The sequence below is a fragment of the Carassius auratus genome, unplaced genomic scaffold (genome assembly GCF_003368295.1).
Source record: "Carassius auratus strain Wakin unplaced genomic scaffold, ASM336829v1 scaf_tig00028060, whole genome shotgun sequence".
NCBI lineage: Eukaryota > Metazoa > Chordata > Actinopteri > Cypriniformes > Cyprinidae > Carassius > Carassius auratus.
Window position 1 is genome coordinate 58,561 of NW_020525656.1, and position 72,089 is coordinate 130,649.

The following is a 72,089-nucleotide window of genomic DNA, read 5'->3' on the forward strand; positions in this document are numbered from 1 at the left end:
TGTGACTAGGGATGGGTATCGTTAAGGTTTTAACAGTATTACTACTCTTACCGATACTGCTTAACGGTCCGGTACTTTAACAGTATTTTTATCGGTACTTTGTGTTGTTCACTTAAGGCCTCTAAAATTTTAATGTCAGTGTCACGTTTGTCAGCCGCCAACAGCACCACCTCTCTTTTAGCATTTCGTCCCCTTGGAATTATAAGGTTCTATCTGCGTTCTGAGCAGTTTTGAGATATTGAGTTTCAAAGTTTTTGCATTACATATAGGAAAATGTATATGGGGAACAAGTTTCTTTCAAACATGAAAATAACAGGGACCCTAAATGTATTCTAAATATACAATATCAAAATCCTCCCAAATTTGTAAATGGGGATTTTCGGAATGGTTCAAATGCAGATAGAACCTTCTAATTCTAAAAAAAAACACTTTTCACTTAGAATTATAAGGTTCTATTTGCCAAAACATTTTTTGAACATTGAATATAAACTTAATGTTGTAATAATGTCTCAACGTGTTAGAAAAGTAAAACTGGCTAGTGTGGGGTCTAACTATGAAAACAATCTTCTCAGCAAGACCTAAAAATAAAATAAAAAATAAAGAGTGAACTTGCCTGGAATTCGAGCTGCGGTCCTTGACAAGATAGTCAATAAAATTGTAGATCTTTAGGTTTCTTAACTTTGTTTCGTGCCATAATCCTCACACTGCAATCTAAAGCCGGCTACACAACATATAAAGTTGATCCTGATTGGTCCTCTGTGCATTCGAAGTGCTGATTGGCTCACGCGGATAGAACCTTATAGAGCCAAGTTAGAGTTCGTCTTTGTAGATAGAACCTTTTCGTTTTTTCAATAAAAAGTCCTTCACATAATGTAGATACGTAGTCACAGAATAACAATATGTGAATAACTCAATTTTGACAAAAATGTCAGATAGAACCTTATTCCAAGGAGACGATTTGCCTCCAAGGCACTCAGCACAAAGTCCACCCGTTGCTCTACATTCAGCCCCTGGGCCCGGATAAAGGCTTCAATTTGAGTTTTCCATTCTAAAAGCTTTGATGTACCCCCTTCTCCATTAAACTTTGGGACCCATGGCCCCCCCATAAACCATGGCATTAATACAGCTACCATTTGTGGCCGTGTATCCCCTACCTGAGGCTGCTCGCTACTATTCATGTTGTTGTGTACGTCAAGGGCCCTGCCGACTACGCCAAAATTGTAACGGGAGATGGAAATTTTAATATTGACCCTTGAGGTACAACAAAAGATATAGGTGTATAGGCTCAATTTCTTTCAATACATAAAACACATACTATATAGATGTATACACACTAGAAAAGGAGATTAATAACGGGACCACGCTAGAGATCACAGATAAAGTACAAACAAACAAGTAGCACTGCTGCTATAAAACCAGTGGTAAAAATATGGCGCCCTCTGGGGGGAGGGGGGGGGGGGGTGGGAGTAAAGTCCCAAGGTCACAATTTTCTCAACGCTGATATACACCCTTAATAATTCTACACTCGTGTACAAAAATCACATCACACACATAATCACCTTCATGAAAACAAGGGTTGAATAACCATAATGTGAATAAAACACAACATCTCACAACAAACTACTACCACATAAAAAAAAAAAAAATAATAAATAAAAAAATAAAAATAAAAAAAAACCTGTTTACCCAAGAAATACCCTTTCACCATATTCACAGTTCAAGAAAGTATAGCGAGCAGCCGGACCTTACAACCTAACCATTGTCTGCCTAATAAAACCCCCAGTTTCTATACAAAAATGAATTAACAGCCCCACAACCACTAACGGCCGGTCCACAGTTCAAAGTCACAATACAGACAGCGTTCTTCCGCGGATGGTAACCGTGGAAACTCCACCCGGAACTGTGAGGAGGGGAAAGTGGATCAGTCAACTCTTCACAACAATATCGCAGGATAAAGCCCACTCGTTCTTAAGACAGTCGCAAAACCACTTCCCTTTCATACGAGGAATAGAGTGTGTTGGGATGATTCTTTCGCCGTCTTCACTGCGTCCCGAAAAATAGTGGTCAGCTCGTGGTTATCTGGGGATCAGAGGCGGTATAATACCAGCCTTTCCGCTCTAGTGTGTTGCGGTGCGTGAAGTCGTGTTCGGGCTCCGGCTATTCACCAGGTTACCAGAATACATCAGCTTTTATCCTCTCCTGCCACTAATCATGAAGGCTGCTGATCGTTCCCCATTATCAGCCGCACCTGTGCATAATCGTCTCACATACACACATATACAGACATGGGCACAACCCCAACCCCACCCCCAGACAGTTTAGTCGACATATCAATTACGTGTGACCCCGCTACATTCACACAGTCTTGCTGTATCACTTTTCTGGATCGTAAACAGTCCAGACGTCCAGTGACCCATGTTTTTGGAAAGCTTCTTTATAGATTTTAGATTAAAATAGAGCTCACACGTTATGCATCTTTCAATTTTTCTATGTATTATTAATATAATGTTTTTACAATAATTGATGTTTTTTTTTTTACTTTTTTTTTAAAACACTTGGTAAAGATGAGAAATGTATTGCCTTAGAATGTCCAAGTCAGTCCTTTTTATAGAATTGTTTATCAATCAATCAATCACCTTTATTTATATAGTGATTTAAACAAAATACATTGCGTCAAAGCACTGAACAACATTCATTTGGAAAACAGTGCCTCAATAATGCAAAATGATAGTTAAAGGCAGTTCATCATTGAATTCAGTTATGTCATTTCTGTTCAGTTTAAATAGTGTCTGTTTTTACTTGCAATCAAGTCAATGATATCGCTGTAGATGAAGTGACCCCAACTAAGCAAGCCAGAGGCGACAGCGGCAAGGAACCAAAACTCCATCGGTGACCGAATGGAGAAAAAAACCTTGGGAGAAACCAGGCTCAGTTGGGGGCCAGTTCTCCTCTGACCAGACGAAACCAGTAGTTCAATTCCGGGCTGAAGCAAAGTCAGATTGTGCAGAAAAATCATCTGTTTCCTGTGGTCTTGTCCTGGTGGTCCTCTGAGACAAGGTCTTTACAGGGGATCTGTATCTGGGGCTCTAGTTGTCCTGGTCTCCGCTGTCTTTCAGGGCAGTAGAGGTCCTTTCTAGTTGCTGATCCACCATCTGGTCTGGATACGTACTGGATCCGGGTGACTGCAGTGACCCTCTGATCTGGACACATACTGGATCTGGTGGCTACGGTGACCTCGGAACAAGAGAGAAACAGACGAATATTAGCGTAGATGCAATTCTTCTAATGATGTAGCAAGTACATCAGGTGTTATGGGAAGTGTTTCCGGTTCCGGTTTACCTAATTAATGCAGCCTAAAAATCCTTTAACGGATTTGGATATTAAAAGCATATTAGTATGTTATGTGTAAGCCAGGTTAAAGAGATGGGTCTTTAATCTAGATTTAAACTGCAAGAGTGTGTCTGCCTCCCGAACAATGTTAGGTAGGTTATTCCAGAGTTTAGGCGCCAAATAGGAAAAGGATCTGCCGCCCGCAGTTGATTTTGATATTCTAGGTATTATCAAATTGCCTGAGTTTTGAGAACGTAGCGGACGTAGAGGAGTATAATGTAAAAGGAGCTCATTCAAATACCGAGGTGCTAAACCATTCAGGGCTTTATAAGTAATAAGCAATATTTTAAAATCTATACGATGTTTGATAGGGAGCCAGTGCAGCGATGACAGGACCGGGCTAATATGGTCATACTTCCTGGTTCTAGTAAGAACTCTTGCTGCTGCATTTTGGACTAGCTGTAGTTTGTTTACTAAGCGTGCAGAACAACCACCCAATAAAGCATTACAATAATCTAACTTTGAAGTCATAAATGCATGGATAAAATTTCTGCATTTGACATTGAGAGCATTGGCCGTAATTTAGATATATTTTTGAGATGGAAAAATGCAGTTTTACAAATGCTAGAAACGTGGCTTTCTAAGGAAAGATTGCGATCAAGTAGCACAACTAGGTTCCTAACTGATGACGAAGAATTGACAGAGCAACCATCAAGTCTTAGACAGTGTTCTAGGTTATTACAAGCAGAGTTTTTAGGTCCTATAATTAACACCTCTGTTTTTTTCTGAATTTAGCAGTAAGAAATTACTCGTCATCCAATTTTTTATATCGACTATGCATTCCATTAGTTTTTCAAATTGGTGTGTTTCATCGGGCCACAAAGAAATATAGAGCTGAGTATCATCAGCATAACAGTGAAAGCTAACACCATGTTTCCTGATGATATCTCCCAAGGGTAACATATAAAGCGTGAAGAGTAGCGGCCCTAGTACTGAGCCTTGGGGTACTCCATACTGCACTTGTGATCGATACGATACATCTTCATTCACTGCTACGAACTGATGGCAGTCATATAAGTACGATTTAAACCATGCTAATGCACTTCCACTGATGCCAACAAAGTGTTCAAGTCTATGCAAAAGAATGCTGTGGTCAATTATGTCAAACGCAGCACTAAGATCCAATAAAACTAATAGAGAGATACACCCACGATCAGATGATAAGAGCAGATCATTTGTAACTCTAAGGAGAGCAGTCTCAGTACTATGATACGGTCTAAATCCTGACTGGAAATCCTCACATATACCATTTTTCTCTAAGAAGGAATATAACTGTGAGGATACCACCTTTTCTAGTATCTTGGACAGAAAAGGGAGATTCGAGATTGGTCTATAATTAACTAGTTCTTTGGGGTCAAGTTGTGTTTTTTTTATGAGAGGCTTAATAACAGCCAGTTTGAAGGTTTGGGGACATATCCTAATGACAATGAGGAATTAATAATAGTCAGAAGAGGATCTATGACTTCTGGAAGCACCTCTTTTAGGAGCTTAGATGGTATAGGGTCTAACATACATGTTGTTGGTTTAGATGATTTAACAAGTTTATACAATTCTTCCTCTCCTATAGTAAAGAATGAGTGGAACTGTTCCTCAGGGGGTCTATAGTGCACTGTCTGATGTAATACTGTAGCTGACGGCTGAATGGTTGCAATTTTATCTCTAATAGTATCGATTTTAGAAGTAAAGTAGTTCATAAAGTCATTACTGCTGTGGTGTTGGGAAATGTCAACACTTGTTGAGGCTTTATTTTTCGTTAGTTTAGCCACTTTATTGAATAAATACCTGGGGTTATGTTTGTTTTCTTCTAAAAGAGAAGAAAAGTAATCAGATCTAGCAGTTTTTAATGCTTTTCTGTAGGATATGTTACTTTCCCGCCAAGCAATACGAAATACCTCTATTTTTGTTTTCCTCCAGCTGCGCTCCATTTTTCAGGCTGTTCTCTTTAGGGTGCGAGTATGCTCATTATACCATGGTGTCAAACTGTTTTCCTTAACCTTCCTTAAGCGTAAAGGAGCAACTGTATTTAAAGTGCTAGAAAAGAGAGAGTCCATAGTTATCCTCATTGGATCATAAATATGCACTTGTTTTGCAAAGGTGTCAGAAACCTGCAAAATGATCCTCTGAAAAGTTAGAGTCAACATATCAAGACAGTGTTACAGCACTATAACCAGGTTTTTGCAGACATTACCCAGAATATAAAGTGGTTTCCTAGTTCTGGTGTATTACCCCCAACAATTCTTGGAAGCAGGATCTTTTGAGCATTCTACAGGGAAAATCACACACACGCACATGCGCACACACACACACATATATATAGTCAATTTTAAGTTAAGTCAATAGTGTTTTCAATTTTACGTTTACAGTGTACATACATGTTTATTTGCAAAAACATAACTCGACGATAAACAATTTATTTAAAAAAATCCTATTAATTGTTAATTTCAATTAATCTCAATTAACATGTAGTTTTGTTATTGTGATTAGGCAAAATAACAAAAAATACTACATAACTAGCATACCTGAAGATCTTGCACATGTGATGTTTTTTTTGTGTGTGTCCACTCTCTACAACAAAATGTTCACATCTGTGTTCAAGGCAACGACCTAAGCATGAAGTAAACTGAAATTAATTAGACTATGTTTTTAACATTCACAAATCAATAAGTAATTTTTCATGAGGTAATTACACAAAGGATTGATTTGTCATTGAACAGTCAATTACTTACATTCTGAGTTTCTGCAGCAATTTGAGCAATACGACAGTTCACAGCCTTTAAATAAATACACAGACTTTAATATACAGACAATGTGATGAGTACTTATTTTATATGAACAGTTTGCAGTGATCCAGAATTATCTTTATGTGATAAAGATTTGTAATGCAAACATAAGAACATTGTTAGCACACGTACATTGTCAGTTAACCAAGGCATATTCTTGTTTCTATCTTCCTCTAAAAGAGAAGCGGGGCAAATACTTCTCAAGTTCGCAATACATAGAGTCGCATAAGCTGAAAATCTTTGAATTACTGCTCTCTCTCTCCTCCAGGCAATGTAAAGTTGTTTCAGCTTTCCTGTAGTTCAGAGGTCATTTATTATATCGAAGCATTAAATATTAGAGATGTAGTTTTGGTTAATATAAACATTTTTTTTTTAAGTTTATCTCATATAAAAGTCAGTATGTACCTTATTTTGTTCACTTATAGGAAACTATGACACAGTGAAACTACTTTTTCATGTTCAGCTTGCAGGTCAGTTTACTTTACAGATGTCCTTTGGTACATTTCTGCAATGATATGACATAGAATTGAGATAAAACTAAGTATACAGTATGTTAATAGCCTTTGTAGTACTCCATGAACTTTTATTTAATGACTTACATTATCTTTGTTTGTTTCATCCTTCACACTTGGTGTCCATGTACAGGGGCGCTGCTAAGGATTTTGGGCCCCATGAAAAGAATCTTGACAGGGCCCCAAACACAGCTGAGAGTTTTTTAATATTAATTTACATAAAATCATGCGCTTTTATGGTATTTTGACTATCATTCTCATATATTTAAGTCAGTCAGACGATTGAACTCCATCCCATGTCCACACCTGTAATTTGTCCTCTGTAATACTGCACTACTTCAGTACTGTATAATGTAGCTGTACATGTGTCATATAGTGTATTCACATATATTTATATTTGTATGGCTGTACTGTACATATTTGTACTGTACACTTGCAATGACAATAAAGTTAATCTAATCTAACCTAATATTTTTAACATGACAGTTGAAATGTAACGGAAACACTGAGCACTCTTAATACAATGAAATGTATTTATATTTATTTGCTTCAACACTGATACTGAAATTTCTAAATAAAACTCTTCAATTTAAAAAAACAGGAATTACAGTCTGTGGTGAAAAAAAAATCTCAGCAAGAAAACACCACCATAAAACAAAATGGCCATCTAAAGTTTCTAACAATTTAAGCAGAACTTGCATAATATACTATATCAAAGAATGGCCAAGGTATAACATAGATGAGTCGGAGTTACTCTTTCCACATCATTTCTAATCTCTTGTACTTGCTCAACATTTCTAAACAAAAGTCCAGCGTCTGAACTTTTCAGCTGCAAAATCATTAATCAAATCTATGAAGTCGAGCTCTCTGGCCAACTCGCTCTCAATGGAAAGCATAGCAAGACTGCAAGGACTTTCTTGAGACATTGTAGACCTCAAGTAGTGTTTTATCACCTTTCCCCACCAGCAACAGTCACTGGCAGTGTGCTAAATAAACGCAAAGCAATGCACACTTCTCCAAAGATGCTTTGCAGCTGCAGCTTACAAATAGCATTTAGGAGTTGAAGAGGTGACAGGTTAGGGGGACGTTGGAAGCATACACACGGTTTAGGAGTCTTACTTGATTTTCAAAATCAGGAGTTAGATCACTGGAATACTTCGTGATCAGTGGTTGGCACACAGAAGAGATTTCGTCCTCACTAATCTGCCCAACTTTCAGAAACGCATAAAACTCGTTCACAATATCAGCAATTCTCTGGAACCTAGTGTCTAAGTCACTGATGATACGATCCATAGCAGTGAAACTCTGTTTCTGAATCTTCCTGAGGTGTCTCCTCTTCACAGGTTTCATCATGGAATCGCTTTCTTTTCTTCTTGCGACTGCACTCCTCACTTAACTGAGGAGTAACATGAGCTTCTCTAGCTTTTGCCTCAGCTAGGAGAGACCCCCATGCATCTCTCAGAGACTGCATCTCTTCTGTCAAGACTGATATTGGCTGCCTCTATGTCAAGTGAGATTTTCCCTGACTGGAGAATAACATTCCTGTCATCAATGCTTTGCAGTACTCTCAGCCAGATGGTGAGAAGAAGAATAGCATCAAATGACATGAAGTATTGTCTGAGACCATTAGTACTGATCTTGCTTCATTGGTGAAACTGCTAGTCATTAGTATGCTATCAAGTGCATTGATGACAGAAGGTAGGTGCTTTGCCACAGGTTTAACAGCCTCAATCCTTGCACTCCAGCGGGTTTCAGAGGAACCGGTTTGCTCTTTGTAGATTGCCCAGCGCTAAGGGCTGCTACTTACAAATGTGTACAGGCGATTTATGCAGCCAAAAAAGGTGGATACATCTGGACTTGATTGTGCAGCATGTACGCCGACAAGATTTTATGTATGAGACTTTTCCTAAAACTACATGAATTTTCATTAAAACTAGTTTAAATATTTATGGTGTGAATAAAAACAAATATAATAAGTTCTACCTATAACATCCACAGGCAGTCATTTTGCGCGGTTTAAATTGAGTTTTGCCGACGGTCTGGATCAGATAATGTGAAAGTATTATGTGAAGATGGTTGGCAGAGATGAATCATGCTGTATTTTACAATATAGGGGACATTGTAGTAATACAACTCCACATCATCTTCAAGAGATGCACTGAAACCTCACAGACAGCTGATAGTAGTTTGTACAGCAGCTGGCAGAGGATTTTTATCAGAGTTCATGAAGTTAGACTGTTTGTAAGACAGGTGCAACAGCGTGGACCGGAGCAGGGAGCTGAAAGTGGGCGCCGCCTCGTACAAAGATGGCGACACCGACTGCATGTGAGGTAAAGCCGTGCACCCTGCTCTATCGAAACGTGCTAACTTATCCAAAAATGCTACCGTAGAGACCTAGGGCCTCATGTACAAAGCGTGCGTACGCACTGAAAAGTGGCACAGGCTACGATCATTGTCACAGGCGATCCACTAACAATTTAGGCCTACTTACAAACCCCCCTTTTCTTGTGAAATATTGGGTAACATACTGTCGACCCTTTGCCTCTTTCACTTCTCTTATTTTTTTCTCTTTTCATTTGGACTTCCAGATTTTGGAGGCATTTTCACATCCTCTGTCAAGTTGAATCTGCCGGCGCTATAAGTGAAGTCAAGCTGTTTGTGTTGCCTTGGTTACTGGATACAATTTGGGCGGACTGAACCATTTCATGATAATCGAGAGGGGGAGAGGGGCCCACGGATGTTTGTGTTTCCTAAACAAATACATTTTTTTGACACCAGGAAACAGCAAATAGAATAATTTAAGTTAATAATTTTTACTATCAATTTTTTTTTTTAGCACCACAATTTTATTGGGGGCTTCTCTGGGCCCCCTCTTAGTCATGGGCCCCGAGAATCGTCATCGTTCCACTCCCCCCCCGGCCCTTTACAGCGCCCCAGTCCATGTATCCCTAGGTGCACATCTTTATTGGACATTTTTTAATGTCCTGCAAGAAGGTACCGTTGATTCGCTGGAAATGGAAATACAGCCGCAAGGAGAACATGTAGTGACTGTCCTTCAGTTGGCAGAGGAAGTACCGGCTGGTTGACAGCTCTTTGTTAGTTTGCTCTGCTGAAGCAGAATTAACAATAGAGGCAAGATCTAGCAATAGTTTTATGCTCCTCAGTCTCTCCTCTGGCCTATTTTGTCTTTTTTCATGAAAACAGTCATAAAGTGACTACCGTTCACTAGTTCACTAGTTCCAGTGAGAGTGTGAGGGCATGTGAATCTGTCAGTGGTTTTGTCTTCATTTATCTTTGGCCCCATAGAGCTTTGGAGGGGTTTTACCCACTCCTGCTGCACTTTAAGTTTTTTTTCCAATGCAGCAGAAATGTTTTCTGCTGTTGGAGCACATAACCTGCCATCATGTGGCTGGAAAATGTTTTGGTGAGTCCTATTAGTGACATGTCTGGCGACACGTCCAGCTGTATCAGAGATGAATACTGTGGGTGGAAAATTTAAACTCTCGAGCAGATTCCTGCCACCATAGGGGTGAATGATAGTACTCCACACCATGGGTGCACCCAAAGATGCATTACCCCTCCTGTGGGGAAAAAACAATGTCTATGATTCATTATCAATCATGGCAATTGGCAAAATGGTTATGATAGATGAATGTAATATTGATGCTTTAGTTTCAGTCTTTTGTTTTTTGGTGTTTCCTGTGCTTGTTTAAAAACCTTTGCAGCTACTTTGTTCATTGCTTCTCAGTTTTTTCACAAGTGGAAAGTTTGGATAAGTTTTTCATGGATTCTGTTTAAGTTTTTTTATTCTTTATTTACTTTTATTAAACTCCTGCATCTAATTTTTTTTCAACATGCTTCCCTCAATGTCTGTTTTCCATTCGGGACCATGCTTGTAATTGTGAAGCTTCACAAACATTTTGGGATATATATCCTGATACAACAACAGCTCATCAAGCCTATTAATGATCCACTTGCTGAAATGCCTAGAGCATTGCATGCCTCTGTAAGATCTTCTCTTCGAGGCTAATAATGTGGGAAAAAACACTGACATCTGCCAAAGTAGTTCAAGCTAATTGACTCCCAAATGTTATTTTTATATAAGGTCCTGCAGATTCTTCAGTTTTCCAGCATCTTTGCATATTTGAACCCTTTCCAGCAGTGACTTTATGATTTTGAGATGCATCTTTTCAGACTGAGGACATTTGAGGGACTCAAACACAACTATTTAAAAAGATTCAAACATTCACTGATGCTCCAGAAGGTTCCCTGCTCGTACTGTGCAACACATTTTCACTGCACAAATGTACACATCTCTTGTAGTGAGACACATTACTAAAACATGTTTTTGACAGAAACTGTAGTTTTCCACCCAAATAAAAGATCCACTGGTTTCAGTCCTAAAGGTACAAGGGTTTGTCTTGCAAGTGCTGCAAAAAAATATGCATTTATATGCCAAATTATTTTACAAAAAACCCTTAAATATTATTGTATTTGGATTTTTCTACTACATGTTTTTAACAATACATCCATGCATACTCTGCATAATAAAGTTTGGGATTATTTTCATCTGTTTTATACAGGATGTTTCCAAAATAAAACTGCTGTTATACAATTTTGAGCATGTGGTAGTTTATAGGGATGGACATTTTGGGAAATTTCTCATTTCAATCATCGATAGGTTTCAAAAACGATTAATCAATTAATCGGGGGTGGGGCTTAATGCGGGGGGCGGGGCATGGCCATAATGTATATAATGAAAACATCTGAAGATTGTTATGAAAATGAAAAAATAAATAAATAAAAATCTGACATGAAAATCTGTCTATGAAAACATGAACACATGATTAGGACAGGTTAGATTATGATTATGATGAAGCAATGTTATTAATAAAGGAGCACAAAATATCTGCCTGAGGTGAAGAGTATACCAATAAACGGAAGCTAATTCTATGACACATCCATAAATCAGATAACTGAGATGCATATCAGACGTAACATTACAACTTGTATCAGCACAATAGGATGCTAAGTTATGCGTTAGACAGAGAGAGAGAGAGAGAGAGAGAGATGCGTTTTCATGACAGCGCGCTGAAAGATGGGCAAGGACAGATTTTACTGTAGATTCCTATAAAGTTCTCATTGTAAATGTATGGCAGATTTGTGCTATATTTTCATCTACGTTATTAAGTGTAATAGTTGTAATAAAGCTGTATTTTTAAGTTAAGTTTTATTTTCCATAAACCACCTGCGCGTTTTCGAAGACATATGAATTTAATTATGCCCAGAAATATGACGGGAAAAAAGCTCGGCTGCATTATTATAACATCAGTAATAAAATAATAACAATAATAATAGAAAAATAAAACATTTAAGAGCAATATCATTATCGTGCATTGCTTATATGAGCATGAAACGAATCGCTGATATGCAGCGATTTCAGCATAATTGTTCATGTTAATTAATCAGATATAGACTAGCTCTTGCAACTTTTATCTGGAAAAAATAAATATACTCGGATTGCGCTTTACAAACACGAAAGTACAATAAATTCACATTAGTGTCACTATCGTTATTTCTTATGTAGTATTCTAATATTTAATTAATATTTTGTATGAAATTTGCACTTTCTGATCAACCAAAATATTATTTAAATATTATTTAACAGCATGGAAATCACTGATTATTGCTAAATAATTTAATAAGATTTAAAATATATTTAAGATAAAAACTATTACAAACAAATAATTTTCGTCATCTCTACGAATATGTTTAATAGGCTACAAATATATCCAGTGCATTTTTATTTGATAAAGACCATTTCATTATTTGTCTGTGATTTAAAAATTAACACACAAAGATACTTTTTCTTTTTTTGCTACTTTATTCAACTGCATTTTTTTTTTACAAAACATTGTCTTCCAGTATAACTTAAGCAGCATATTTGATCCAGCGGTGAACCGTAGTTTTTAAAAGATAAAGAAAAAAGTTCATCAAGTTTAACCAAACAACTATTATAAGGTATAAAACAGAGACCAATAGCCTAGATATTTTAACTATGGCTAAAGCTCAAAACTAAAATAATAATATTATTTAAAAAATTGATATTATATTTACCACGACCGGTCAAACATTCAAATGTCTATTCAAAAAGATAAGGTGGTCTACGTGCTCAGATGAGAGCCGCGTGCGCAGCCTGTTCACATTTAGCGGAATAAATTCGCTCCTCTGGAACAGATGTTGCAGGAACAGCCAGACACCACTTCACAAGTAAACCTTCTCTGTCCCTGAAACTAATGGGCAGCAAATCTTTCACCACCATTTCAGCGAACAGCTTTCGTCTTCTCGGTTCTGCCTGCGTTGCATTTAGGTCTTACTGCAAGTGATTCAGTGCTCGTCTGAGTTGCCGCTCTGTTATCGCCAAATATTTTATGTACACATTTTAGATGATAGCGCATTGTATTTGTTGTAGATGTGTGTGACAGCTTGGCGCTGCACAGCTTACCCTGAACTGTATTTTCATCGTTCTTCTCAAAGGGAAACCAGCCATCACTTACCTGACTTTGAGGCCATGATTATCTGTCTTCTAACGTCTTTTGAGGCATCAAGTGGGACGCTAACCAATCAGAGATCAAGGAACCGCCCAACGTGCTGCCATAACCAATAAAAAAAATAATAATAATTTCAATCATCGTTTACGTGATCGATCATCGCTGTCGCGGTCGAGTACACAAGTACTCGATCACTGTTGCACATCCCTAGTAGTTTATTGAAGTTGATTGTAAAGCCATTGCTGCCAGTCATTAGATTTTTAGCCTTGCATGTACCGTGTTGAACTAAATACAAACTACGATCTAATTGAACGTACAATTGTGTATTTATACCAGTGCAAGGTACGATGGTGAAACAACGTTGTGTTATCAACGTTGATTAACTTTTCAAAATCAACACCTCATTCAGCTTTCATCCAAGGTCTGCAGAACGACCATAATTCACCCGTCATGAAGGTAAGATGGTGAAACAGCGCCGCGATTTCATGGTGAATCCACGTCGTGATTTCAACGTTGATCCAATTTGCAAAATCAAAAGGTAATTCAAAGTTGATTCAACCATGGTACCTGATGTTGTTTTAACGTTGAAATGCCGGCTAGGTATTGTGTGTCTCAGTATCTTCAGCTGGAGTGTTTCTGTGTGTGTTTGAACACTGTCCTTTTTAGGATGAGAACAATGAACAGAAAGAAGAATAAACTCAATCTAAATCTCCGGGTGTGTCTCAATCTGATCCCTAGTTCAGTAGTCTGAACAGCGCACTAGTGAGGGAGTCAGTCAGAGTCAGAGTTACTGGACCCGATGAGGAAAAAAAAACTAGCAAATAAAGGGACACAAAATAGAATATTTGTAGTAAACCTTACTATTGAACTTTAGTTCCTAGTTCCTGAAATAGGCTTTCTGACATTATTCATATTTATAATAAGATTATATTTGGTGTTTACTTATTTGTGAATTATATTTAACAGATTACAATGTAAAAAATATCAGTTGGTTTATTAAAATTTTCAGTGTTTATTTTTGTTGTTTTGAGCGTGCACTGATTCAAATCACTGATTCATTTTACGAATCATTTGATTCAATTGACTCGGATCTTCAAAAAGCTCAGTTTCTCCATCACTACTCGATGATGAACCGATTCAGAGATTCACAACTTTTCTGTTACGCTTTCGCTTTACAAGCACAAAATACCCTTCATTAATGACACTTAATAAAGCATTACAGTAATACAGTCAGTCACAATTCATGTCTAAGTTTTGTATAAAATTATCTGATTTAAACACTAAATAATTAAAATCACACACCTTTCTTCAGCTGACTCACAGACGCGGGAGCGCGCGCAGCTTTATGACGTCACATCGCTAGAGCAAAATAAAAGTGAATTGTGAATTGATCTGAATGAACTGCAGAGCTGCCAAAAGACCAAAACTGATCTTGATCTCCAAAGTAGAGGACTGGAGAGAACTTATGAATATTTTAAACTCAGAGATTTTGTAGCACAAAATTAAACTTTGGCTGCAGAGAGCTTTAACTATTTAATTTGGTAATGGAAACTGAATCTGTATGCCATTGTATTAATCTTATTCCCTTTTAGTTTCTACCAAAATATAAAGTCAATAAATCAAAGTTCAGCTTTATTGGATTCAAGTGAATTTTGACCATCTGAATGGTCAAATCTTCTTCTTCTAAAATTTCTTGTAAACATAATGTGGCGGAGGGAGCAGTACAGGTGAAACACACATTTGAGTTTGTCGAAAACACTACCCGGGTCACCTGGGAGATAAAACTAACCCCAAAGTTTGTTATTAGATCACACAGGTCCGATTCTCATAAATTAAGGTAGGCAGGGAACGTGGATATCAAAAATACAAAAAGTTTATTGAAACACTGAATTTTATAATAGAAAAGGCATTTAAAATGGTCTGGTCATGGGGTGCATTCTCTAGCAGCAACGCGCTCCAAAACAAATACACAAAAACAAACTTGTAACAAATTCACATGAAAGAAAATATTAAAATACTAAATCAATTGAAACAAAATTTACACCAGAAATAAATAAAACATTAAACAAAATCAGTTTATACGAACCATAAAAAAAAAAAAAAAAAAAAAAAAAACAAGAAACAAAATACACTAACTTACAGGGCTGAGGTTACCCACCGGAGTATTCACCAGCACTAGTCATCCGAAAGCACACTTCTACACACACCGTGAACTCAGATCACACTAGCACACACTTCAAAACGGCAAACGTCTAATCACCAGATCCAGTGAATGAGCAAAGCATTTCTCAATATCAGCAATGTGTGCTTCTTGTAGTTCTTCCAAACCTTCAGTGCCATCAGCCTCATTTATGTTAAGGAAACAAACCATGAAGGCCCTTTTCTTATCAACGCCTACGCTGCATTATCACACACAATATAATCAATTTTATTTTAAATGCCAAAACAGTCACAGATTAATTCAAGTTTCTCCCGTTCTGATCCAGATAATCTGTCAACGAGGAGATATGTAATATAAATATTAAAATATCTCTGTGTCTTAATTAAATTATTTTATTGTAGTTACATTAAAGGTTGTGGCTGGCATTCAGCTGTAGTTTTGGTGTTTCTGTGCTTGTTAACAGCAGGTGTTCATCACTAATGCTCAATCAGCACTTCATTAATCACTTAATTATCTCATTAACTTTAACCCTGCTTCAGTGTTACTGTAACACCCTGTAGATGGGGACAATATATATGTACAAAAATGTTGTAGTACTTTCACCAAACATAAGTCTCTTTGAAGTACTAGAGAATATGACAATCCTGTACCAAAGGATGGAATCTATGGAGAATGAAGTGAAACAACTAAAAACAAAGAACATGGGTAACATAACAGGATCCTGTATGTGACCGTGTCAGTTTAAAATGAACCGTAATAATTTGTGTAGTTCTAAATCTATTTATAACCCCATATTGCTCTGCTGAATGGTTATAAAATAAATTCAATTGCATATCACTATTTGACATAGGTTAAGAATGTGAATCCATATTTCTTCAGCTTACATTCACTGTCCACATATGCACTAAATGTGTTTCTTATTTTAGAACAAGAAGAAGAACTTAAGCAAAATGGATAAACTGATGAAGCAGAATCAAGGTAACAAATTATTTTTTAAACCCACTTTAAAAATTAAGGCTTTTACAACTTTAATAAACAAATCCTGACCCGTTTAACTTGATGACAAATATTTACAATGTTGAATTTAACTATGCATAGCGCCACAATATTGCAGTTTGTACAGTGCAAGTTACACTCGGTCTAGTAACTTCTATTCAGCATGAATGCTTTAAACTTATCAAATGTGAGGGTAAAGACCTTTTTATTATATTCTAATGCTGGTTAAAATCGTGAAAACTATACATTTGAGTATTACATTTCAATACTGGAATGCACTTCTGCAAAATGAAGATATAGATAACTTTATTTTTTTCTAACCCAAAACCTTTTAACTAAGTTAATCTTCCTAATGTTAATGTGGGCTCATTTGTATTCTATCAATTTAATTCCTTTTATGTTCGTGTTTATGCTCCGCCTCTCTGTTGAGCTCTTTTGGACCTCAATGCGTTGGACCCTTTCATAAAGGTCTACACACCCTGATTTATGAAAATGTCTTCCTTAATACTGGAGATGCCTATGATCCAAACACCGGTGAATCCATTCATCAAGTTTGAATGTATCTGTGGGGTTTTCTATAATGCTCTTGAATTTAACCACTGTCTGTTACAGGAATCTTTACAGCACTTGTGAGGGGAGCGTATGCTTTCAGGGTCTTCTCCAAGGCCTTTGGGAGTCCAGAGAGAGATGTTACTGCAGGCCTGTTCAAAAATGACCAACACATCATTTCTACACATGGAGTCCAAGCAAGTGGTTTTATGAGCTCTTCAAATGGAGTCTCGCTGCTGCTAGAAGAAGGGGATAAAATGAAGGAGAATCTCTATCCTGGACAATAGATTTTTGATGATGTTCCAACAATATATAGTTGGTCAAGATTAGATAAATTTGATTGTAATATAGTGAAGTAAACATAAGTGGGTGACCGTTTTAAGTTAAATGAAAGACAGACATAATGTAAATCACAATGATCAAGTACTGGTTGTTTCAGAAAAAATATATGGAGAAAACTCTTGGGAACTCCAATTTGTCTCCTTTTTAACAATGTACACAGATCTTTTGACTGAACAACTTAAAGCATGAAAAGCACCGCTGTAAATAATAATGTTTGGACATGCAATGTCATCGAGAGAGCAATAACATTACCAGAATGCTGGAACTCTTTAATAAAATTAATGCAGCATTCTTCAATGTATTCAGTTAATTATACCAATTGACTAGTGTTATTGAACCAAACACAGAAATATTTTAAATAAAGTTCTTAATAGAATTATTCCTCAACACATGACAAGCTTGCAGCCTTTACTTGCACAGTTTTACACTCAGAACTAGGTGCTACAGAAAATGCTTTTCATTTTTTAACTAATTCACTGTTCAGTACAGTTTTACTGTACTCATTTTTGAATATATAACAAAATGTTATGGTGCACACATTATATATGATGAATGTCCTTGTAAAATGATGTCTTTATCATCACTTTTGTTCAATTTAAAGAATCTTTTCTAAATAAAAGTATTCATATCTACAATTTAAAAAAAAGACAAAAAAATAGACTCTAAGCTTTTGAATGGTATAGGGTATAATGTTGCGAAAGCTTTTTGTTTCACATAAATGCTGATTTTTGGATCCTTCTATTCATCAAACACTGAAAAATGTAGTCATCTGTTTTAAATATTGATCATCATATTAGACTGATTTCTGAAGGATGTGACACTGAAGACTGGAGTAATGATGCTGTAAATTCAGCTTTGATCACAGAAATAAATTACGTTTTACAATGTATTCATATAGAAAACCGTTATTTTGAATAGTAAAAAATGTCACAATTGCTTTTGCTGTACTTTGGATCAAATAAATATAGGATTGGTTAGCAGAAGAGACTTCTTTAAAAACATAAAAAATCTTATATTAAAAAAACTGTAGACTTGTAGGCTATATTAATTACAGAAATGTTATATTGTATTGATTTATATTATATTGTAGTGTGCGTATATGTGTGTGTGTGTGTGTATATATATTAATAATTTTTTTATTTATTTATTTTTTTTTGGACACATGTCCTGAGCTCTCATCAGCGTTGCCCACTTGCACCAACTCATCACTGGCTGAGCGGCCACACCTGCGCCCCATCAAGCGCTGGTCACTTAAACCCCGCAAGTGAACACAGAGGCATAGAGTATAGAAGCCCAAGAGGCGAAACTCTGTTGTTTTATGGGTAACAGTCTGTAGATGGCGCTGCGGAGGCGCGGCCGTCATTATGGACTGAAAGCTGCTGAAATCGTTACACAACCAAACTGTGAAGCAGATGAGCAAGTGGTCAAAACGCAAGCAGTGTTCTGCAATAAATTGCAAAAATGTACCAGTCCACCAGAAGCGATTTGCCATTTAATCGATTTACAAAGGATGCACAAAGGTAATAACTGATTTAAGTGGAAATCTTTAATGATGTCGTGATTTAACTTGAATGTTGAACGTGAATGACAGCATTGTAAGCGTTGGTAAATCTGCATGAATGTTAGGCTAGTGCATCTCTGTCAAGTTTGCCTTATAAACTAATGATTGACGTATTATTAGATCGCATTTATTTTGTAACAGAAGTTAATGCTATGATCTTAAATGATGTGTCTGACAGTCACGGTCTATCAGCAATTGCAAAGGTGTATTTGAGCAGTAGCATCAAATGTACTGTGGAAAATGACAACTAGAGTAAAGAGGCAATAGGTCTGAGATCAATGCAATTTTTCAAAATGTTCATATTATATTATCTCCAGTCACACGTGCATGGACATTAATGGTGTTACCAATTGCCAGACAAATATGCAGATAGCTTAGTCTCTGCATTTCTGCATAAAGTGCAGTGCTATTTTCTTGTTCAAAATAATTTTGACACTTGAAAACATTTATTCATCACGTTTCATATATATACACTGCAGGTGTGCCAGGTGGGTCCAAAATCTAAGGAATGCATCCCTTCATGGCATACCTTTGGATCAGCTGCATCGGCCCTACAGGGCGTGCAGTGCCCATTTCCACAGCAGCCAGTTCAAAAGACCATCTGATGAGCAGAGTTCTTTTTTGTTCTTGTGTGCATTTGCTAGATTATACACATATTTTGACTAATGCTTCCATTCTATGTTAATGCTTCTTCTCACACAAAAAGAAAACAAATACAAACTTCTCATACACAAATACACACACAATAGATGGTGGTGTCTGATTAATAACGGAGATCTTATGGCACCACTTCCATTTTAATACTGTTTATAGTTCATGTGTGCACTTGCTAGATTGCACATCTTTTTTTTGTACGTCTGTAATAGGACATTCACAGATGTGTGTGCACTTTCACTGAAGATGTTGAAAAACAAGTTGTTAATATTTTTGTGAAATTCTATGTAAAAGATGAACTGTCTTTAGAAATGCTCATTTTATAATTTTATTTATTTTTCCAAATCAAGTATATGGTGATGTTCACTAATGTCAAAATCAACATTTGAATAAATCTTATTACTGTGTGTCTTCCTATATATATATATATATATATATATATATATATATATATTATTTTATGAATTTCTGTTATTCATCTAACAAGGAAAATGCATAGTAGAACATAAATATTGATAGATTAAAGGTTTGCAGTAATTTTATAATTTTAAATCTTTGCAAATTGTAAGTGGTAGATTAATGAAGCCGATTCGGTGGGGGACATACCCTTACGAAAAAGTACTATAGGAATCTTATAGTATTTTGGGACAAAATATTCTAGTAATCTTATAGGAATACTAGGCCTATAGTTATTCGGGACAGAGGTGAGAGATGACTCACCTCAAGACTTGGCTAACCCTTTTTTTCGTTGTGCCTGCAGAGAGCAGCGTGTGACCACCAGCCCCAACGCTCACGGGAGAGCACAGACCCACACTGCACCAGTGCACCCCCTAACTGTGCGTTCACACCGCCGCCGTCGAGAGCGTCAAAAATCGCTCTGGACGCGCTGCCAACAACGCTGTAGAAAGATTCGTGAGCGCTCTGACGCTCTGACGTAGTTCGAATGATTATCTTGTATTTAAAGGGGCCGCAAAGCAAACAAGCTTGTTGATCTTATATGACTGACCACAAGGTGGGTAACCTTATAAGTTAACCTCATTAAATATTTTAAATGTAAAAGTAAGAAATTGATCGGCGGAAATACCTTTATTGTAGTTATGTTTGCTAACGAAATAAACCAATTAAAAGCCATTTGTGTGGTGTGGCTTTTGTGTTCATGGTAGTCTTATTTCAACATTATAGGAGACATTTACTGGCCTTGGTCTTTATTTAACTTTACCATTAATCTGTGTGCAACCTACATTTCAAACTCTCCTGGTTGAAGTGTAGCTTTAATGCAGTTGGTCAAATCGGTGTTATTTTGAGCAAATGAATTGCATTCCCGCTGAAAATCAAGCGTTCTAGCGGGAAAATGTTGCCTATAAATAGTGTTGTGCGCCTTATTAAATTCACATCACGATGGAGGATCAAGTTGTTGCGTTTGGCGTGGGATTGCTCTGCCTGCGGAGAAGACGTCGGAGATCGGTGTGGGTGCATGACATTCTCCAAGCCCGTCAGCAGCTTGGAGAATATCACCGGCTGGTGCAGGAGCTGCGGCTGGACGACGGCAGGTTCCAGCGATATTTCAGGCTGGATAGGGACCAGTTTGACAACCTGCTGTCAAAAGTGGGGCCGCGAATTGCGAGGCAGGACACCAGTTATCGGCGCGCAATTGAGCCGGCTGAGCGCCTCGCAATTTGTCTACGGTGAGTTCATGATTTATTTTTTTCTTTATGAGTTTACCCTTTGTTTTGTAATTTATGGGTTGGAAATTCGTTTCATAGTTTGTTACATGGATATTTATCAGTTTGTAATCTAGTCTAATGCTGTATTTTTTGCAGTTGTGGACGAGGTATTAAGATCCTTTACTTAATGTATAAAGCACTAATACCACACTGTAAAAATATATACAAGTATATACAATACAAGTCCTGCATTGAAAATGTTATTTAAGTATAATCAGGTATAAACATTACTTAATGTAAGTATAATCAGGAAAATTATTTTAAAGGTTTAAAAGTGAACTGGGACTATGATACTATTATACATAATATCATTGTATTATTATTACTAATTAATTATTGTAAAAGCATGATTTTACTGTTGGAGTTGGTTGAGGAAGTTTGTTGTGGTGGAAAAAAGTAAGTTAAGTTAAAAGTACAATATTTCCCTCTGAAAATGCAGTTGAGTAGAAGTAGAATAGAGAAAGGGCATAAAAAAATTGCTCAAGGAAAGGAAACAAGGAAGGAAACAAGTACCTCAAATTTGTACACAAGTAGGCTACAGTACTTCAGTAAATGTTCTTCTGTTCACCCCAATTTTTTTGTTTGTTCATTTTGCCTAAGTAATTAGTTGATGTTTTTGCAGATTCTTGGCCACTGGAGACTCCTACCGCACCATAGCTTTCAGCTATCGTGTGGGAGTGAGCACCGTAGCAGGGATTGTTGGAGAGGTCGCCAGGGCAATATGGGATGCCTTGGTGCAGGAGGTCATGCCAGTCCCCACCACTGAGGACTGGCGAAGCATCGCCACTGACTTCCTCCATCGGTGGAACTTCCCCAACTGTCTTGGGTCCATCGATGGAAAACATGTTGTGATCAAGGCCCCTGACAACTCAGGGTCCCTGTTCTTCAACTACAAGGGGACTTACTCAGTTGTGCTCCTGGCAGTGGTAGATGCCCAGTACTGCTTCCGGGTAGTCGATGTGGGCAGCTACGGGAGGACAAGTGATGGCGGTGCGCTGGCTAACTCCACTTTCGGCCAGGCACTACGAGATGGGACCCTTGGCCTGCCACAGGATGCTCTGCTGCCAAGTGCAGAGCATTTGGGACCCCAGCCACACGTGTTTGTGGCTGATGAAGCCTTTCCACTCCGCCGAGACCTCATGCGGCCTTTCCCAGGACACAATCTCTCCAGCAGGCAAAGAATATTCAATTACAGGCTGTCACGGGCAAGGCTGATTGTTGAGAACACCTTTGGTATTCTCACAGCTCAGTGGCGTATGTACAGAGGAGTCATTGAGATCAGCCCTGCCAACGTGGATGCCTGTGTGAAGTGTTACAGCCCTGCCTATTTTTCTCTTATTTTGGTTAAGGTTGCAGGTTCCTCCTGGATGGGCGGGATTCCAGTGTTAATTATTGGCACCTGTGGCACCCTATTTAAGAGGCTCATGGAGCTGTGATCACTCTCTCTCATTTTTGGTTTGTTTGTTTGAAGAGTGGGTTGATATTTTGTGTTCACATTTGTTTTCCACAACTCCACAAACCCAATTTCTAACAGCTATTTGATTTGATTCATTTGTTATTCTTTAATACTTTGACCCTAGACATTATTTGATTAATTTGAAATAAATTTATAATTGTATTGAAACCTATTTTTGTCTAAGTGCCCTCTTTATGTTGTGACTTTGAGCCGGGTCGTAACATAAATTGGGGGCTCGTCCGGGATCAAATTCTTGTTTGAAGTTGGGGTTTTGTGACTTGTTTTTCAAGTTTTTTGAGAGTGGAGCATGGAAAAGGTTCATAGTTATTGGATTAATAGAGGACTCCGGTTAGGTAGAGTGGTCCAGCTGGGTTGCTAGTCAATCCTTCCAACGGAGCACTGTTTGTTTTGTTAGTTTGTTTTGTTAGTTTGTTATTTTTGAAGGTATCCCGGGTGGAGATTTAATCTCTGTTGGGGGTGCGCTATTCAGGGCCTGGTTTTTACCAGGTGACATGAAGTTCAGCGTTTAAAGTGGCCCCGAGCCTGGTAAGCCTTTGAAGATTAGAGAGGTTCGTTTTTTTTTGTTTGTGTAGTGTTTTACCGGAGTGGTTCTCTAGTATCCATGCCAATTGGTGTGGTACTTTGAATCAATGGCTAGTGTTGGGAACTTGTGAAATTTATTTTGTTTGTTTGCTTTTGAGAGAGCATTTTTTTTCATCCCCACTTTCTTCAAATTGGTAAGTAATTTTACACCAATAACAAACGTAGGGAGTCAATATACTAATTAACATGCAGTTTCGTGGTAGCTACCTCGTTGAATATTGTCAGCAGTTCAGGAGTGATTGCGTGACTTATGAATTAATCTCTTTTTGTAAGAGTATTATATTGTTAGCATGCTACTTGCGGAGAGGGTTTTGTTAAACCTTTGTATTTGTTCTCCATAGAGAAGATAAGGGGACTGATTCTGATTTGTTAATCCGATTTGTTGGTGTAGATTAAATTACCATTAAGTAACTTTGTGGAAATGGAGTTGTGTATAGGGTAAATTTTTTTTTGGTGGAGTATAGTTAAAGGATATTGTTCTGATTCGTGTGAACTCTTAAAGTGGCTACTTGTTTGAAAACTTAGAGGTTTTTAGCAATGGCTTCCAATGTGGAAGAATTTCTAAAAGAACCTTCAGAGGAAGCACTTGAGAAGTGCACTAAAGAGCAGCTTTTGTTGGTTGCTGCTCATTATAATATAGAGCTCACTAAAAGTGATAAAAAACTTAAGGAGTCTATCTTAAAGAACTTGAGGGGCACTTTAGAGGAAGAAGGAGTTCTAGTTGCAAAGTTACATGTTCCAAGTAACGTTGACAGTGAAGTAAAGCTAAAAGAGATGGTGTTACGAGAAAAGGAGTTAGAATTGGAGGCAGTGAAGTGTCGCTTAGAACATGATAGAATAGCTTTGAAAGAAAAGGAGTTGCACAGAGAACTTGAGTTGAGGAAATTGGAGGGCCAGGAAAGGGAGCGTGAGCGTGCCTTTGTCCTTAAAAAAATGGAGTTAGAGTTGGCAGGTAGGACACCTGAGGGTCAGCCCCCTGTTTCACCTTTTGTAGTACCTTCAGAGTCTTCTCAAAGTGTAGGGCAAGCTTTTGATATTGGTAAGCATATTAAAATGGTTCCCCCATTCTCTGAAAAAGAGGTAGAGAAGTATTTCTCCCACTTCGAGAGAGTCGCTACTTCATTGAAGTGGCCAAAGGATGTTTGGACGTTGCTTTTACAATGTGTGCTTACAGGTAGGGCTCAAGAGGTTTATTCATCACTTAGTTTAGAACAGAGTGCTGTGTATGATACAGTTAAAACTTCTATTCTTCATGCTTACGAGCTAGTACCTGAAGCATATCGGCAACGTTTTCGAAATTACATCAAAAGTGATAGGCAGACGTTTGTGGAATATGCGCGGGAAAAGGAGAACATGTTTGTTAGGTGGTGTGCTTCTAGGCAAGTGGAAACTAAAGACCAGCTTAGTGACTTGATTCTCTTAGAGGAGTTTAAAAATTGTGTCCCAGCAGTTCTGGCTACATATTTAAATGAACAAAAGATTTCCAAATTGTTTGATGCCGCTGTTATGGCTGATGAGTTCGCTTTAACCCATAAAGGGTTATATGGAAACCATAACCCAAGAAGAAATTATCAGGATCATAGTAAAGCTGTTTTGGCCGGACCTGACTCTTTTTCAACTTCCTCTAGCAAGCTTAGTGCGGTTTCTTCTAAGGCAAACATCATCTGCTTTTATTGCAAGAAGCCAGGGCATAAGATATCAGAATGTTTTGTTCTTGGTAAGAAAGCAAAATCTACCAAGCCAGTTGGATTGGCTGCTGCAAGCCATTTTCCTGTACAAAAAAGTGCTGAATGTTTTGGGGTTCAGTCTTTGAAGTTTGGAGACTTGGGTACTAGTGACTGTTTAACAGATTATGCTCCTTTTCTTACCACAGGAGTTGTGTCTCTACCAGGGCAAGAAAGTGGTGTTCCAGTGAGTATTCTTAGAGATACAGGAGCCTCACAGTCTTTATTACTTGAGGGAATTTTGCCTCTCTCTAACCAGACTGCTACAGGAGCTCAAGTGTTGGTAAGGGGAGTTGAAATGGGTTCTGCTGTTGTTCCTCTACATAGCATTGAGATAAAATCACCATTAGTGTCTGGTCAGGTAGTGGTGGGTGTACGATCTTGTTTGCCAATTGAAGGGGTTTCATTTATTTTAGGTAATGATTTGGCTGGTGTCAAGGTCACACCTAATGCTCAAGTTATTGAGGTCCCTATGTCAAGTGAGAACTCTGATCTGTCTCAATCTTTTCCTGATGTTTTTCCAGTATGTGCTGTGACTCGTGCTATGTCTAAACAGACTTTTAAGTCTACCGATAAAAAAAAAGAGCAGATTTTAATTTCGATCTAGCTGATACCTTTTTAAGGGTGTTTGATGAAAAGAAGAGAGATGAAGTTGTGCCTGTTAAATCTTTAATAGTGTCAGGTAAGGCAGAGCTAGAAAAATCCCAGGAGATTCCTCCTAAAGAGACTGCAATTACCAGAGATCAGCTCATTTTAGAGCAGAGTAAGGATTCTTCTTTATCTTCTCTGTTTGAGGAAGTGAGCACTGAACAAGAAGTAAATGAATTGTCATGTGGTTATTTCCAAAAGGATGGGGTCCTAATCCGAAAATGGCGCCCACAATCATTATCTAGACAGGATGAGTGGGGAAATGTCTTTCAGATTGTGGTACCTCAAGTTTTCCGTAAAGACATACTCAAGCTAGCACATGACTGTAGCATGGCAGGACATCTTGGTGTGAATAAGACTTATAATAGTATATTGCAAAATTTCTATTGGCCTGGTCTAAAACAAGATGTTGTAGCATATTGCAGGACCTGTCATATTTGTCAGGTAGCTGGTAAACCTAATCAGACTATACCTGTTGCTCCTTTGCATCCTATTCCGGCTTTTGAGGAGCCATTTGGTAGAGTTTTAGTAGACTGTGTTGGTCCTTTGCCTAAAACCAAACATGGCAACCAATACTTACTAACTGTTATGTGCGCTTCTACTCGCTTTCCAGAGGCTATTCCTTTAAGGAAAATAACAGCTCCCGTGGTAGTGCAGGCCTTGCTAAAGTTTTTTTCAATGTTTGGGCTTCCTAAGACTGTTCAGTCTGACCAAGGATCCAATTTTATGTCTGGGATTTTTAGGCAGGTGTTGGATCAGTTAGGAATTTCACATTGTCATTCTAGTGCCTACCATCCAGAGTCCCAAGGGGCTCTCGAGAGGTTTCATCAAACCTTGAAAACAATGTTAAAAACCTACTGTCTTGAGTTTCAGCGGGACTGGGATGAAGGAGTACATCTCATGCTTTTTGCGGCCAGAGAAGCTGTGCAAGAGTCTTTGGGGTTTAGTCCTGCTCAATTGGTCTTCGGACATAATGTCCGTGGTCCTTTGAAATTGTTGAAGGAACAGTGGCTGGCTGAGGTAACAGATTCTTCCAACTTACTGGACTATGTTAGCCATTTTCGATATCGGCTTAGTAAAGCCTGTGAAATTGCCAATTCTAATCTCGCTAGCTCGCAGAAAAAGATGAAGGCCTGGTATGATAAGCGGGCTAAAAAGCGATCTTTTTCAGTAGGGGATCGAGTTTTGGCTTTGCTTCCTGTCCGTGGTTCTGCGTTGCAGGCCCGTTTTTCAGGGCCTTACACAGTTGAACGCAAGGTTGGTGATCTTGACTATGTCATTTCTACTCCAGGCAGACGAAAGAAAAGTCGTCTCTGTCATATTAATATGCTGAAAGAGTATTTTACTAGAGAAGGGAGTTTTGATTTAACCAAGAAGATGGTGGTGTTACCTTGTACTCCAGTAGTTTCAGAAGGAATCAGTGAAGTGATGGTTCCTACACCTCGGTTAAATAATTCTGAAATCCTGTTTGATCTTGAGGCTTATCTATCTTATTTGCCTCAAGTTGAAAGGTCTGTTCTTGTAGAGCTGATTAGCTCTTATGAACCACTGTTTCCAGATGTGCCTAACCAAACTAATCTGGTAGTGCATGATATTGATGTTTCAGGTGCTGCCCCTGTGAAGCAACATCCCTACAGGGTGGGTCCTGAAAAGCGTGCACTGTTGAGTAAGGAGGTGGCTTATATGGTTGAACATGGAATTGCTGTACCAAGCCAAAGTGCCTGGAGTTCTCCATGTATTTTGGTGCCAAAGTCTGATGGGTCTATGAGGTTCTGTACAGATTTTCGTAAGGTTAATGCTCTAACCAAAGTAGATTCTTATCCATTGCCCCGATTGGATGACTGCATTGACCGGGTGGGTTCTGCCAGGTATGTAACCAAGTTAGATCTTTTAAAAGGTTACTGGCAGGTTCCCCTTTCTGACAGAGCCAAAGAGATGTCAGCATTTGTGACTCCAGATGGACTATGGGAATATCAGGTTATGGCTTTTGGAATGCAAAATGCTGCATCTACCTTTCAAAGGTTAGTTAACCAAGTAATATCTGGGTTAGACAATTGTGAAGCCTATTTGGACGATATTGTGGTATACAGCCCTGACTGGAGTAGTCATGTAGCTCAGCTTAAAGCGCTCTTAGACCATTTGTTGGCTGCTAATCTGACTGTTAACCTCGCTAAATGTGAGTTTGCCAAAGCAACCATTACCTATCTGGGCAAAATTGTGGGGCAAGGTCAAGTTCGAACTATTCGGGCTAAAGTTGAAGCTATAGATCATTTCCCTGTTCCTCAGTCTCGTAAAGATCTAAGGAGATTTTTGGGAATGACCGGCTATTATCGTGCCTTTTGTCCCAATTTCGCTAGTGTAGTGAGTTCTCTTACAGACTTGTTAAGTCCAAAAATTGATTTTGTGTGGACAGACAGTTGCCAGCAGGCATTTGATAATGCCAAGGCCCTGTTGGTTAATGCCCCTATCTTGGCAGCGCCAAATTTTAAAAATGCTTTCAAACTGGCAGTAGATGCAAGTGAAAATGGGGCAGGGGCAGTTCTTTTGCAGGACGATGATCAAGGTATTGAACACCCAGTCTGCTTCTTTTCTAAAAAGTTTAATTCCCACCAAAGAAATTATTCTGTAATTGAGAAGGAAGCCTTGGCAATGATTTTAGCAGTTCAACATTTTGAGGTTTATTTGAGTAGTGGCAACCCAATTGAAGTGTTGACTGATCATAACCCACTAGTTTTTTTTGCAGCGAAGTTGCAACTCTAACCAGCGGTTGATGAGATGGAGTCTTTTTTTGCAGTCTTTTCCTTTACAAATTCATCACATCAAAGGAAAGGAGAATGTTTTAGCCGATGCACTGTCTCGTGTATGACATTCTATACTCCTGTTTTTTTTTGTAAATGTTTTGACATATTTGTTTATTTTATTATTTGTTAAATTTATTGTGTTAAATACTTTAGGTTATTTAACATTTTGTTGATTGAGGTGTTACAGCCCTGCCTATTTTTCTCTTATTTTGGTTAAGGTTGCAGGTTCCTCCTGGATGGGCGGGATTCCAGTGTTAATTATTGGCACCTGTGGCACCCTATTTAAGAGGCTCATGGAGCTGTGATCACTCTCTCTCATTTTTTGGTTTGTTTGTTTGAAGAGTGGGTTGATATTTTGTGTTCACATTTGTTTTCCACAACTCCACAAACCCAATTTCTAACAGCTATTTGATTTGATTCATTTGTTATTCTTTAATACTTTGACCCTAGACATTATTTGATTAATTTGAAATAAATTTATAATTGTATTGAAACCTATTTTTGTCTAAGTGCCCTCTTTATGTTGTGACTTTGAGCCGGGTCGTAACAGAAGGCTACCTGTGTCCTGCACAACTTCCTGAGAAGGTCCACAAACAGCACCAGTACGTCCATACCATCAGCTGGAGACGGAGAAGCTGCTGGTCTACAGGAGGTCACCCGAGTGGGCAGCAACAACCCCACACGGGAGGCTATCCGTGTCCGGGAGAAATTGATGACCTATTTCTCCACAGAGGGAGCTGTCCCCTGGCAACCTGTGGCATAAGCCTTTGCTTTTAACGGCTCTTTTAAGAGCCACAAATTAGTCAAAAAAAAAGCATGATTTCCATAAATATAATATGACAACACCCGCTCTCCCCTGGTGAAAAAAATTACACTTCCATAATGTACTTAAAGTGCTCTACTTTCATGCACTAATTTTGTACTTAATATACTACAAATTCGTCTTTAGTAGTTCTTAAGGACATCCAAGTGTACTTAACTATGCTATTTGTGAGACACCATGAATATGAACTAAAATGTGCTGAAAATGTATTTAGAAAATGTGTTTAGGTACCACTTGAAACTCTTTCATACAAAGTGGCAACTAAATATATTTTTTAATAAAAAGACAGAACGTAAAAAGCACATTTTAGTTCATATTATTTTTATTAAAAATAATAAAATATTCTTTAAAAAAAAACTTCAGCAGTATCCATTCAAGTTTCTGCATTTTTTATTTTTGGAGCAAATACTTATATGCAGAACAGTTTAGAACATTGTTATAGCAAATACTTTTATACTGAACATTTTTGAACACTGTTGGAGCAAATATTTTTATACTAAACATTTTCTAACACTAATGGAACAAAACGTTTCATAGAAGGCTTACTGTGTATGAGGGAGAAAGCACAAGGTGCAGCTGACAAGACTGCGAGGGAAATAAGCTTACTAACACCCCTCACAGTCTTGTCAGCTGCCCCCCGCTACTCTCTCCCCAGTGTTCAGTGAGTCCAGCCTCCAGACATTTTGCATCATAAACCAGCTTATGAATTTGGAACTTTAAATCCTGCCTGGTCCTCAATGACAGGGTCCTGAAGTCCTCCAGGAGGCTTTTAAAAAATAAACTGTCACTGTCCTCCTGAGGAGTGCTAGCTCTCCTACTCACAGACTCCAAAGCTGTTAGCATCCTCTCCTCAAACTCTGTGCTGCTGTGTGCTCTCTTTCTCCTGTTTGAGTGCCCTGTCTGTCCCTGAACACTGGACTGGCTCGGGCTTGATGGTCCTTCCTGAACCTCAACGCTGAACTGGCTCGGGCTCTCACTCAGCTGGTTTGCCTCACACTGCTGACTGTGTGTGTATGTTGTCTGTGCTGACTGACTGTGCCCGGCCATGGCATCTTCTCTCTCCTCTGGGGTCAGGGCTTCCCCAACCCCCCCTACCATATTACTGGCAGTTATTCTGTCTTCTAGGAAGGGGTTGAGGAAACCCATAACCCCACTGTAGCGCCATGGCCGGACACTGCTCGCCCCTGCTCCACTCCTCTTCCTCTCTGACTCCTTCCTTCTCTCTCTTCTATAGGTGTCTCTAAGAGACTTCCACCTTTTTCTACACTCATCCGCTAGTGAGAAGACCGTAGAAAACACATTCAATATAAACACCTCATTACCCACAATTCAGAATAATTCCTTTGGATGCTATGTCTGAAATGGCACAGCTGTATGTGACACTGACTGTATATATATTTAAGTCTAATGACATTTATCATTATTTTTTCCAGCTAAGCAATTTGTTGACAATACCAAAGGGGAGACCAGTTATAGAACACTTGTTTTTCCTTGTAGAAAATAAATAAATAAATAAAAAATAGGCAGAAGTGACTGCTTTCATTTTAAAATATGCAGCAGCTCTCTACAACACCTATTTTTCGTTTAATCAATATGTGTCGACATGTCAGAAATATTCTGCAGCAGTAACACTGTTTTGCAAGCTCTGGCGCTAAAGTTAGCATGGAATTCCCGCTTTTTTTTTGTTTTTCAGAAAATATATAATGCACATCATCAACTCACCAGGAACACCAACAATCTCAGACACCTTGGTCCACGCATCATTTTTTTAATTTATGTCCCTGTACGCAAACAGGGACACGTCGTAGATTATTGGGAAACCCGCAACAGCAATGATCAATCTCTCCTCCATTTTGCTTGGGAACTAATGTGGTCGGAACCAAAGTTTACAGGACTGCGTTCTCTGGAATCCTCTCAAGCGGTGGACTTCTACGTTCTGATTGGTTGCTGCCCAACCGCGTCATAGATCATTACCATAAAGTTGCCCTGATTTCAACTCTCCTCGACGCTCTCAACGGCCAAGTCGCGCCGCGCCGCTCCTCGCCGCTGCTCGACGCCGGCTCACATTGAAAATTAATGACTTCCGGCCACTTTGACGCTCTCGACGCTGGCGGTGTGAACGCACAGTAACAAGGAAGCCGAGCACCGAGCACAAAGTCACCTCACAGCAACGCCTTTTCACCACCCTTTCCTTTATAAAATCCACACTTCGGGGAACTTACCTTCATCTTCGAGTCGTGTCCTACTTCAACCCGCAGTTTGTAAAACCTGCCAATTCCTCTGCAGTGAGATTTTGTGGTAACTCTACATCTGGGATTGAAATGCTGCCTGCGTCTTCCAGGGCATGTGGTCCATTTCATTCAACACAATAGTCCTTACAATTGATTAAAATACATGTATTATAAATGACTAAGTTAATACATATTTATTAATAATGATAAATATAATTATTAATTCCCTTTGAGCTAAATTTACCAGTTTGTCTTACAAAGACCTCATGCTTGATTTTTTTCAATGTCAGTATTTTGAGAAGGTAAATGAGGTGACCAGGGGCCTGTACTATGAAGCTGGTTTAGCTGGCTAGCCAGTTAAGTTTCAGTTGAGTTTTCTCCAATACTGTATGCACCAAGGGTCTGATAGTAACACAATTTCAATTCTCTGTATGAATGTGCTTTATATGCTGCTTTACTGACAATAAAGCAGACTTTGACTTTTTGAATTTAACTTCATGGTTAAACATGGTTCATGTGTTTAAATTCTTTATATTGCTCAATCTTTTTATCTTCGGTATTGAATCGCACTGACTCTCTCACGAGAAATGAATCACAGTTTCAAGTCATGTGATTGGCTGTTCATTACTGATGTCACTCTTTTATGTGTATGTGGTCCATTAATTCAGGATCAAGCCTGAGTTGACAGAGAAAGTTGATGATCAGCTTCATGGTACCAACAAAGTTGGATTGAACAGGTTTGGTTTTGCCAACTCAAAACTAATCCTGTAACCCAGAGTTTGTTCAGCCAGCATTATGGTACAGGCCCCAGATCTGTCTTCCCCTTTCAGTGATTCTAAACAAATTCCACAAAAACAAATAAAATAACAAGATTAATCTAATAAGCAAGCATTACATGCATGTTTTAACCCATTTCAATAAGGAGATTCAACCAACTCTGAGTTTAAACTCAAACTCTGATTTGACTTACTCTGAGATTGGAAACTCTTGAGTTTTTGGTTTCAGAACAGCTGAACTTCATTAGACTCTTAGTAGTTTTTACATTAAATATCATTCAGTGTCTATTTTCTTTATCTAAATAGTCTAACACTTTTGACACAATGAAATATTCTCTAATCCAATCTGTTAGGCCTACATTTCTTAAGTAAGAGTAATGAAATTAACAACTGACTTGTGCTTAGACGACAGCAAGAAGAACCTGCACCAGCACTGACAGATGAAGAGGAGATGGTCAAGCAGAAGAATTGTGAAATCCAAAAGTAAAAAAAATTAATAACTGTTGCTTTTGTATTAGTAAGAAATAAAGACGCCCAAATAAATAGTGAATAATTTGAGTTTATTTAACAGCTGTGGTGCTGGTTATGGCATATATCTTGTACTACCCCTACATCTGGCATCCTTACATTCAATACAGAATCTGATTCATTTTCAGAAAATGCGATGAAGAAAATTCTAATTATTGGATTACTTTGCAGCAAGATGTTATCCAATGAATGTCATTTATCAAATTATTAAACTGATTTCTACACCACTGACCTATAGTGAAACACCTCTTTGACAGATTTGTGCCCAGGAAAAAAAGTCTCAGAAAGAGAGTAAGAGCAAATGCACACTTGCTTTAATTATCAGTCTGCATGCAGTGGGCCTTACTAATGTGCTCTGGATCTCTGCATCGATGTTTTATAGAACTCTACCATTTAAAATGGTACTGCATGTGAATATTGCAAAAATGAATAAATAATCCCTACTAATTTATGCAGCTTCCTGGTCTACAGTATCCTGTATAAAAGGAGATGCCATGTTTGTCACTTTGACTGTGTCTGCATGATGGAAATAAACCAGTATCAACACTCAAATAGCAGCATGGACTTCTCTTTCAAAGACACTATATTCTTTGTAATGTCCTGGGAGTGTAAGGAGGTAGAAGCAGGTGGAAGACTTTGGGAAGTGGCTGTCCACCACTTCAACATCTAACTCTTTGGGAAGCACATTCCAGCCCACCCAGAACTGCACAAGTTTTCCAAGTATGTTTGGAGAGGCTACCACAGGAGAGAAAAAAGGGCATTTTTCTGTTATTGTTGATAATGGCTGTCTATCTAATGCAAAAACCAAAAGGTTCACTATTATCATCTTATTATAAAATATGTGCAATGTTCAGCATGAAACAAAGCAAAAGCATTAGCTTTATATACATTGATTAAAAAGAAAGAGACAAAATATAACTGAAAAAATTCAAGGAAGAGTCATAGAAGACAATGGATAAAGACGGTGACAGTTCTACTGAGTACTATCAATATAAAATATGAGTCCATACAATAAAACAAATCTAAGAATTAATTGAAAATCTTGCTCCCTCCGTAATGCACGCCATCCAGCCAAAGCCTGTAAAAACGGATTGACATTAATGAATGAGAGCAATTAAACATCATTCTTGTAGTAAAATGGAAAAATCAATACAATCAAAATCAATACTTGGTGTGCCTCATTGTATACGATCTAACAAATTAATACAAATCTTTCAGATAAAGACATAATACAGAACCTTAGAAAGCAAAACAAATTAAGCACATTCATTACTTGTTAAACCAATCTTACAGAATCTTGCAGAGGGCTCCTGTTGTGTTGTTGCCTGAAAATAAGAAGATGCAATAAAAGACAAATTGATAACATTACAGTACAACTAACTGTATTATTTTGTTGTTGTTTTTTGTCAATGTTGAAATATTTCTGATATTAAAGCTTAATAAACAGAGACAGATATAGCCTGAATAAACAACGGTTTGTTTGAACAGCCCACTTAACCATACAGAGCAACTTTGGCTCAACCACTATCATGAGTTTTGGGAAGGACTTTATGTTAGTTGATTTAATGGAATATTAAAGATATATGGGAGGTTATGTGACACTAATGTAAGGTTTCATTATAATAATGTCATCAAACATAAATAAGCAGTGTTAAAAATATTAAGACCCGAAACATGGTGAATAAACATAAATCTTTTAGCAAGTTTAAGATGAAAGAGGATGATTCTTAAAAAACTTTATATATTTTGTTCAATATTTTTTCAAGATATATTCAATTTTAATTTTCACTTACATTTTCAGCAGTGTTCATTTCAGTAGAAGGCATGTCAGAGGGAACCTTGAACAAAATTAAAGACAGCCCAAGAAAAAAACGAAAAAAAGAAAGAAATAACACAAAACTTGTTTTACTTTCAGTAGATGACATTATAACTATGAGTACCATCAAAAAAAGAAAGAAAGAAAATACTCACTGTTTCAGAGGGTTCCTGTTGAATTGTTGCCTGCAAGCAAGTAATAACAATAAAAGTCGAAAAATCTAACTACATTTACATTTTTGTTATTATGAAAAACGTCACCCTGCTCACCTTAGAGTGAATGTATATGACTAAAAGCAATGCACCTGTATTGGCCTTAATTGAGGCTGGTGTTATTGGTGCAATTTGGAGGGGTATTATCCTCCTGTACTCGTTCACTTTGCACAGGTCTATCTCCTGAGCTCTTAGGACAGGAAATGTCCTCGTAAGCAAACCATGAAAATCATTTTCATTCATTGACAATGGGACAAGTAGCTTCTCGATAGACGTCCCACCTATTAAAGAAAAGACACAAAATAATAGTTCTCCCTCAATAAAAAAAAAAAGTTTTGTCAGTATGAACACCATATTTTCTCAAGGTAAATACCTACGCGTTTTAGAGTAAGTCTTAGAGTAATCCTGTGAACTCTTCTTGGGGCCTCTGTTGCAGCCTTGGTGCAGAATCTGAACTTCTTTGAAACATTCTCAGTCTGGAACAGGTAAAGAAAGACATACACACAAAAAACAAGCACAGACAATGCAAGACAAATTCATTATGCAAGGAAATCCTGCATCACAACATTTCTGAGAACGTTTGAAATAATCTGAATAATCCTGCTTTCTCTGTACGTTTTATTGGTCCAGCATGTTGTATGGATCATATTTCTTTTTTTTTTCTTTTATTTGTTAAAAGCTGTTATTAATAGCAGTGTCCCATGTACATTTTTTTTTTAGTATTTTATTTGGTTTGGTGGAATAGATTTTATTTCATATATATATATATATATATATATATATATATATTAGGGGTGTAACGATACGCGTATTCGTATTGAACCGTTCGGTACGAGGCTTTCGGTTCGGTACGCGGTACGCATTATGTACCGAACGGTTCGTTGGAGTAATTAATTATATTTGGAAAATAAATAAAAAATTGTGAAATATAATGATATGCGTTCAACAAGGTAGCCCAATAACCCAAACGACGTAACAGGCAACGCCCCTGACACTCCCAAAGAAGAAAAAAACACCAACTTAGGCTACTCAGTCCGGCGCTTGCTCACTCAGAGTCAGTAGTGCTGAAGGCTCGTTGCAAAATGGCCAATGCGTTTAACAGACCAGAAATAGGACATCCTCCAATAACCAACAGGTCTGGTGTTTGGGTGCACTTTACCAATCGATCGGGGCATCCAAACAAGCACGGTAATCAAAATGGACTAGTACTGTACTGTGTCGGAATTTCCTGACCAGTACGATACAATTAACAGGCCTGCACGTTATTACATAGAGGAACTGTTATAATTAGAACGTATGCACGGGCAGTTTTGAAAACTCCACCTACTTTGCTCTTGGCATAGTACAGCGCAACTCGCGTTGCATCTGAAGGGCAACGCTGAGCCCAGGGTCCCGCGCCGCGCATACCACGTCCTGTGTGAAGACCCTTTAGCCATTTTGCAACGAGCCTTCAGCGCGTACTGAGTGAGCGAGCGCGAGGTTTTAAGAACATGCTTAATGTAATTGAGCCTCGTTACAATATTCCTTCACGAGCCCATTTCAGCCAGACCGTAATTCCTGCTTTGTTCCAAAAAACATAAGCCCTATAGAGAACCAATTGAGGAAAAACACACTCAATATAAAGAGTTATAGAGTTCCATATAAAAAGTTACATCTTTGTATTTGTTCATAACTACTACAACATTATAACATTTTCATTTTTTTTTATAAGGAGCTGTTTTTGTTTTATACAGTATGCTGCTAAGAAAACACCATAGAAGATGGGTAAAGAATAGCTCCATCATTGTTCAATGTAAAAAACAAACAAAAAACTTACTTTGTTAGTTTTAATAAATGAAACATTTTTTAAAAATCAAGGAAATTTATCTGCCAATTTTTTTCTTTTTGCTGTATCTAAAACGTACCGTACCGAACCGTACCATGACACCAGTGAATCGTATCGAACCGAACCGTGAATTTTGTGAACCATTACACCCCTAATATATATATATATATAATTTTTTGTTTCTCTTAACGGACGTGATGTATGTTACAAAGCGAAAGTAAAACTTAAACACATGTTTGTTGCGTTCTAACAACAAAGAGTTTTGTGTCTTTATTTATAATTAAAACTTATTTTATAAATAACACCACTATCTCACATAACTCACGAAAGCCGCCGCTGCATAGAGAGACTAATCCATTCTCGAGCGATTGATATCAACCAATTCAGCACCACCACAAAGGACAGCACCTGGTAACGTCGCTCGTTAACCAGCCTCCTAAGGTATACAGGCATAATATTTGTCACAAAAAAAAAATCAGAGTTATTTTTAAATTATCCAATAATTAAAATGTAATTAAAAAAGCAAACTTTCTTTTATTCTAGATTCATTGCACACAAACTGAAATATGTCAAGAATTTTTTGTTCTAAGAATATACAATTTTGAGCTTGATTAGTTAGATTAATTTTGAGTATAAATACAGGGTACCTCTTGGGCTAGTTTAGAGCATGCAACCACAATTACGGGAAAAACTACTGACTTCACAGTTGTCCAGAAGACAATCATCAACATCCTCCACAAGGAGGGGAAGCCACAGAAGGCTTTGTTGAAATGGCTGGCTGTTTACAGAGTGCTGTATCTAAATATATTCATAGAAAGTTGACTGGAAGGAAAAAGTGTGGTCGGATAGATGCACATGCAACAGGGATGACCACAGCCTTGGGAAGATTGTCAGGAAAAGCTGATTCAAGAACTAGTTACCTCAGGTTGTAACAAAGATGAGCTCCAGAAGGGATTGTATCGTTAATTTATTACAAAGATTTAATGTTATATATATATATATATATATATATATATATATATATATATATATATATAGGTATATATATATATATATATATAGGTATATATATATATATAGGTATATATATATATATATATATATATATATATATATATATATATATATATATAGGTATATTTTCATATTCTCTTAATTTTATAGCTTTTCAATTGTTTGCGGTGCTTCCAGTGTTTTTTATTAGAGCTAAGGCCTACTACTGGTTTAAGCTTAGACCCGTTTGTGAAACTGGGCCATTATGTACCACATGCTGATCAAAGGGATGTGGGTGAGATAGAATTACTGAGTATAGTAAAGCCACAACTTCAGATCATCTTTTTTCCTGACAAAATCAATATAATGTAATATTTCAATCTGCTGAATGTAAGAGTGTCCATATTCCAAGCTTGCCTTCTGCACTGGGGACATCACATGCATGTGCAAGTTGCAAAAAAAAAAACAAAAAAAAAAATTTAATCTAGGAATTATAAATTTTTTTGCTGGATTTTAGATTAGTGGGGTTGAGGCATCAAAAGTAACTAAATTGTTTTATGGATGGTAACAGTAATTTTATTACTGAAATCTTATAAGTAATTAGTTACACTCAGGCTCAGTTAGGGACCACCAACGTGGTGTTTGTCATCGTGATCTTTGCTAAGGTTTTGAGCCGAAGACTGTACAGTTGATGAGTCCTTCACTGGGGATCTGTCTTTGGGGCTCATCTAGTTGACATGGTCTCTGCTGACATTTAGGGCTGTAGAGTTGTCTCCACTATCTGGAGTGTCTCCATATCTCCACGATATGGACTGGATCTGGGTGGCTATGGTGACCTTGGAATAAGAATGAAACAGACTAATATTAGCATAGATACTATACTTCTTATGATGTAACAAGTCCATCAGGTTTTACTGACATTGTTAAATCAGTCCTAAAAAGGTCAGTCCTAAAAATTACCCATACCTCCAACCCTCTCCCTAACCTTACCCCATCCCACCTCAATAGCAGCAAAAGCGTTTTACAATACAATATGAACACAATAAGTACATTGTCCTTATTTTTATGTAAGTACATAGTAGTTAAGGCCACCTAATATAAAGTGGGACCAAGTTTACTTATCCTACAGTGGATAACAATTAATAAAAAAAACATTTTTAGTTGAATCCATAAAGAAAACTTTCAGGCAAAAGATTTTGAACAGTAAAGTCTGTTTTTTGTTTTTAAAAAGGTATCTTCTGCCCACAAATATTTAAAAATATTTAAATATCTTTAGATATTTAAATATAAATGTAAATGTTTTAAAAGTGTTATTGTAGCAGAAGAGAAGAGACTTTTCAAAAACATTTTTTTTCCAACTGCAATTCACAAATGCTGGTACATTCATTATTCATGCAATAGTCAAGTATTTATGTACCTGAATAATATCTGCATTTACAAAAATAAAAATTACACACATAAGGGTCAAGAACAAACACTTAACATCAGAAAAAGTTTTGAAAATATTACAAATTATTTTAAAGTTACGTGTTTCCGTGACCAATTTATACAACCAAAAGGGATACACAAATTTACCTGAACCCCCTCATGCGCAAATACACCAACAGGGATAGCCTAAATAAAATAACAAAAAGAGTAATTTTACATGGACAAAATTATGAATAAAAGTACATTTATAATGCTTACCTTTGGCTTAACATAAATCGTTACGTTTAGAATTTCAAGCTGACGGCCACTGGGTCCTATCCTCTGTAGGTTGTAAAATGTGTCCTCAATGCAGAATAAAGTCAGCTACATTATCTTCAGTCTTTAGTAATATACAGTCTTACTTACCTTAACACTAAGCAAAGCAAAATTGAACACTATAGAGAAACAACAGTACTAGGACCAGAAAATGATATTGTCTCTGAACATGAAAAGCCTCCTGGCCTTCCAAGTTCTCTGGGACCCTTTGTACTCCACTTAAAGGGATAGTTCACCCAAAAATGAAAATTATGTCATTAATAACTCACCCTCATGTCGTTCCAAAGCCGTGAGACCTCCGTTTATCTTCTGAACACAGTTTAAGATATTTTAGATTTAGTCCGAGAGCTCTCAGTCCCTCCATTGAAGCTGTGTGTATGGTCTACTGTCCATGTCCAGAAAGGTAAGAAAAACATCTTCAAAGTAGTCCATGTGACATCAGAGGGTCAGTTAGAATATTTTGAAGCATCGAAAATACATTTTGGTCCAAAAATAGCAAAAACTACAACTTTATTCAGCATTGTCTTCTCTTCCGTGTCTGTTGTGAGAGAGTTCAAAACAAAGCAGTTTTGTGACATCCGGTTCGCGAACTAATCATTCGATGTAACCAGATCTTCTTGAACCAGTTCACCAAATTGAACTGAATCATTTTAAACGGTTTGCGTCTCCAATACGCATTAATCCACTGATTAATGTCCGTTGTAGACCTGGCGTCCGTTAAATATCTGTATTGACTGCATGGTCATATCATCTTATTATTTACTGCCATGCGACATACAAAAGTAAAGCTTGGCGAGTCGAGCAACTAGCATTGCTGCAGGTTGATTTTTGGCTGATATGCTGTAGTTGTCTTCATTTCGTCAGGTGAAACATCTCTCTCACTCGGCAGCAGAGTCTGTGAGTGGACTGGAGCATCAACAACGCTCAGACTCTATTAAAAACATCCACTCACACTTCTCTGTCTCAGATGCGCTCCTCGCTCCAGTCAGAATCACTCCGCTCCGCTCATACTCTGCTCGGCAGCACGTCTCTGTGTCAGAGATTTATCACCAAGCCCTACTTGCTTTCATATAATTTAATAAAATAAAATTGCAGCTGCATTTAAATGCAGGTGTGTAAAATGTGTGCAACGTTTGCACGGCGCGTGTGATGCTGGATGTGCAGTATTTATTCCTATTTGCTTTATCTTCATTACAAATCTTGTTTGGTTTTATTTTGGATAATTGCATGTAAAAATAATTTAAATTGTAATGCATATGCAAAATGTGAATTCATATTCCAGTGTTTGCGCAAAAATTATTAATGCACATGAATGATAGGAAGGCATCATCTCATCACTTACATTTTTTAATTTTCTGATAATGAATTTACTTAACCCTCTGGCCCTCTTCGGTAATTTTTGACTGAAAAGTTATATATTTTGAAATAAAAAAAATTGTAGCTTTAACGGAATGAGATGAACAAATTAGCAATATGAACACACAAAAAAAATAATGGACATGATTTGGACATGATCATGTTAAAGAGGCCAAAAAAAAATAGTCACACTTACATTATTCACAGTCATAATGACAGACATAGGAAATGAATGGGAAATACGAAAAAATTTGAAAACTCAAATCAGCCACTGGTCAGGAAAAAAGTGTGCAGCAATCAAGGGGTGACTCTCCAGAATATCAGGAGAGACACCAATCAATAAATGGAAAAAACAAAACAAAAGGGTCTCTCTCTCTCTCACACACACACACACACACACACACAGAAATGAACTGGTAAGTCTGCAAGAGAGCACATTGTGAGAGTATGTGAAATCAATAAACAAAAAAACAAAAGGCTTGCTTTCTCTCTATCTTACACACACACACACACACACACATACACAAATTAACTGGTAAGACTGCATCAGAGTAAAATGTTTTTTCTCCAAGTTATTGAAGTAAAATCATAAATGTTAGAGAGAATGAGAATCTCTTTTGATTTAAGTACATTTAAGATCATTTTTAATGATCAAATACTGAGTAACAATATCTAAACCTTGACAAAAAGTAATATTTTAGAATGTATAGATATAGATCTAAATGCAAAACCTAAAAAAAAAAAAATGAAGAGATGAGGTCTAAAAAATTAAAAGCCTCTGTCTATATCTATATAGGGAGCTAATACAAGAGGTCACGCAGCATTACACAAGTTTTTACTTTTTTAATGCCTCCAGATTCCCCAATTCTTACATCAAAAAAATGGATTTTAAATGCTTTCACTCTACTTTAATGTGAACTATTGCATTTATTAAAAAATAGTAAATAAATAAAGAGATAAAAAAAATATATATTAATTCTAAAATAGCTAATTAAAATTGTATAAATATAGCATAGTATCATAAAACTCCCCAAAAATCATAAATAATAATTTAAAAAGTTTATTAAACAAAAATATATTACATTGGTTTTTCTGAAGAAGAAAAAAGTTACATTTCAAGGCTTCGTCACTTTTGACCGCGAAGAAGGTAAGTGTGACTCCTAAACGTAGAGGGCCAGAGGGTTAAAACTGTGGTGTCTCACATACATTAAAATATATCTACAGAAAGCTTGAAATCTATTTTAAACGAAAATGAAAGCATTGAGTAATCTGTGAGTGTTGCATTTCTCTTGTCCGAGAGAGACAGCACTGTGAATTTCATCTTGCAGCTGACAACAAAACATTTGTTTATTAATAAACAATTAAATTGTCTAATTTTTCTCAGTTATTAGGCTACTTCTGCATGTGCTTTGTGGCAAACTTAATGCATGTGCTTGAGCACGGAATATATTAAGACTTGATTATGTAAATTTAATATAAACCTCTGAGTAGTTGAATATAACAAACAAATGACTAGAACTAGAAAAATGTTACAACAAGTCTTAACTAAACCCGCTCAGCAAGTTTGAAACCCTCATAAGACACTGTCCATTTGAAAGAGCAAGAGATTCACACCTTTATCTCGACCCCAACAAGCCATACATAACTATCCCAAAAAAAAAAAAACCCTCCAGCTGAACTGAATTCGGTCTGTTTTGGGCTGTGAGGAATGGTGTGTTGTCATGTTACTGGGTTGAAACATGTCTGCACTCAGCACTCCTAATCGAGCGCAGTTAGTTCAGTAAGGCCATGGAGGCAAGGCTATGAACAGCAGATGCGCTCCAATCACCACCTCTCTCCTATTTGACATGGGACATATATATATATACATATACACACGTTGCACTACTGCTCGGTAAGTATGCTCAACTGCTCGCAACCCTCCCTCCCTCCCCATTATAAGCATGAGCACTCTACCACGAACCTTCTGGCTGTCGTCTTCTTTGTTTCAGATCACTAAGGCTTCCAAAAAAAATACAACCCTGGATAGCCTGGGCACAGGCTTTGTTCTGAAGTATATTATTGTGAACCCGTTAACCCAGAGTAACAAATTTTAACAGATGAATCCCCTATTTTCATTTGCTGCATGTTTTCTTTATTTATTTTTAAACACGCTAAAAAATAAATTACGTTTGTGAGAGGAAAAAATATATGAGTTGTGTACAGGTTGCATTTTAACTGATTAATCACCTATTTTCGTTTGCTGCAGGTTTTTTTATTTTTGATATTATATAATTCATGTATAAGTTGCATTTTATTACATTTAGAAATAATGAATAATGAATTGCACCAGCGCGATCAAACATCTGAAACAGATAATACTCAATTTTTGGTCACACATAAGGCATAATTCAAAAATGCAAAGTGTTAGCAGTTTGAAAAATCAAGAATAACAACAGAGTTAATAATTATTGCTAAATGCTGAACCCTTCTCATTTCACTCATATGGAACCTGAAGATTTTTTTTAAACCAAGAATAAAACCGAAAGGAAAACATTTAGCTTTTTATCCATATATATATATATATATATATATATATATATATATATATATATATATATATATATATATATATATATATATATATATAGCATGTATATGTTCCTTTGTGTAAAGGTCTTCTTTTAATTTTTCATGAGTAGGCTGTAGCCTAAGACTATCCCATGTTTGAAATTAACTCACTGTAAATGTTTTAATATTTTTTTTAAGTTGTTACAATGTTATTGTCACAATCTTCAGCTGGTGTGCCCAGGATGGTGACCAGATGACACTGTTTTTCTGTGAGCACATGGCTTGTGTTGTGTTGTTTGGTGCCATGTGCTCTCTCCTGTCTATTGTCTGATCCCGCCCATCTTGTTGTGTCATTATTGTTTTAGTTGCTCCACCTGTGTCTCCCTCGTTAGGTTCCCTACTTATTCTCCTTGTGTCTGCAGTACTCTGCTGGTTCGTTAATTAATGTTATGTTTCAGAGTATTATTGGATGTGTGTATGTTCCTCTTGCCTTGCCGTGCTTGTCTTGGCCTGCCTCCCATTTTTTTCCCCCTTGGGGTAGTAATAACAAATATTATTAATACTAAAGGAATGTTAAATATTTATTAATAAATGCTCTTATCTTCCTACATTTGAGTCCTTGCCTCATCCCTGCACCCGACCTTGACAGTTATATCATAATGTTATTGTTGTTTTACTTCCTCCTTTTATCTCATTTTACAATTACATTTATTTTGCAATTCGTCCCTTTGCGCCACCTGGCGGTAATTTCGCAAATGATTTTAACACGCGACTGACTTGCAGTTAACGCGCGGCATTAGGCATTATGGTAATACCCATTTAGGATGTCCACCTACTGTACTTCCTATGTATGTGCCTATTAGTTAAAGGGGGGGTTGAAATGCTATTTCATGCATACTGAGTTTTTTACACTGTTAAAGAGTTGGATTCCCATGCTAAACATGGACAAAGTTTCAAAAATTAAGTTGCACGTTTGAAGGAGTATTTCTGTTACAAAAATACTCCTTCCGGTTTGTCACAAGTTGGCTCTGTGTGACGTTAGATGGAGCGGAATTTCCTTATATGGGTCCTAAGGCACTTCTGCCGGAAGAGAGCGCGCTCCCGTATAGCAGAGCACTGAGAGCACAACAGACTTCACTGATCAGAGCGAGAGCGTCGCCAAATGTCACAAAAGAAGTGTGTTTTTGGTTGCCAGGGCAAGACAACCCTGCACAGATTACCAAAGAAAAAACAGCATTAAGGGACCAGTGGATGGAGTTTATTTTTACAGAGCATTAACGGAGTTGTGCAAGTGTTTGTGTTTGTTCCCTGCATTTCTAAAATGCTTGTTTTACAAACAAAGCCCAGTTTGACGACGGATTTGGGTATCGTTTATTTCTTATGGATGATGCAATCCCAACGAAAAAGGGTCACCATTGTGTGTTGGAACCGCAGGCGGTGAGTAAAACTGCTTCAAATATCTCTGCCTCCTTGTTAGTCGTCCGCCTCCCATCGGAGACCCGGGTTCGAGCCCCGCTTGGAGCGAGTCCTTGCTGCTGCTGCTCTCGTTCAGTTTCAGCTGTCACAGCTTCCAAACGCTCTCAACGCAACTGGCGCTCGTGATTCTTTAGCTCCGCCCACACATCACGCCTCCAGGCGCTCGTGTTTTTCCGGGAAAAATCGGTACAGACTATCTTTCTCTTATGAATATAATAAAACTAAATACTTTTTGGAGTTATGAAGGATGCAGTACTACTCTATAGGTACTCAAGATTAACATGATATGGAGTGAAAATGAGCATTTCACCCCCCCTTTAATGTTCCAAATAAGTAATGCTGTACTCAAGTTGGGTGGTATAAACATGGACCAAGGTACTAATCAAATAATTGATTGTTAGTGCCATTGCAGATTGGAACTTTGGAAGTTGGTTAGGAACATGACCGTAATTGTGCAGCACTGCATCGTGTTAATACTTAGCAGGCACAGTCCTTTTAAATAGGGATTTAGAAACATGACAATCAGGAGTTGCAAGTGCAAATATGAGTCTGGTAGCTACTGTATAATTCCAAAATAAAATTTGTCTACACACATAATTATTAAGAATGTGCGTATGCCTGAGCGATAAATGGTATCGATATTTATTGACACTACACCTTCACCAATAATTATATAAATAATGTTCGATATAGCACACGATATATACATTTTATGATGTGTAACACAGACAGCACACAAACGAACACATGCTGAATTGAGTGCTGTGACTACCTGTGATGAGGAGATTGTGAATAAACAGATCAAATTTAAAATAAACATTTGCATTTGAATCTTATTAGTGATCAGAGAGCTTCATCAAAGGCATCCAAGATGCGGTGATGATGTAAATGACGTTGTTGCATTTTAATGTTTTGTTAGTCTAGCCCATGAGATTGTCCACTACTGTGTAAGTCATTCAAAATATTAGATAAATATAGAAGCTAAATGCGGAGAAGATCTTGATTAGGCTAAGCATTTAAATATGAGTTCTTATGGAAAATGACCAGATGCCAACAATTATTAGTATCTAGCAATTAGCAGTATCTAGCTCTTTACATATGAGTTAGTAACCCCCCCCCTCCAAAAAAACAAACAAAACAATTAGATTGATTACAGTCACAATGAATGAAGAACTCACTACCTATAGATTATTAGCAGTTTAGAAATTATGAATTAACTCTAAACTAATAGCTTACAAAGTAAGTACTTTATTAATATATACTTATTATAAAGTTACCAAAAAGATGAGTATATAGAAAATGCCACAATAACATCTCTTTTTTCTCTAATTTACTTATGTAGGATGAAGAGATACAGATCAAGGAGCAGTAACAAGCTACACTTAAAAAGGTATAATTTAACATTCTAGGTTTACTACTACAACAAAACACTTCTGTATACAGTAATTTTTGGCAGATTTCAAACTCACAGTACCCATTCAGGTTCAATGATTCTTTATGATTTTCATCTGAAATCATATGTTAAAGGTTCAAGATCACATTCTGCAAAGTTACTGATCTCTTAAGGAAAACAGTAGGTAGCCACTGAAAGTATTGTGGTTACTCTGGCTATCTGATATCCTCCTGTTAGCTGAAAGCCTCACATAGACAACATCTCCATCCTCCAGGAGCAACACAACTCCATTTGAGGAGTTTACCACATTCCCAGCCTGATGAGCAGGTGCTACAACTACATGCTCTCCATTCTTAATAATGGAGACAGTTGATGGAGTTGCTTGACTAGCTGGACCGTAAACAGAGAGTCTGAACATATATGCTCCTTTCAGTGGGGCTGTGAAAATACCTGAAACAAATAAAGAGAGACACAGAAAGTTTGACTAGAATGGGAGGCTTCTCATTACTACAAGTTTTATGAATCCATTTAATTGATAATTACCTGTAATTGGGTTGTAAGCATTTCCTATGTTTGTGAAGACGTTCCGGTAGGTTAGTGTGATGTCAGTGGTAAAGGGACCAATATTTCCACTGCTAGATTGCATCAGTCCAGCTGAAAAAGCTATCTGTCTGTCTGACAATGAAAACCAAAAAATAAGATATCACAATATTGCTTACTACTCTGAAAACTCAATTGAATTTAATATACAGTAGTCAACTTTTGAAGTGGATCTAAACCCTTCATTAAAGTTGTCCTAAAACCAAAGCAATACTAGTTCTTGTCTTAGGACAACTTTGATGAACTTTTTGATCCACTTCAAATGTTGACTGCTATGATTCAAGCAAATTGTTTCACCTCTATTTTCCTTTCTCAACTCCTCTACTTGACTCTGAGTAAGATTTGACATTTCTGTGAAAGAATAAAGATTTTGTTAAATTATATTTACACTGCTCATTGTAATAGCTTATTGTAATAACACAATTTACAAAGTATGTACCCAATTTTACACTAACATTTACACTATGTATTATGTATTGCATTGGTGTTTTATTTGGATCATTGATAACACAGTGAACATTTTAGTAAAATACCATAATTTTTCTTGGTAAGCTCTTCCAGATGGAGTGTCTGTTGTTCTGCAATTTGCTCAGCATCCCTCAGTCGTGTCTCTAAAGCTCTGATGTTTGCTTTCTGCTCAGTAACCGTGGCAGTCAATTCTCTCAGTGCAGTGTGGATGTCAGGGAAGCATAGATTGCAGTTTTGTTGCCTGTCAGTTGAAGCTTCAGCACTCACATTGTCGGCTTGAGGTGGATTTTGTCTTCTATCCTCAGATCTGAGCTGCTGACTGATCTCGTTCTCACTGAGTCCTCCATCTACCTGCTGCTGTACGGCAAACACAAAGGTTTCCAGCATCAGCAGAATACAAACTAAACGCTTCATTCTTCACTGATGATGTTTGCTTCCAGCTCGCAGTATGTTATCTCTCACAGTATCTGTTCTTTTTATAGTGTCCTGACTCACTGTCTTATGTACTTGATTTATATTTCTTATGATAAAAAGTTGATCAACAAGTTAATTTTTAATCTTAATTAAAGGAGGGATGTTTTCCGGGTCCAGTAGATATTTAGCTAAATCCACAACATTTATGGTTTATGGCACAAATAGTAATTATATTTTGTATATATATATATATATATATATATATATATATATATATATATATATATATATATATACACACATATTATTATTATTATTATTATTATTATTATTATTACACTTTAAATGTAATTCAATCAGCAATGGTATGGTGGTATCCTTGTCAAATTTAAAAAGTCAGAAATAAATAAGTGATGCTTACTTGTACAGTATAATGTTTAGGTATTGTTGCTATACAATTGAAACTATGTATTCTTTTTTTGTTTGTTTGTTTATTGCTTGGCCTTTAAAAAAAAAATCATCACAATTTTTAAAGAAAAATGTAAATATATTATCTGTAGTGACTGATGCCATGCCAAAAATGTTGCTGATGGAGTTACACTTAAAGTTTAACATTCCTTTAAATATATTTTTCCCTAAAATGCAAGAACGTCTAGCATTAACAAAAGTAGAACTGAATAAATGCATAAAAAATTAAATACAAAACAATAATATGAGGAGAAAATCCCTTTTACTCTTTTCATGCCATTATTGTATAATTAAAATATGTACTGAATATTTACATGAAACAGCACAAACACAAAAAAGTTATAAAATTAAGTAATAAAATAATCCAATTTACAACTTTTTCACATGCAAGAATGCCCTAGATTTATGTTTTACAGTAAAACGTAACGGAAATTACATTTGTTGTCTGATGTGCTCTGTGCTTTTAACTTTGTTAATTATTACTTACTCATGGGTTCTGTCAGAGAGAATAAGCAATTTGACCTTTTTATATTTAAGACTTGACCGTGCCTTCAAAATAATCCAACTGAGGTGCGTAGACCAAAAAGGTTTCCCAAAGATGAAGAGCTTAAACTTTTTACATTTGGCAAATGCTTTAAAACAAAGCAATTTATATTACAATTTATATTTCAAATATAATGTCACAGACACAAAGGCTCCAACACTATCCAATCACACTATCCCATCTAAAAAATATATCTAAATTACGGCCTATGCTCTCAATGTCAAATGCAGAAATGTTAATCCATGCATTTATGACCTCAAGGTTAGATTATTGTAATGCTTTATTGGGTGGTTGTTCTGCACGCTTGGTAAACAAACTACAGCTAGTCCAAAATGCAGCAGCAAGAGTTCTTACTAGAACCAGGAAGTATGACCATATTAGCCCGGTCCTGTCCACACTGCACTGGCTCCATATTTAAACTGAACTGAGATGACATCACTGAATTGTCTTTAACTGTCATTTTGCATTATTGACACACTGTTTTCCTAATGAATGTTGTTCAGTTGCTTTGGCACAATGTATTTTGTTTAAAGCGCTATATAAATAAAGGTGACTTGACTTGACATTGTGTGCATTTTGTTGATTATAATGAGAGAACTTGAGTTTAAACCTGAGGACGTTTTATCAATCAGTCCATTCTTTAGTTTCAATGATTTAGTTAAATCGTGCAGGTTTAATTTATTCGTTTCTTGTTTGAATTAGGTCTAAATAATGGGAACAAAAGTATACAGTGCTAGTTTATAAAACACACTTTTCTTAATCAGTGTACAGACAAATATCTTTTTTCCCAAGAAGTTATCTGTCAAAATAGAGTTCAGGTAATAAAATAACAAAGTAGTGCTTGACAAAAATGGATGTTGTTTTATTAAAGGAATTTTAAAATATAAATTAAAATATAGGGCTAATATGTGAAAATATGGACATTTTGCATATTAATCCATGTAGCCTACCCCCCTAAAATAGGTTACCACTTTTAATGCTCTGATGCAAAGTAAACCACGATTTCTTTAGAATAATATATCGCATAATTAATATTATATAAATAATACTGCACACCTTTTAAATGTGTCAAATCTAAAATATGGTTTAATACCATGTAGATTAGAGAAGATATAAGCACAGGCTCAGGCACAGGCTTGACATTTATCCTGCTTGAATTCATTCTAAGAAATGCACATAACTTCATCAATACCAAACTTTCATCTGTGAATATTAAATATTTTAACTACAGTGTTTTCTTTCATTTTCCGTGACTGCAGTTGTCAAATAAAACACATCGGTGAGGCAAAATGGACAGTAAATTAGAATAGATTAGACACATGCAGAAGATATCTGTGCCTGCATCGTGATCGAGTCCCATACAACGGTGAAAATCATTGTCCTCCCTGCAGGAGAGAGAAAGCTCTTTTTGGTGTTGAGTCTCAAACCCAGAGATATGAGATGAGCTATATGACAGCGTTTCTCAACTCGTGGGTTGCGACCCAGACAGTTTTGAGTGGGTCGCGGAGTGTACTGCCAATGAAATTTAATCAATAACAAAAAAATAAATGTTCTGATGCAAGACTTTTATTTTGAAAGACGTGCATGAAAGATGTTGATGCAGTTTAAGTAAAAAGAAAAACATGCTGTACCGATTCAGTATCTGCGGTGAAATAAAAGTACAGTAACGATATATGACATAACTGGTACTGTGTGTGTTAGCTGGGAAGCATTTCCATGAAGGTATGACATTCATTCTATTCAGGAGTAGTTTCCACATTTCATTAACAGTTCATGTTAGTATTGTTTTTTCACCATGGTAACTGGTGTTTCCATAACCCAAAAATACAATGTAATCTTCACTTTGTGTAATTTTGTATATGTTAAATGACAGGTGGCTCATACCAACTTAATTGTAGTAACAAAACCTATTTTGGGCTGCTTTTTAAATAGCCTTACCTTATAGGCCGTTCATTCAGTATTAGTCATATTCTTAACAGTATTTTTTTGTTTTTTTTTTGTGAAATAAATTTACATTGTTTGTTTTTTTACTGTATGTATATATATATATATATATATATATATATATATATATATATATATATACACACACACATTTGCAAAGATCTAAAATTGGACACAACCCCCAATCTTTATTAGGAACAAAAAATACGGGCTGTAGTAGCCCGACTCTTTGTCTGGCAAGGGAACATTTAAGTAATAATTAACAAAGGTAACAACAAATGTCATTTTTGTTTTGTGGTACTATAAAATCCACTTTCCCAAAATGTAGGGCATTCTTGCACGTGTCAAAGTTGTAAATTGGCTTAATAAGTAAATTTTATGGTTTTATGTTAACTTTTTTGTGTTTGTGCTGTTTCGTGTAATTAATTTTTAAACTCATAGTCTTATCTTCAGTATAGTCAATATATAATTTATTTATACAATAAGGGCATGCAAGGAGTAAAAGGGATTTTCTCCTCATATTATTGTTTTGTATTTATTTATTCATGCTTTTATTCAGTTCTACTTTTCTTAAAAATAAATGTTCTTGCATAACTCCATCAGCAACATTTGTGGTATGATGTCAGTCACCACAGAAAACATTTGTGATGATAAAAAAGGCCAAATAATAAATAATACAAGACACCATTTCAATGTTATAGCCACAATATCTAAACCTTATACTGTACACATAAGCATTACATGTCGTGCGCTTTCTTAGAACTTAGTTGTGATAAACAGTAAAGTGTGTTAAGGGCTAGCTAAAGACAGTGTAAAGAAATTCCCTTTGAATGAAGCTGATAAATCAGCGGAAGTTAAAAGCAGACTGTAAGTGTATTTATTAGTTTTTTTTGTCTCATTAGTATTTAGCGCAGTTGTCGTTGCTAGGAAATGCTTGTTTGGTTACTGTTGAGAGATGCTGAATTTGGTCTCGTACTCTATCGCATACGTTGTCAGTGTCATGCTCAGACCTTTTTTGTGATAAACAGTAAAGTGTGTTCAGCTGAATTCAATTTCCGTTTAATCTAATGGGTATAAAAAAGGTTAGTATACCATGGCAGCGGTCGCGGCAGCCCTCCAGTTAAGCCCACCTTGTGTGATGACCATGCGACTCCACCAGGCAAGGACACCTACAAGGGATATAAGTATTGTTTTGATTAATCCTTTTTTCATTCTACTTGTTTCACTTCTGTTTCAGTTTTTCTAACCAATTCTGTGTTTCCAGATCCCTACTATCACTACCACTCTAACCACACATCACACAATGTAGACAGCACAATCTTAACAACCTGCACACTTTGCCTATGTCTGCTAATACACTACTTTCTTTTTCTATTGGTCTCTGGAATTACCAGTCTGCTGTAAACAAAACCGATTTCATTACTTCTATTATTAGTCATTCAAAGCTTAATCTCATGGCCCTAACAGAGACCTGGATCAAACCAGAGGACACTGCTACACCTGCAGCACTCTCCAATAATATCTCATTTTCCCACTCCCCCCGTTTGACTGGAAGAGGTCGAGGTACTGGTCTGCTCATCTCTAATGATTGGAAATTTAATCCTTTACCATCTTTGGGTATCAACAGCTCCTTTGAATCTCATTCAGTTACTGTTACCTACAATTTTAAAATACATTTTTTAGTTGTCTATCGACCCCCAGGACCACTGGGTAACTTTTTGGATGAATTAGATGTGTTGCTCTCAACCTTTTCTGAGGATGGTACTCCCTAGTTATGCTTGGAGATTTCAACATCCATCTAGATAAACCTCTGCTGATTTCCACACTCTACTTGCCTCTTTTGATCTCAACCGAGTGTCAACTTCTGCTACTCACAAATCAGGCAACCAACTGGACCTTTATACATTTATACACGACACTGCTCTACTGATCATGTTCTGGTTACTCCACTGCACACGTCGGATTACTTCCTCCTCACTCTTAACCTCAAAATGATCCCTGACACATCACTTACCCCTCCACATGTCATCTTTCGATGTAACCTATATGTTCACTCTCACCCTCCCGGCTATCTGCAATGGTGTGATTCTTGAGATTAGGGACAAAACAGGTTATGTTTTTCTAAAAAAAAAAAACTTCATAATTTTAAAAACTAGTTCATACATATTCGTTAAACGATGGTTTGGGTACGCAAGTATGTTTTGGAACAACCTCCCATATATATATATATATATATATATATATATATATATATATATATATATATATATATATATATAAATTAGAGGTTTGCGGGATCAGCACTGGATTTTAGTCAACACCATCAGACACATAGAAATGTCTATACAATTATTTTTTATTAAATTATCACAGATATTTTGACTCTTAGCCATTTTTAATTGTCTTAATCACTAAAATAAAAAAAAAATTAAAATCATAACACCTTTTAAAAGTTAGATTAGTTAATGTTTAATGATTGTGGTTTAGTTTGTATGGATTAATCAATTTATTATTTAACTTCCATAATGAACAGTGATACTTAGAAGTATACAAATTAAACAATAACTTTGAAAATGCAACCATTTTATTAAAGATATAATTAATAACGTACCCTCATGTCGTTCCAAACCCATAAAACCTCTGTTTATCTTTGGATCACAGTTTAAGATATTTTAGATTTAGTCCGAGAGCTCTCAGTCCCTCCATTGAAGCTGTGTGTACTGTCTACTGTCCATGTCCAGAAAGGTAAGAAAAACATCATCAAAGTAGTCCATGTGACATCAGAGGGTCAGTTAGAATATTTTGAAGCATCGAAAGTACATTTTGGTCCAAAAATAGCAAAAACGACGACTTTATTCAGCATTGTCTTCTCTTCCGTGTCTGTTGTGAGAGAGTGTTCAAATCAAAGCAGTTTGTGATATCCGGTTCGCGAATGAATCATTCGATGTAACTTCTTTTTGAACCAGTTCACCAAATTGAACTGAATTGTTTTAAACGGTTCGCGTCTCCTATATGCTTTAATCCACAAATGACTTAAGCTGTTAACTTTTTTAATGTGGCTGACACTCTCTCTGAGTTCAAACAAACCAATATCCCAGAGTAATGCATGCACTCAAACAGTACATTGACTGAACTGCTGTGAAGAGAGAACAGAAGATGAAAACCGAGCCGAGCCAGATAATGAAACAAAACATTGACTCATTCACGAGTCAAGAACCGTTTCTGTCAGACGCGTCCAATTCGTGAACCGAGGAGCTGATGATACTGCGCATGTGTGATTCAGCATGAAGCAGACCGACACACAGAACGTCCTTTTGGTGAATGATTCTGAACTGATTTTGTGCTTGTGTTATGAGCGCAGGTAAAACGAAGGCTTGAATCAAAGGCAATCATCACCAATGACACCATTACGTCAAGCGCAAAAGAACCGGTGAACTGTTTTCTTCAACTGGTTTATTGAATCGAACTGTCCGAAAGAACTACTGGTGATCCGAAAACCGATGCAACCGGTTCTTGACTCGTGAACGAGTCAGTCTTTTGTTCGTTATCTGGCTCGGCTCGGTGTTCATCTTCAGTTCTCTCTTCACAGCAGTTCAGTCAGTGTACTGTTTGAGTGCATGCATTACAACGTGATATTGGTTTGTATAGAATTGTGACTTTAAAGGTTAGTGATTAAGGAGGTGAAAATACTGTGAAATTACAAATGTCATTGGATTTTAGAGCATAACAACAGAAGGTCTATGAAACGTTAGCCAATAAAGCATTTTTTAAACAATAGAACTTAAAGTTGTGAACAAAAATATTATTTCAACCATATAGCCTGTGAATAAATAAAATGCATACTTTTCATTTAAATAATATTTATAGAGTGTAGGTTGCTTCTGGTATTTGGATTTGAACTTCAATATAATGAGCTCCAAGTTTAAGAATAGCCCTAGTCTCACATCAAGGAGCCGTCATACCGTATAAGCCGGAGACCCCTAAATGAGTCTAGGAGGTGGAGGGACAGAGGTCTGGGGCTGTAGGGGGGAGTGAATTACAGGCTTTATCTTAGAGACATGGAACATAGGGTGGATTTTCTTAACTGGGGGGTTAAATTGAGTCGAACCGACACCGGACTGAGCATCTTAGAGATGAAAAACGGTCCAATAAATTTGGGTCCCAGTTTACGAGAGGGGAGTTTGAGAGGAATGTCCTTGGAGGACAACCAGACCTTCTGACTACACACGTGGGGGCTTAGCACGTTAACGATCCGCCGACGCCTTGTTCCTGTCACCAGAACGAGTGAGGGCTTCTCTGGCGTCCCTCCACCTACAGAGGCATCTCTGAATAAACGAGTGCGCAGACAGAACAAAGGCATAAGTTTCTTGGGAGGGGAATAAGGGTGGCTGGTAGTCTAAACAGCACTGGAAGGTAGACAAACCAGTAGACGAGACCAGGAAGGGGTTATGTACATACTCCACCATAGTTAATCTGGAACTCCGTTTGTCTGCGGGAGATGCCCAGAGGAAAGACTCGCAGTAACCCCCAGCTGTCTACAGAACTCTGCCCAAAACTTAGACACAAATTGGGGATGTCAGAAACGTTCACCGGGAGGCCATGAATACGGAAAATGTGATCCAGGACAATAGTCGCTGTCTCCCTTGGTGAGGGCAATTTGGGTAGGGGAATAAAATTTGCAGCTTTCGAGAACATGTCCACCACAGTAAGGACTACAGTGTTGCCGCTAGATGGAGGTAGACTCTGGCTCCTCCCAGTGGTCCTATTGCCATTTGCAGTTACTGACCGCTCCCAGTTAGAAAACAACCAATCAGAGCTATGGTCCGTAACTTTGTTTGTGATGTTGGATGTTGATCTAGGAACATGTTGTACCTGGTGAAATTATGCTCTCCAAGAAAAAAATAGGAGAAGTTACAAAGAAAGGGTATAAGAGAACATCTCTAAAGTGATGGACAGGTAATCATCAATCATAGGAAAACATATTCTCTCTCTCTCTCACACACACACACACTTAAGAAAATAATGAAGCGGTTATCCCTGAAGGTGATGTGCTCAAGAAACTACCCACACCCCAGTTTATATTCCCCTGAAGCATTGACAAGTGGGATGTTAAGTAGTATGCCAAATCCAGACCACCTAGACCTATGTACCGACGGGATAATCTGCAGATGGCCATGTCTCATCAGTGATTGACTTACCTGCCATTTGTTTAATTTAGCTTACAATGATTTCAGTTTTGAGTTTTCCCTGTTATTAAAGAGAAGTTTTATTCAGTTTTTAAGTCACCTAAGTCACAATAGGATTTTTAAAAATTAGCCTACTAACTTTGTTCTTATATGTTATGTCACGGAGTGACTGTGACGGGGCGGAACCAAAAATGAGGAAGATTAGTTCCGCCCGGACCATATATCGCAAACACCGCCGCTTCCGGGAACGCCGACGAACCCAAATTGGCGTGTTATTAGGAACAGGTGTCTAGTTGAGCGTGGCGATCACTGATTGGGCAATTTGGTGAAGAGGAGACACAAATAGGGCATCAGAAACACAGGAAGTGGTTGGTGATTCCCAGTAGTTATTGTGGGTGCAACGGAGCAGAGGAGCGAGTTGGAGAGAGAGTGTATGGTGTACTGTGGAGCTTGGGCAAAGAGAGATACACACACAGGGCTGAGTGTTCAGATGCATTGTGTGATGTCAAGTTAACACACATTGAAGATCTGCTAGGATTGCAGGAAGGAGATTGTGCTGCCAGTTGTGTCGGATGTCGGTTATCTGGAAGAGAAGTGGAAAGATCCAGTGTTAATGGAAGTGTGAGTACACTGAAATATTCATCGTGTCAACAGTTATTTTGCAAGTGTGGAATATCCAAATACCGCTTGTGAGTTGTGACCAGTGTGAGCGGCCCCACCGTAATAGGATTGGTGGGTGAGCCGGAATCAGCGAAAAAGGAGTCTGGTGCCTTGTCGTGGCTGTGACGTTTTCTCTGGCCGTCTGCTGCATCGGTGCCCCCCAACGTCCAGGAACTAATCCCCGGTCCTATGTGGTTTTGACCCTAATTCACTGTGAGTGTGTGGAGTGCAGTGGGTGAGTCCTTTTCTTTGCTGTGTGTACACTTGAAGTCTGCAGTGTCGTGCTTTGTCATGTCATCAGTAATCACCCTCTAGGCTGGGAGAGAAAACCCTGTGGAGAAGAACGTGCACCTGTGTTGTGAGACGACCGTCTTTTATATACATGCCCGCTCGTGGCTTTTGGACCCCTACTCCGCCAAGTGGTGACGTGTCAACAATAGCAAGTAAGGAACAGTGTGCAAATTGTGGGGGATGACGACTGAGAGAAGTATTGGCTGCTATATTAACATTCAGCTGTGTAGCCCTTGTGTATGTATACCTGTTGTGGAGTGCCTTCAGAGGTTCGACCCTGTCTAGATCTCTGGTCCGTTGTCTGGAAGAGAGGAGAGGGAAGCGTTCGAGTCATTCCTGAGGTACATACCTACCAGAAGTCACCCAGCGTGGTGGCACCAGCTGAGGCCGTGGAAGGCCCAACGTGCAGCAACTTAAATCTGTACTCCTATCCACTCTTGGTCAAATTCGAGAGGTGGTGCGTCCTTCTCCATATATTCACTGAAGCTAAGTAAATTTGCGAAGGAACTCTGTCTGTCTGTTACCAGTCCTACAGGTCTGAGCTTGAGGCTCTGAGTCGTCATGGGAGTGTTTCCACGGTTGGAGGTGGCCGTGTTGAGTGTTGGTCTGGGAAGTCTGTCCCGGGTGAAGAAGACCACAGTTGTCATGACATATACGCCTTCTCTAGACTCCCGAGCTGAAAAAGGGCTAAAGCCTGACGTCCACCTCTTCGAGGGTTTGTGAGTTGTATCCACTCAGTATTGCCATTGTATACCCACCTGCATGCCCAGAGCAAAGCTCCAGTTGCCCCTGTATGCCCATCTGTACGCCTCAAGCTAACAGCCAGCGTATTGCTCTTGTATACTTACCTGTATGCCCAACGTCAAGCTCCAGTTGCCCCTGTATACCCTTCAAAGGGCTTAAGCCTGACGTCCACCTCTTCGAGGGTTTGTGAGTTGTATCCATTCAGTATTGTCATTGTATACCCACCTGCATGCCCAGAGCAAAGCTCCAGTTGCCCCTGTATGCCCATCTGTACGCCTAAAGCTAAGAGCCAGCGTATTGCCCTTGTATACTTACCTGTATGCCCAGAGTCAAGCTCTAGTTGCCCTTGTATACTCACCTGTACGTCCAAAGTAAAGACCCAGTCGTCCTTCTGTATACTTACCTGTACGCCCCGAGTGAAATACCAGTGCATCGCCCTTGCATACTCACCTGCATTCTTACCTGTGGACCTTTTAGGCGTTTCCAACCGCGGACCCAGAATCTTGTGGCGAACGGCGTCAGGTACGCACCCCACCCAATTCATCAGAATTACTTGCCTTCTTTACTCTGCGTGCAGGGACTGGAAGTGCCCCACCGACGGTTCTCCTGCAGGAAAAACACAAAGGCACTACTGAGGAAAACCCTGTTGAGTCACGTGAAGGAAAGGACACAAATAACCTACAGGCTTACCTGAGAGTCCCCGTGACAGAGTCGGAAGCGACCCAGACCTATACTCTCTGGCCCCGAGAGTGGATTTTAGATTCCCTTTTCCCTTCCCTTCACACCTTTTAAATAATTTAAATAAAGTTGTTTTAATTATACTCACTCTCTCTCGTGTGTCTGGTCATTGGGGTGTTCTTGAGACCTCCTCGAGGTGGAAACTAGGGAGGGGCGAGACTCACGACATCTGTGGTCCACTCCGACCTGTGACAGATTTTGGCGTAGTCGGCAGGGTTCCACCTCGAGTTGAGCGACCAAGGTTCCCCAATGGCCGACGACGAGTTGCCCGAGGCCCCGCCCCGAGTCATGCCTGTGTTCATGGGGAACCCTTGGATCCAGACATATGGAGGAACAGAATCTGAGGTGATATTATCCGAGTGGAAGGCTCAGATTGAATATCTTGCTGGGATCCAGGGACTAACGGCAGCACAGCAATTACAATTCGTCTTGAACTCCCTAGAGGGGGAGGCTCGTCGTGAGGTTCAGGCTGCCCCAGAAGCAGTTCGAACCACAGCCCAGTCTGTATTCCACTTCTTGTCCCAGCAGTCTGGGGATACCACTCCAGTAGCCGTCCTCAGAGCGCAATTCTTCATTTGTAAACAGGGACCCCGACAGCCCATTCGAGCTTTTGCCTTACGACTTTGGGAGCAGTTCACCAGGTTGCAAAAACATCAAGATCATGGCCTGGGAGATGGGGAGACGCTCCTGAGGGACCAGTTCCTGCTGGGGTTGCGGGAAGGCCCGGTGCGTCAGAGCTTACGTGTCCAGTTTCGAAGAGACCCAGATCTGACATTCGAAGATCTGAAGAAAGAAGCAGTGGCTCTAGAATTAGATCAGGCTGAAGTCAAAGACCCCACGGTATGTGCAGCTGTGAGTAGTACCGCAACTGTCGCTCCCGAAGGAGTAGATTGGAAGCAAACGTTGAAGATGGAGCTTTTGAAAGACGTCCGTGAACAGATGAAGGAATTGTCTAAAACGCTATTGGAGGAGCTGCGTCTTGGCGCACCGATGCACGAGGTAAGGCCTACCCTGCGAGAACGGGCCTATTCAGATGGCGGCCGAGACCCCGGGAGGCGACCTAGTCGGCCTGCCAGCCCTCGATTTGAATGGGACGAACAAGGGCGACCTATCTGTAATCGTTGCGGTGAGCCTGGACACTACAGCCGCCAATGTGGCTCTCGAAGAGGTTTCGGCAGGGGGTTTTTAGAGCAACCGGCCACAGTGGGTCATGTGGTCGGGACCCCTTTAGAAGACCCAGCATTAGCTACAGGCTCGAAGGACAGATTGATTGGACACAGTCCTGTGGTGGAGGTCCAAGTATGCGTTACCAAAGTGCCCTGTTTAGTAGACACTGGATCCCAAGTCACCCTGTTCTCAGAGAGGCTATCACGAGAAGTATTTGGAAGACGAAGCATGCAAGAAACCGAGGCCCCATGGTTAACCTTGAAGGGAGCGAACGGGCTGGACATCCCTTATATCGGGTATTTAGTCACTGATTTAGAGATCCATGGGATCGTCGTACCACAGAAGGGGATTGTCATTGTCCAGGATCATTGCTTAGGGACCCATCGAGCCCTCTTGGGGATGAATGTTATTGCTGAGTGTTGGGAGGAACTGTTTCAGGCAATGCCCGTGAAGACCATTCCATCGGCAGAGCAGCAGGAATGGAAATGGATCGTTGCTGATTGCTGCCGGATCCAGACGGCTAGGGCCCGAATGGACCGAGAGGACACCGGCCGAGTGGCCTGTCGATTTGCTCTGTCCGTGCCAGCAAGGAGCGAGGCCATTGTATGGGTGAGGGTTCCCCAACAGGAGTATGGACCCGAAGGCTGGGTACTAGTGGAGCCCCATCTGGACTGTCAAAATGTGGAGGTGGCCCGAGGACTGGCGGTAGTCCGCCGAGGACGAGTCCCAGTAAAAGTACGCAATGAGAGTCCCTACCCGATTCAGTTGCACCGGCACCATCGATTGGCCAGAGTGACGATGCTCAGCCCCCATCAGGTGAGAGAGGAACGGGACGTAAGTTTTCGGCAGGTATGCCCCACCGTGGTCGAGGTAGCCCTAACCCAAGTGGACTCGCCACCAAACAAGGCGGAGGAGGGAATGCCTGGCCATCTACGGGGCGAGTCTCTACAGGGAGAAGGATTGGAGGAGGCTCAGGTGCGTAGACTAGAGGGGCTCTTGATGAAATGGCAACATGTGTTCTCGACACACGATGAAGACTATGGCTGCAGGAATGTTGTAAGACACCAGATCCCCACTGGAGGGGCTGGACCCAGCCGTGAGAGGTATCGTCCCATTCCACCCACTCTATACTCAGAGGTACGCACCTTGTTGCAAGGCATGCTCGACAGAGGGATCGTCCGGGAGAGTAGCAGCCCCTGGGCAGCACCCATAGTACTTGTACAAAAAAAGACAGGAGCCTGGAGGTTCTGTGTGGCCTACCGTAAGTTGAACCAAGTCACCAAGAAGGATGCCTTTCCTCTGCCAAGGATTGAAGACTCGCTAGCCAGCTTAACTCAATCTGCCTGGTATTCCAGACTGGATCTGGCAAGCGGTTATTGGCAGGTGCGGGTGGAAGAAGCGGAACGGGAAAAGACTGCCTTTACAACCCCATTTGGTTTATTCGAGTGGGACATGCCAGATTGTGGTACCCGAAAGCCAGGTGAAAGCCTTGATAACGGCATATCACGACCAGTTGGGACACCAAGGGCAGGAAAGGACTGTGTCTTTGTTATGCAGACATTTCTACTGGCACGGGCTGGAAACATCTGTGAGTACGTTTAATTCGGGCATGCCCCTGCTGCACTTTATTCAAGTCCAGGAGAGAGCCACGAGCACCGATGGTCCCAATAAAAGCCAGGGCTCCCCTTCACATCGTGGCTATGGACTTTTTGACGTTGGGCAGACCTATGGATCAGTACCAAAATATCCTCGTGGTCACTGACTTGTTCACCAAGTACTCCTGGGCTATGCCCACGTTAGACCAAACGGCGAACACTACCGCCACCACGTTGTGGAGGGCCGTCTTCCAGCCGTTTGGATGTCCTGAATTCCTGCACTCAGACCAAGGGCCCAACTTTGAGTCTCGGGTCGTAAAAGAGCTGTGTAAGTTGTACGGGTGTACAAAGACCCACACCACGTCCTACCACCCCCAAGGAAATGGGGGGTGTGAACGATTCAACCAGACCCTACTGGGCCTATTGGGCACCTTAGACCAGGAACAGCAGGGCGAGTGGGTGAGTGCCCTACCGGCTTTGATCCAAGCTTACAATAACAGTGTACTTAGTACCACGGGGTATGCCCCAACCTACTTGATGTTCGACAGGCATGTGCGACTGCCTGTAGACTTGCTGCTGGGGACGGCCGCGGTCGAAGAGGAGCTTGGTTTGACAGAGTGGGTGGACCGCCACCAACAACGTCTCCATTATGCTTATGGACAAGTGTCGACACAGATATGGGTGACTGCGGAAAAAAGCAAGAGGCTGTACGATCGGACGGTCCGAGAAGCCCCCTTACTCCCGGGAGAGCGAGATTTGGTACGAGACAACTGACAGCAAGGTAAGGGTAAATTGACTGACCGATGGGAAGCCACTCCTTACGTGATCCAAGGACAGCAGCGGCCAGGGCAACCGGTATACACCATTCGCCCAGAAGGGAAGGCGGGACTAGACCGAGTGGTCCACCGTAACATGATCCGGCCCTGCCCGAACTATCCCAAACCTGTGGAAGAGGCTCCAAGGGAGCCGGTGCCGGTAGAGCCATGGATAGGTGGATGGGCCGTGGTCCCAAGGGGCTTTGTGAATGCGCCGGTCCGGGTTGACCCTGTCTCACCACCCCGTCGGTCCCAACGGGAAAACCGAGGACGGCCCCCTGTAAGTTATGGCGAGTGGACAGGTGAAGGACGTTCTAGGGACTAGAACGAATTGGCGGGGGAGGATGTCACGGAGTGACTGTGACGGGGCGGAACCAAAAATGAGGAAGATTAGTTCCGCCGGGACCATATATCGCAAACACCGCCGCTTCCGGGAACGCCGACGAACCCAAATCGGCGTGTTAATTGAACAGGTGTCTAGTTGAGCATGGCGATCACTGATTGGGCAATTTGGTGAAGAGGAGACACATAAATAGGGCATCAGAAACACAGGAAGTGGTTGGTGATTCCCAGTAGTTATTGTGGGTGCAATGGAGCAAAGGAGCGAGTTGGAGAGAGAGTGTATGGTGTACTGTGGAGCTTGGGCAAAGAGAGATACACACACAGGGCTGAGTATACGAATATCTTTATTAGATCATTGTGTGATGTCAAGTTAACACACATTGAAGATCTGCTAGGATTGCAGGAAGGAGATTGTGCTGCCAGTTGTGTCGGATGTCGGTTATCTGGAAGAGAAGTGGAAAGATCAAGTGTTAATGGAAGTGTGAGTACACTGAAATATTCATCGTGTCAACAGTTATTTTGCAAGTGTGGAATATCCATGTACTGCTTGTGAGTTGTGACCAGTGTGAGTAGCCCCACCGTAATAGGATTGGTGGGTGAGCCGGAATCAGCGAAAAAGGAGTCTGGTGCCTTGTCGTGGCTGTGACGTTTCCTCTGGCCGTCTGCTGCATCGGTGCCCCCAACGTCCAGGAACTAATCCCCGGTCCTGTGTGGTTTTGACCCTAATTCACTGTGAGTGTGTGGAGTGCAGTGGGTGAGTCCTTTTCTTTGCTGTGTGTACACTTGAAGTCTGCAGTGTCGTGCTGTGTCATGTCGTCAGTAATCACCCTCTAGGCTGGGAGAGAAAACCCTGTGGAGAAGAACGTGCACCGGTGTTGTGAGACGACCGTCTTTTATATACATGCCCGCTCCTGGCCAAGTGGTGACGTGTCAACAATAGCAAGTAAGGAACAGTGTGCAAATTGTGGGGGATGACGACTGAGATAAGTATTGGCTGCTATATGAACATCCAGCTGTGTAGCCCTTGTGTATGAATACCTGTTGTGGAGTGCTTTCAGAGGTTCGCCCCTGTCTAGATCTCTGGTCCGTTGTCTGGAAGAGAGGAGAGGGAAGCGTTCGAGTCATTCCTGAGGTACATACCCGGTGGCACAAACCTACCAGAAGTCACCCAGCATGGTGGCACCAGCTGAGGCCATGGAAGGCCCAACGTGCAGCAACTTCAATCTGTACTCCTATCCACTCTTGGTCAAATTCGAGAGGTGGTGCGTCCTTCTCCATATATTCACTGAAGCTAAGTAAATTTGCGAAGGAACTCTGTCTGTCTGTTACCAGTCCTACAGGTCTGAGCTTGAGGCTCTGAGTCGTCGTGGGAGTGTTTCCACGGTTGGAGGTGACCGTGTTGAGTGTTGGTCTGGGAAGTCTGTCCCGGGTGAAGAAGACCACAGTTGTCATGACATATATATGAAAAAGGGCTAAAGCCTGACGTCCACCTCTTCGAGGGTCTGTGAGTTGTATCCACTCAGTATTGTCATTGTATACCCACCTGCATGCCCAGAGCAAAGCTCCAGTTGCCCCTGCATGCCCATCTGTACGCCTCAAGCTAAGAGCCAGCGTATTGCTCTAGTATACTTGCCTGTATGCCCAAATTCAAGCTCCAGTTGCCCCTGTATACCCCTCTGTACGCCTAAAGCTAAGAGCCAGTGTATTGCCCTTGTATACTTACCTGTATGCCCAGAGTCAAGCTCTAGTTGCCCTTGTATACTCACCTGTACGTCCAAAATAAAGACCCAGTTGTCCTTCTGTATACTTACCTGTACACCCCCAGTGAAATACCAGGGCATCGCCTTTGCATACTCACCTGCATACTTACCTGTGGACCTTTTAGGCATTTCCAATCGCGGACCCAGAATCTCGTGGCGAACGGCGTCAGGTACGCACCCCACCCAATTCATCAGAATTACTTACCTTCTTTACTCTGCGTGCAGGGACTGGAAGTGCCCCACCGACGGTTCTCCTGCAGGAGAAATACAAAGGCACTACTGAGGAAAACCCTGTTGAGTCACGTGAAGGAAAGGACACAAATAACCTACAGGCTTACCTGAGAGTCCCCGTGACAGAGTCGGAAGAGACCCGGACCTATACTCTCTGGCCCCGAGAGTGGATTTTAGATTCCCTTTTCCCTTCCCTTCACACCTTTTAAATAATTTAAATAAAGTTTTGTTAATTATACTCCCTCTCTTGTGTGTCTGGTCATTGGGGTGTTCTTGGGACCTCCTCGAGGTGGAAACTAGGGAGGGGCGAGACTCACAACATCTGTGGTCCGCTCCGACCTGTGACAGTTACATAATTGACCGACAGCTTTCTATGCATGTCAGTCATATATTACCAAAGCCTTTTTGCCTGAAATGATTCACAAATATCATATATTGTGTATTTAAGTTTGTGTTTTCCCAAATATCTACAAAATATGTCTTATTCCAACAGTTTAATAGGGTGACAATATCTGAATAAACCTTACATTTGTAATGCTGTATTGAATTTGTATTGTTTACATATTATTACAGTGCATAACATTAAAATAGTCTGTTTTACTTCAGAAATCACTGGCACAATTTACCCCAACGTATTCTCCCAAAAGGGACGAGACCACTTTTTTTCCCAAAAGCTATATTTCTGAAACAATTTATTTCAGATCCAAAGATTACTTTTGAGCTAATTTGATTTAAATATGATAATATTATACCATATTGACATAAATATGGGTACACTTCACATTCAGTGTTCCTTTCCGTCTCGTGCACAGCTTTCAAAAGTATACTTAACCGCAGATGAGCGCGGACGGATGAGCTCGACACATGCGCAGTACCACGGGGGTGAGCGAGCCCTCTTGATGACGGAAATAACAATGCTGATGGTGCGCAGATGGCCGAAATATACTTTGGCCTTTTTTTTTTCCTTATTGCAACTCTCTGTTCTGGACTTGCACAAACTGTGTTGCAGTGCAATCATTTTCCAAAATGTCATTTATATGAAAATATGAAGTCTGTTAACGCCTGTTAACAAAGACACTAAAGACAGAAGCACAGAGAAAAATATTGATTTGGGGGTTTATACAAATGTGTTTCTGAGGGGAGCTGACTGTCTTCTGAAAAGTTTACATGGTATAATTTCACAAAGCTTGTCAGAACATTCTGGATTTGCTTCACATTGGGTTATTATTAAACCAAATTATGTGTATGATTATTATTATTTACATTTATTCATTTAGCAGACGCTTTTATCCAAAGCGACTTACAGATGAAGACAGTGGAAGCAATCAAAAACAACAAAAGAGCAATGATATATAAGTGCTATAACAAGTCTCAGTTAGCTTAACACAGTACACCTAGCATGGGATTTTAAATAATATAATAAATAAAAAGAAAACAGATATAATAAAAAAAAGAATAGAGCAAGCTAGTTAGAGGTCTTTACACATACACACACATATATATATATATATATATATATATATATATATATATATATATATATATATATATATATAATTTCATAATAAATGAAAAGAAAATAGAATATAAAAAGATTAGAAAGGTAGTTAGATTTTTCAAAGAATAGAATTAGAATAGTGAGTGTTAAAGTTAGAGGGTCAAATAAAGATGGAAGAGATGTGTTTTAAGCCGATTCTTGAAGATGGGGACTCAGCTGCTCGGATTGAGTTGGGGAGTTCATTCCACCAGGAGGGAACATTTAATTTAAAAATCTGTAAACGTTGTCATGATTCTGCCCTCGTGTCCTTGATTTTTCCCTAGTCTTGAGGCAGGATCATGACAGACCCATGTTTTGTGTACAAGCACATGGCCTTGTCTTTGGGCCATGTGCTTGTGTTGTCTCGTTCCCTTGCCCCGCCCCCCTTGTTAACCTAGTCGTGTCTTGATTGTCCCATCTGTGCCACCTGTCGTGTCTTGATTGTTCCCCCTATTTAGATCTCCTAGTGTGCTCTGTCTTGCGTCGGTTCATTGTGTTACTTATGTGCTTCTCAGATGTGTTCCACACTGGTGACTGTGATTGTATCCTGTATACCGTGAGTGTTTGTTTATAGTTAGTGTTTAGTGTCTTTATCTGGTCAGCCCTGTCTTGTTTGGTTATTTAGTCCTTACCCTAGCCCTTGTTTTCCCCCTCGTGGGTTTTTGTTTTCCCTTTTTGTATTTAATAAACCCTTTTGTGTTGAATCCTGTCTGCACTTGAGTTCCTCCCTTGCAAACCCTGACAGAATGAACCGACCAAAAGGGAACTCAGCAGACAGGAGGCAATACTGGATGTTGTCAGCCAGCAAGCGAGATTGTTTTGAGGGCTCTCGCCTTGTGGTGTTCCGGGGGACCAGGGGAGGTCGTTCCGGAGCGAGCGGGCGAGAGGAGGAGCCCCAGAGGTCCCCACCTACCCAGCTGCCAACGGTTCCAGAGGGTCGTATCCTGGCCGTGGCCACTCTGGGGGATCAGGCACATCCCTCACCGAGTCCTGAGGTGCCTCCCACACCCGTCGGTCTCCCCGGGAAGCGAGGGAGACGGTTATCGTGGGAGTCTGCCTCGGAATCGTCGGAGTCAGCCCTGCCAGAGACCGAACTCCCCCAACCCGCCTCTGACCCAGCTGTGGTCTCTGCACCGCGCCCAAGGAGGAAGAGGAGGAAGAGGGGGCCTGCCGGTCCTGTGACCCCGTTTCCTCCCGTGCCAGCAGCGGAGAGCGCTGGCGTGCCCGTGCCAGCAGCGGAGAACACTGGCGTGCCCGTACCAGCAGCGGTGAGCTTGCCCGAGCCAGCAGCAGTGAGCGTGTCCGAGTCAGCAGCGGTGAGCGCTAGCGTGCCCGAGCCGGGAAAGAAAGCTGTATGCAAGTCGGCAGTCGTGAGAGCGGAGGAGAGAGCCGCGGCCGACTCTGCAGCAAAGACTCTTGTACAGTCGGTTTCATCTCATAAGGAGATGCCAATTGTCCTAGCTGCTAAAGCATTTTCTGATTATTTGTCCCGTCTTGTCCAAATTTTAGAAATCCCCGTCAGTCCTGTCTTGTCCCCTGACCCTGTCCCCAGAAGTCCCAAATGTCCAGCCGTTGTCTCCCCGTGTCCTGTTGATGTGGCCCCGTGTCCCGTTAATGTCCCCCCGTGTCCAGTAGATGTTGTCCCCCCGTGTCCAGTAGATGTTGTCCCCCCGTGTCCAGTAGATGTTGTCCCCCCGTGTCCAGTAGATGTCCCCCCGTGTCCAGTAGATGTTGTTCCCCCGTGTCCAGCTGTCGTCTCCCCGCGTCCTGTAAGTCTTGCCCCGCGTCCCGTAAGTGTTGCCCCGCGTCCCTTGTCTGCTCCTGTCATGTCCCCTGTCAGTTGTCCTGAGACCCCTCCCCGCCCCTCACCACCCAGACCTGCCCGTACCCCCCGTCGTCAGCCTTCGTCCTGTCCTCCTAAGATTCCTACCCCACCCCACCGCCCTGGTCTGTCCCCCATGAACTTTGTGGTCCCGCCCCCTCCCCTTCCCTGTTTGTTTTTTTTGTTATGTCACCCTAACCCTGCCGTTGTGTACTCGTGTTTGCCTTTGTTGTTATTTGTCATGTCTTGTTGGTTTGTGTCTGTGTCCCAGTCTGTCATGTCCCGTGTTTGATGTTCCCTTGAGGAGCGTCTGGAAGCCGCTCCTTAAGGGAGGGGTTCTGTCATGATTCTGCCCTCGTGTCCTTGATTTTTCCCTAGTCTTGAGGCAGGATCATGACAGACCCATGTTTTGTGTACAAGCACATGGCCTTGTCTTTGGGCCATGTGCTTGTGTTGTCTCGTTCCCTTGCCCCGCCCCCCTTGTTAACCTAGTCGTGTCTTGATTGTCCCATCTGTGCCACCTGTCGTGTCTTGATTGTTCCCCCTATTTAGATCTCCTAGTGTGCTCTGTCTTGCGTCGGTTCATTGTGTTACTTATGTGCTTCTCAGATGTGTTCCACACTGGTGACTGTGATTGTATCCTGTATACCGTGAGTGTTTGTTTATAGTTAGTGTTTAGTGTCTTTATCTGGTCAGCCCTGTCTTGTTTGGTTATTTAGTCCTTACCCTAGCCCTTGTTTTCCCCCTCGTGGGTTTTTGTTTTCCCTTTTTGTATTTAATAAACCCTTTTGTGTTGAATCCTGTCTGCACTTGAGTTCCTCCCTTGCAAACCCTGACAAACGTGACTTTGTGCTTCTTTGGGATGGCACAATCAAGCGACGTTCACTTGAAGAACGCAAGCTTCTAGAGAGGGCACATAAATCTGAAGTAACAAATTTAGGTAAATGGGTGCAGAGCCAGTGGCAGTTTTGTAGGCAAACATCAATGCCTTAAATTTTATGCGAGCAGCTATTGGAAGCCAGTGCAAATTGATAAACAGAGGTGTGACGTATTCTTTTTGGCTCATTAAAAATTAATCTTGCTGCCGCGTTCTGAATTAATTGTAAAGGTTTGATAGAATTGGCTTGAAGACCTGCAGAGAGGGCATTGCAATAGTCCAGCCTGGACAGAACAGGAGCTTGAACAAGGAGTTGTGCAGCATGTTCCCAAAGAAAGGGCTTGATCTTCTGGATGTTGAATAAAGCAAATCTGCAGGATCGGACAGTTTTAGCAGTGTGGTCTGAGAAAGTCAGCTGATCATCAATCATAACTCCAAGGCTTCTAGCTGTTTTTGAAGGAGTTATGGTTGATGTGCCTAACTTGATGGTGAAATTCTGATGGAATGATGGGTTTGCTGGAATCACAAGCAGTTCTGTCTGGGCAAGGTTGAGTTGAAAGTGATGGTCCATCATCCAGCAAGAAATGTCAGTTAGACAAGCTGAGATGCGAGTAGGTACCGTCGGATCATCAGGATGGAATGAGAGGAAGAGTTGAGTGTCATCAGCATAGCAGTGAAATGAAAAGCCATGTTTCTGAATGACAGAACCTAATGATGCCATGTAGACAGAGAAGAGAAGAGGTCCAAGAACTGAGCCTGAGGCACCCCAGTAGTTAGATGTTGAGACTTGGACACCTCACCTCTCCAAGATACTTTGAAGGACCTATCTGATAGGTAAGACTCAAACCATTGAAGTGTTGTTCCTGAGATGCCATTTGCCAGTAGGGTTGATAGGAGGATCTGGTGATTAACCGTGTCAAAAGCAGCCGACAGATCAAGCAGGATAAGTACTGAAGATTGCCAGTCTTAGAGTGTCAACAACTGAGAGCAAGGCCGTCCCAGTTGAATGTCCACTTCTGAAGCCAGATTGGTTGCTGTCAAGGAGATTATAGAACTAAATTATATAAATTATATGTATATGAATTATATCACAACAATTACATAACTGTAATAACAGATTTAGGTTAAATAAAGATGTCAGTCTTTTTTTTTTCTTTTTAGGAAACAAATCAAAGAAAAAACTAATTCTGTTTCTAATATTCTGTATGTTGCTCAAAAACAAAATATATATATATTTTTTTTAACCCAGTCATTTATAAATAACACATTTCAGAGCTGTAACAACAATACCGTGAAACCGTGATATGTTTGCTTAAGGTTATCATACCATCAAAATGGAACTCTGACCTGCCTCACCCCCCCACACAGACGCTCTGGTTGGTGTGAGAGTCGAGGAGACAGTTTTTTTTTATTGTAAAGGCAAGTTTGTTTTATTTTCACTGCCAAAGAATGAAGATCAGAAGAACCAATGGCTAAAATTTATTTTTACCACAATACCAGAGCAGTACAACAAATCCCTTTTGTTGTGTTCACAACATTTCACTGATGACTGCTTTTCTAATCTCTGTGAGTTCAAGGCGGGATTTTCAAAGCGTTAGGCCATAAAAGAGGGTTCATTACCAACTTTATTTGGACCAACAAGCATCTCCGAATCACAACCTGTAAGTATGATTATGATGTTATGTGTTTGTTTTCTCCCAAGCGTCTTGTCAGTATGTCGAGCTAGCATTATATGTTAAGGAGTCGATTAACGCGGCTACGCGTTATGAGTCATTTTCCCCTGATAACCCCGAAAAGACCTTAAATTACACTTTCAGTTTTAATCATACAGATAAGAGCAATACATCAATCGAATCTGTAAAGGGCCTACTTTTTTTGGATACAGACATAACTTTGTAGCCTGACTACGCGTCAGACTTCCTACTTCCGCTCAATTTCATTTTGCTTCTGTACTCAGTCTGATACAGCGTCAGAGCTTTCTGTTTGCCACCGGTCTGAAAACAGCCGGGCCAATCAACGAGCAGAGGGCGGGCTGAGAGTGGTGACGTAGATGCTAAGCATAGAGTTTTAAATTGTAGGTTAGAGAAATCGAAAACTGAAACGACCGCGGAAATGGGAAATGGGAAACACGGGATGCAATTCGCTCTGTTATGGAGAACATTCAACTCTTTTTCAAACTGAAGCCAGAACAAGAAGAGTGTTTAACAACAGGTTTACAGTGGAAGTTCAATCATAGATTTGAGTTCGATGCATGATGTCTGTGCTTCGATGCAGCTGTACAGGTGCATAACATACGTCATAACTAAACGTATCTGATTGGCTTACAGGTAACCAATGATTTTAAACTTCAGACAAGCACCCCCTAGCGAGAGAGAAAATACTTCTCTATTATGCCATTCCTGACTCTGTCTACGAAGCAAAGTGAAGTAGCAGAGCCTGGTATTACCAGGCTAATAACTTTGTGCACTTATAAAATAAAGATAACAAACAAGGTGTGCTGTCTACAGCTTTTGTCTGCGCTGATCTTCATTTAAAAAGACGTCATTAAAATGAACTGTAACTCCGCGAATACTCAATGAAGAGACATGAGAGCGATATCTAAAGAAAGCTTGACATGTCTACTTTAAAACTAAACAAGTGCCACCGAAAACAGATATTCTGTGATAAAGTAATCCATATGAAAACAACGCGATGTCCATTTTTCACGTCTCCCTTCATTATCTCGTGTGACCACGCCCCCACGCTGAACGCGCTATTCAGATTCAAACTGAAGCGCGCGGCTTGAATACACCCACACAGGAGAAAAAGCAGCGAGACTGTTCAAGTTTTTTATTTTACTGTTTACTTCGCGACGAGAGGAATGAGACATAATTCACCCCAAAAGAGATGCTAATGCATTGTTTACCGTGAAGTTGTGTGCGGAACAACCAATCAAAACTGACTATGTCAGTTGACCAATCAGAAGACAGTATGATAGCGAAAGGTGGGGTTTAAGGAAACTGAATCTTTTGAACAGCTTCCCGTGAACCGTTTGGGGATCTCTGAGCAGGGTTTCCCATACATTCATTAATTTGTGGCGGCCCGCCACAATATCAAGGCTGACCGCCACGGATTGATTCAGATTTTTAAAATATTTAATATGGGTACAATTGTATTTTATTGTAAAGCTGCGTGCTGCTTTCTCCCTCTCACAAACTGACAACGGAGGCACGCACGACTAGCCCCTCCTCTTCGAACATGATCTGAATCAAAACATGAGCATTCGTTAGTTAGAGGATGGATCACCGGTGCTTAATGCTTTTTCCCCCAGCGAAGATTCCAGAATCAATCCGGAGTTGAATGGTTAGTAATGAACACTGTTGCTCAACATAACTCTGAGAAGTTAGTCTATGTTAAGCGCTGTCGCGATTCCATTACAGATTCGCACAAAACTTTTGTGTTTCTTTTCTAAATATAGATAAACAACTATTGCAAAATGACGGCGTTTCCATTAACCGATGTTATGCGACTAAAATATCATTTTTTCCTCTCGCTTTGTGTGTGTGTGTGTGTCAGAGTCTGTGTGTGTCCACCTCCAGGTCCAGTCAGGAGTGTGTGTGAGCCTGTGTGTGTCTGAGTCTGTGTGTGAGTCTTTTTGAATGTTTGAGTGTGTGAGTCTGTGTTTGAGTGTGTCAGTAAGTTTGTGAGTTTGAGTGTGTGAGTGTGTCCATCT

General features: G+C 39.6%; 2 protein-coding genes, 2 long non-coding RNA genes and 1 pseudogene across 4 annotated transcripts; 3 read left to right on the forward strand and 2 right to left on the reverse strand.

The window, feature by feature from the left end:
- Positions 1 to 5,331: 5,331 nt before the first annotated feature.
- LOC113079457 (uncharacterized) lies at positions 5,332 to 10,795 on the reverse strand. Its single transcript, XR_003281710.1, has 4 exons — positions 6,303 to 10,795; positions 6,117 to 6,161; positions 5,910 to 5,994; positions 5,332 to 5,653 (listed from the first exon to the last, which is right to left on the reverse strand). It is a non-coding gene; the product is annotated as an uncharacterized LOC113079457 (long non-coding RNA).
- A 1,031-nt stretch (positions 10,796 to 11,826) lies between these two features.
- Positions 11,827 to 18,549, forward strand: LOC113079447 (uncharacterized; annotated as a pseudogene).
- Positions 18,550 to 21,751: 3,202 nt separating this feature from the next.
- Positions 21,752 to 29,512, forward strand: LOC113079454 (uncharacterized). The gene is made up of 2 exons (XM_026251724.1): positions 21,752 to 22,529; positions 29,005 to 29,512. Exons 1-2 carry the CDS (start codon positions 21,967 to 21,969, stop codon positions 29,213 to 29,215), a joined length of 774 nt encoding a protein of 257 aa, XP_026107509.1. The 5' UTR covers positions 21,752 to 21,966; the 3' UTR covers positions 29,216 to 29,512.
- LOC113079458 (uncharacterized) lies at positions 22,538 to 28,950 on the forward strand. Its single transcript, XR_003281711.1, has 2 exons — positions 22,538 to 23,413; positions 28,671 to 28,950. It is a non-coding gene; the product is annotated as an uncharacterized LOC113079458 (long non-coding RNA).
- Positions 29,513 to 45,917: 16,405 nt separating the features above from the next.
- On the reverse strand, positions 45,918 to 47,715 carry LOC113079451 (uncharacterized). The gene is made up of 4 exons (XM_026251721.1): positions 47,308 to 47,715; positions 47,072 to 47,125; positions 46,718 to 46,849; positions 45,918 to 46,624 (listed from the first exon to the last, which is right to left on the reverse strand). Exons 1-4 carry the CDS (start codon positions 47,654 to 47,656, stop codon positions 46,332 to 46,334), a joined length of 828 nt encoding a protein of 275 aa, XP_026107506.1. The 5' UTR covers positions 47,657 to 47,715; the 3' UTR covers positions 45,918 to 46,331.
- Positions 47,716 to 72,089: the final 24,374 nt, after the last annotated feature.

Excerpts from the sequence above, each read along its gene's own strand:
- LOC113079454 (XM_026251724.1), top strand. The coding sequence starts at position 21,967 with ATGCCAGTCCCCACCACTGAGGACTGGCGAAGCATCGCCACTGACTTC. Across the intron at positions 22,530-29,004 it reads AACGTGGATGCCTGTGTGAA|GGCTACCTGTGTCCTGCACA; the intron begins GTGTTACAGCCC and ends GTCGTAACAGAA.
- LOC113079451 (XM_026251721.1), bottom strand. The coding sequence starts at position 47,656 with ATGAAGCGTTTAGTTTGTATTCTGCTGATGCTGGAAACCTTTGTGTTT. Across the intron at positions 47,126-47,307 it reads GCTTACCAAGAAAAATTATG|AAATGTCAAATCTTACTCAG; the intron begins GTATTTTACTAA and ends ATTCTTTCACAG. Across the intron at positions 46,625-46,717 it reads TGCTTACAACCCAATTACAG|GTATTTTCACAGCCCCACTG; the intron begins GTAATTATCAAT and ends TATTTGTTTCAG.